Source organism: Colius striatus, chromosome 3 (assembly GCF_028858725.1).
Source record: "Colius striatus isolate bColStr4 chromosome 3, bColStr4.1.hap1, whole genome shotgun sequence".
NCBI classification, from domain to species: Eukaryota; Metazoa; Chordata; class Aves; order Coliiformes; family Coliidae; genus Colius; species Colius striatus.
The window spans coordinates 13,562,958-13,634,385 of record NC_084761.1 but is presented as its reverse complement, the minus strand read 5'-3'; the positions used below and the strand labels follow the sequence as shown (position 1 = coordinate 13,634,385).

Genomic DNA, 71,428 nt, shown 5'->3' with positions numbered 1-71,428 from the left:
CTCAACAGCTCACGTGCTGAAAACTTACTGAGTGTTCTAGCCACAGAAAAGCATCTCTCTAATGAATCATAATTGTAACAAATTGCTGTCTTCTGGTATGTTACAAGACAGCATTGCTGAGAACATTGGATTTGGTTTCTTCCTACGAGAAAATAAGATTTTGGAGACCCAGATATTAGAGAAATGATGATTTATGCTATATGAATTTCATTACTAAATAATGTGCTAATTGTTTTGATCTGCCCTTGTGAAATATTTCTCTAGCAGTCTAAAGATATCCTGGTGCCAAAAGAAATGTGACAGTCTTTTGCTGTTATTCAGATCTACCAAAGGATATTTTAGTGAATATTGTGATGAAAGATGACACACGGACCAATTCTATTTCTGATGTAAGTGTTGTGCACTCAGTAGACTGAGAGCCGGGATTAATTTTACCTGCTCTTCCTGAGAGGTGAGATCCTCTTCCTAATCGATGTGTGTGCTGAGGATCTGGGCTCAGGCAGCAGCTGGCCGTACAGCTGAACAGCCGCATGAATGCTGCAGCAGCTCTGCAATGGTGCTGGCAGAGCAGGACCTGCCTGCACAGAACTCAAGGTTAAGAACTGCCTGGTTTGAGCATATGCATTTCTAAATATGAAATATTTGTGTCTCTTTTTTTTTTTTTTTTCCCCAGAAAAGCCTTTTTCCTTCAGGAAGAAGGAGGCTTTATTTCAGTGATATATTTCTGTGGCATATGCCTTGTCATTGTTTCACAGATGCTGTCACCACCAACGTGTTACAAAAATATTCATTTTAAAAGCTCTATGACTGCTCACAAGAAGCCTGAACCTCTCATAAATATTAAAACAGATTTGTAGAGGAAAACCATACTCTTCTGCTATATTTGAAAGAAGTCAGAATTGTGCAACTTCATCTCTGCACATTCATTTCAACTCATAGTATTTTGATGTAATAGTTCCTCCTGATTTTGTTGCTTCTGGACAATGTTGCTGCATTACTGAAGCATTGGGCAGGTCTGTGTAGTAATGATACAGCACCATAGAATCATAGAATGGTTTGGGTTGGAAGCAACCTTAAAGATTACCTAGCTCCAACAACACCCCTGCCAGGAGCAAGGACACCTTCCAGTAGACCAGATTGTACAAAGACCCATACAACCTGGCCTTGAACACTTCCAACAACGGGGCAGCCACAACCTATCTGGGCAATCTTTTCCAGAGCCTCATCACCCTCACAGGAAAGAACTTCTTCCTAATATCTAATCTAAATCTTCACTCTTGCTGTTTATATCCATTGCCCCTTGTCCTATCACTACATGCCCTTGTAAAAACATCCCTCTCCATCTTTCTTTTAGGTCCCTTTAAGTACTGCTATAAGGTCTCCCTGAAGCCCTTTCATATATTGCTACAGTCTTCCAACAGAACAAGTTCTAGAAGTGCTTCCTTCCTTCTTTGCTATTTGTTCTGTGTATACATGTGCATGCAAACACACAGTTGCAGTTTCTGTATGTTTTGTATTTTACATGCCGAAGCTGTATATGCCATACATCTTTAGGCATTTTTAAGGATAGCTTATTAGAGAATGATACATTAAGACAACTATATTTGTAACAAGAAATATGTGTACAACAATCAAGTATATAATAAATAATGAGCAAAAATGCCTGTAGTGATATTCAATAGTAGAACAGTTGTTGCTTTTTCTGTACTGTTGAAGTGGCAGAGGGGAAATGGTGATGAAGATAAGGATAAAGTCTAGTTGCTGTATGGCATTCCTGATGCACTGCTTGAGGGCTGATAACAGGCTTGGGTTTGGAATTGGTCAAGAGAGTCTATAAATCAGACAAGTGCTTGGAAATTCTGATCTTGTATGTTTGGCCTCTGGGATTTATTTTTGTTTGTTTGTTTTTTATTGATTTACACACAGTTAATGGCTTGATGGAATTTACTTTTAGCCTGATGTGGGATGTAGGGATATAGTATAAGTGAGGTACCTTCTCCTTTCAAATCCCAGAGTTGCTGGAGGTTAAAACCTTGCAAAAAAGAAGTGTAACACGTGAGTGTTAGGAATAAATTGCCCTCTATTTTCTGATTCCAGTCACCTGACATAGATACAGGTTATAAAAATTGAATGCCTCCTGTCACACAGGTAGACTATTATCTATGGACTGGAATGGTTGCTGTCACTGTCTTACCTATTATTTCCTTTTCCAAATTTCAATTGTTTTGCTTTAGCAAATGAAAAGTAAGTGTTTATACTGAACATAGGCATTTCTGTTAGGTAATCTACATACTAGTTTTGTGAGTATCTAAGAGAAAACTTTACTCCCTCATTTGCAAATATTTTCTTCATTTGCAAAACCTTTCTTCATTCTTTTTGCCTTTAGTCATTATGTGCATTCTTAAGGAGTACAAATTTTTATCTTCCTCTTTTCACTTCTGAGCCCTCTTGCAATTCAGAAAGGGAAAGTGTTTAGACATAAGATGGTTTCTCTTCTGCTTTCAGATATTATTTTAAAGTAAACATCACACTTCATCAGATCAGGGATTCGTTATGTTCCCACCAAAGGAAATGAGATTTAAGGATATACTCAAATTTAAGAATGTGATTACATTTAGTTACTTTAGTAAGCATCGTCTATCCTTGAGTAAGATAGAAGGATTGTGTAATTAAATACAGTAAATTATACTTTTCAGCAGTTTCAAAAAGAGCCAGAGAGCTACATTCTTCAGAACTTAAGAACAGAGTATTTGATTCCCGTAGTTGTCTTTGAAGTCTATACTACTGAGGATGAGGGGCAATGCACATCTTCAAGTGAATCAAGGATGCACAGATGACCTCACTTGTGTCATACTTGAGCTATGATTAGTTTTACAATCCTTTCTTATGCTAGCTTGGGGAATGGAGTATTATTCATCGCAACATCACAGTTACAGAAAAAGCCCTCATAATTTCTGGGTATGCCCTTATACACCTAAATCAGCATTAATCCTGAAGTTGTTCTCATAGGCTGCAAAATGTCATGTAGAATAATATCAAAACTCTCCAGAAACACCTAAAGAGGAGTGAAAATCAACAGGATATATCTAGGGTATGTTACTGAAGAGGGAGAGTAAACTGTTGCAGTAGCACTAAAATGCTGGTGATTGCACAATAATTGTTCCAATATTTTTTTCTGAAATGCAAAGCAGGTTAGGTTTGAGCTACAGAGCTGTAGTTTATGCTTTGGGCTCTGTTGGCCACACAATCCATCTATGAGGGTAATGGAGCACTGGAACGGGCTGCCCAGGTGGGTTATGGAGTCTCCTTTTCTGGAGACATTCAAAACCCACCTGGATGAGTTCCCGTGTTACTTACTCTAGGAGTTCCTGCTCTGTCAGGAGGGTTGGACTAGATGATCTTTCAAGGTCCATCCAACCCTTAAGATTCTGTGATTCTGTGATTACACAATCCACTGGATCTTCTCTCCAATCATTTATGATGTCATCATAAACCCTGATGGAATTTGGACCCTGTAACTCACAACACAGATTTTTTTACACAGTGTAAAATTATAATTGAAATTTAGGCCTAACCTTAAACAGAATGAAATTCCTGTGAAAATAATGTGTCGTAAAAATAATGCTTTTATTAGAGTTGAATTGTTTGGTGTCTGTAGATTCAAACACACACTTGGAGAGCAACGGCAGCTGTGAATGATTGTAATAGTTACTTGCTTGTTATCTAAAATTAAAAACCAAGCCAAAACAACAAACAGAAAATCAAATTCTGTGAACCATGCATGGCGAAGTGGACTTGAAATGAGGAACAGTGAGAGGGAACCTTGTAGTTTTTGAGTACATGACCTTAGAGGGCAACTGCTCATCCAGTTGTAGACTAGAGTAACTGATGCTATCTAAACATGTAAATGGCATGTTTATCAATCCTGAGATCTAAGTAACTGTGATTCCAAGGGACAGTTTCAACAGTAGCATAGCTTATGAGTAGGAGAATCCAATGTGTTTTTTGCAAGTCTTCCCATGTATATGGCCACCAGTCAGGCTAACTTATGTTCAGTCTATATTGTGGTATTAAAATAAATACTTTGAATATGTTGATTCCTAGCTCCTTATGAGGATGAAGTAGATGTTTTGAGATCCCATGCTTTGTAAAACAGAAGGTTTAAAGTCTGTCAGTGGTTCAACATTAGGATGCCCACTACAGGCGTTTAAATAGTGTCATTAGATTAAGAAATTAACTATACACCAGGAGAAACAAATATTTTTTAATGAGTATTTATGAATAAATGAAAAAGCAACAGTATGGAACCACTTCATGCCTTAGAAAATTAGAAATAATAGTATTAGTAATACCTTAGTAGTTGTCAGGGTGAAGCGTATTAAGTCTGTTTGGTCATATGGCAAAAATATGAAAATGTATGCATTGATCGTCAGGTCTACAACCAAAATGCCAGTGATCAGCACTAATTCTGATTTTCACAGCTTTTGTCAGTTTTACATTACACTCATAATGATGTTTTAATATAGTTTTCCAAAACTAATAGAATCATGGGGAAGAAATTATACCATATGTCACATAAACCTGGATATAAGAGGTACAATACTGCAGTAATGGGACATCCAACTTGCTGGGCTACCTTTGTAAATGGAAATTGATTTTCTCAAGGATTCTTTACTGGGTGAAATAAATTAAATATACATTTCATTTTACCAGTTTAAAAAACTCTTTGTTAAAATTAGAACAGTGATATATAGACACTTTCTAATAAATTAAAGCAAGATAAATTATATCCAGCAGCTTGCTGAATACCTCGATTTATTAGTTTTTTCAGAATCCGAAGAATACAATAGAAGCCTCACAGGAAGATAGGCTGAGGATGTCACTGAAACACTTTGACTAGTTATAGATTATTTTAGCTTTGATGATGTAACTATGTGCCCAGACTCTTCTTTCGTCTTTTCTTTATGCATTTAATTTGATAGGATTCCTCTTGTGAATATTTGAGCTGGAGTCAGTTTGGTTAAGGTCACCGTGCTCTAACGTCACCTTAAAACTAAGACAGTCATCCTCAAAATGCTGCTGTTTCTACTCAGATACTTAAAGTTAATAGGTTTTTAGGACACAGATGAAACTGTTGTGCTCATTTTGCTAGTATAATTTACTACAATAATGATAAAAAGAAGAAGGAAAAAACAGAGTAAAAATGTTAATTTCAAGCACCATTACAGAAATACAATACAATAAAATAAAAAAAATCAGATAAATGTTCATTTTCTGTAAACTGGTGGTTGTTAAGAGCCCATTGCCCTAAAGCAAGTTATGCTTGTAGCAGCAGAAGACCTAGGTCACTGTCATTTGTGAAATGCAGATTACTTATTGGGGGGTTTTGTTAATGTTTTAATAGAAAAAGGAGGTGATTTAAATAGCATTTCTTCAATAATGAAGAGTCATCATTGTTATGGTGATTGTGTTAATACATTGCTGCCTGCTGCTTTAGCAGCTAAGGCATTCTTGAATAAACAACAGACTAAATTCTCACTGTAACTCAACAATCAGTGTCTTCTGCATCCCAGCTGGTGCTGAGTACCCAGTCTTACAGTTTCAGCTGTCCTCGTTCATGGTGTTACTTAAGTACCTCTCCCTTTCAGCCCCTGCCTGTGTTAGCAAATGGGATTTGAGCTGTGCTTAAAGGGCACAGGTAAGCCCTGGTATTAACACATGTCCATTGACTGCCCATTTGCTGGCTGAGCTAATTCTCTAGCTGAAGAGTCACATATTCCACTTTACTTGTTACTGGTTCAAATGTTACATTATTTAACCACCACAGTAACATAACTCTGTTTCCTGAAGACCAAAACTGAACTGCAATCCCTGACAAAGTTCACATGTATAACAAATGTAAAGGACAGAGAGGTCACTACAGTAGATCCTTCTGTAGCTGCCTCCCCTCTGGCAAAAATTACATATAAGTAGAAAGTAGCAATATAAAATACAAGGGGCATTCAGGTATAAAACTATGTAGCATTTGTTGAAACTTAGGTCCTTTGAGAAGATTTCCATCCCTTCAGCATTAGTCAACTCAAAATAGATATCAGAGCTATTTCTCTAGTAAGAACTGGAAAGTATCTTAACTTCAAGTTTGCTTTAACACTCAGGTATCACAAGCTTACTCAGGTTAAAGCTGCTGTGCATATTTACATGTCAGTCTGGATCTGTGTCTTGTTAATTGTTTGGTTTGCATTACTTATAAATAAAAGTTTTGTTTTGTTTTGTTTTGTTTTTTAAACTAGTTGTTGATTACTAAAGGGATAGTGAGAGAAACCTAATTTGGAGGTGTGTTTTTCTTTTAAAATAAAACAACTTCTCCAGTGCTTTTGTGCATACCAAACAGGCCTAGTGACGCTTCTGATATACTCCCTACATTCTGACATTTTTACATTTTCAGCCAGATAAACATGCAGTACACAGCAGAAGTGATTGTATTAGCTCCTTAGTTTCTGCACTGCCTATTGTATTAAATAATGGCTTAGAAAAATAAAATAAATCTAGTTCATGCATAAAGATGATTGGAGTAGAATAATAATTACGTGCATAAGTTCAGACCTTGAGTGGAGCGCCTTATGGGAGAAGCCAGACTCCATGTTCAGTAAATGCATGGTGCTGTTCTATTGAACACAAGGGAAATTTATTTCTAGCATCTTGAGAGAACTGTACTAAGTCTTATCTGTGGAGGTGTGGGCACAGGCATTTCTTGCTGAGAGACTCAAGTGAGCTCAGCTGCTCTTCCATGAAGACATTCCCATTGGAGGCTATGCAAAAGTTTCTCTCACAATGAATCAGAGCAGATGATCTGCTTCCTCTGGTCTTCTTATATCTTAACTCATCAAATGCTCTTTGCTCTATATGTCCTTGCATAAAACACTGCGTTGCCTAGGTGAAAAGCCCCACTCACTGTGGAGCATTTGTACTTGTGTCAGCAAGGAATACATTTTTCTCAAAGACGTATCTATGCAAGATTGAGTACACCTTGCAAATTGTAGGGCTACATGTGCAAATATCCACTCTGGTGAGGAGTGCACTTGTAATTGGTTATTTGTTCAGGTATCAAGGAGCCATTTATGCTGGGAAACAATGCATGATAGCAAATTGTTTTCAGAAAGGGTATGGTACTTAATTTTGCATCCTGTTCAGTTTTATAGGTGTTTTTACTATGATAAGATAGCAAGAGTGAATCCACACATTTCCATGGTGCACTTGGAATGCAGGTAAGGATATACGAGTTTCATGAATGTGGAAACTACCAGAAAAGTGCAGTCACTTGAGTCTACAAACCTTCCCATTTTCAGTGCTGTGAAAAGCATAGGAATGAAACAGAACACTGTCCCCTTCAAATGGCAAGAAAAAAAAAAAAATAGAGGAGCTCATAGAAACTTAGAAAAGATTTAAAATATTCCATCTGTGAAACTGTGATTAAAATATTGACACACGATCGATAAACCTATGAAATTTTACCAAAGATAACTCTGCAGTAGTGGCAAAATTTTGTAGGGTGATTAATACTGGAATAGTATGAATTAATTTAATCAATGCATTAAAAGTGCTTGCCTAGAGTTCAAAATTTTTTTTGGCAGAATAATAAGAAAAGACACTTAAGCGAGATGAATATTCTACTTTCTCGTGGTTCTCACGTAGGTTTGTGCCTTCCAACTTTCTTGGGCATTCTTCCAGTAAAGAAAGCCCATGGAGATCTTTCTGTTGCAGGAGTCATTGCTGTCAGGGATTGAGCTGTAAAGAGAAACCTGGATTAGTGATGAAATGAGTGACGTTGGACCCAGACCAAGATTATTCCAGGATTTCATTTTGCCACAGGTACATGTATATTTGTTCTAGAATAGTTTTAGAGGTTTTAAGCTTATTATGATTTTATTAATTTTGAGGAATTATTTCAATGTTTAATACAGGAATTTGACTACATGTTTGCATGTCTCCATCCATAATCTTTTTTAAAAATAGGATTAAGCAAGAAAGTTGGTTTTTTGACAGTATGGCTTTATATTGCTAGCAATAGTTCTGAGGTGATCTGCATATTTATCCTCTCCTATATTTGATCACAGCTTTCTTGTGAAACATATCGGTGATACAGACAATGGCAATAGCACAGTAATAAGAGAAGACTCTCTGATCACCACTACCATAAAATAGACCTCAAAACAAATCCTCACCTCATGAAACTGAAACTTTGAAAAGAAGCAGTGTTATTTATGATGCTCACAAACAAGCCAGGGAAGTCACGGAGCAGCCAAGATAGTTTCAGTCTTTCAAGGTGTGGATATTAGCCATAGCTGTATTTTAAATGATTTCTAATTGGAGTGTGATTCTGCATATTTTTTATCCCTATGCAAATGTAATATGCAGATAAGGTTCTTAAAAAGAGATTTTCAGAATAGCATACACTTGGAAAACACAGAATGTGAAATCCAGAAGCAGTTGGCTGTTCGTTTTTTTGTATTCTGTATGGTTTTTATTAACCCAAAGTTATCTATTCCTTCATAAGCCTAAAGAGAAGACACAACATCACTGGCATTCACTAATGTTTTGGGGACCCACTCTGTGTGGACTGCTGGGTTTTGTGAATTAACAAATGCTCTAAATGAATGCAATAAAAATAAATCAAGGATGCTGCATTGCAAAATAGGCTTTGTTCATTTATTTCTGACATGAATGGTTTAGTTTTAATTATTTATAATACTTCACAGTGCATTGGTAAATGTGCTGCAACATATTTTGCAGAAGTAATGAAGTCTTTGAAATAGCAGACCACAGTATAGCTGTCACACCCTTTTGGTACGTGGGGAGCGACACTGTCAGGAGAAAGAGGGAGAGGAAGGTAGTGTTTGCTTTAATTTGCTTGTGGTATGGAAATAACTGTGGTCACATACTTTGTGATCTGGACATTTTGCTTCTATTCACACTATCAGAACTGGCACATCAGGTGCATGTAAGAGCTGAGGGCTTTGTGCTGGGGATTATGGGAGTGTTTTGCTTACAGAAGGAGAGCTGCCGCTAGCCCTCTTGACCAAGCTATGAAACATACTCAGGAGCTGAATAAATCACTGTCACACAGGCAGATAGTAGAAAGAAGCAAGTAATACTAAGGCAGCTGAGACAGTTGTACTGGTGGTTTTGAGGAAGATCAGGGACAGCAATTGCTCTAAGTGATTGGACATAAGCAGGAATGAGAAATTTGAAATTGCAAAGTGCAGAATTCTCTGGTTTCACAGTTTCAAATAATCGTCTGCTTTCTTAAGTCAGCATTGGGAAACAATAAAGACCTGGTTTCAGAGACAAAGTTCTCTTAAACAACCTCTTTCATATGATCCATATGATGAACTAAGGAATGGGATTCTGTCTTTTCATGCAGGAACAAGGAAAAGAGGCAAGTATCATTAGTTCATCTACAATAAATTCAAGAGAAATGAGCAGAAGTAGATTTTAATCCAGCCATCAATTTATACAGAGCCCGAAAGTTCACTTTTCATTCTGGCTTTGTGAGTTCCCATGAATTTGCAAACTCTAAAACCATTTACATTTTCTGGGTTTTATTTTTAGTGCCTTTTGCATGTTTGAAGTCATTAGCTATCTGAATAAAAAGCTAATGTATGAGTTGACCTGCTCTGCATCCATGTGGAGATAATGGAAGACATCTAGTATGAGGATGGGTTGATGCAACTTGCTTGAGGCAGTGCAAACAGTCATACAAGCACACCATGGAAGGAGTTGTATTTTTATTTGTGTGGAAAAACAAAAAAATCATCAGAAACCCTCTCATTTTCTCTATGTCTGTTGTTGCATTGATAATGAAGTGGCTGATGCCTTACTCTGGATTGGATGAAATGCTGGATATTTACACAGCTACTTATGATTTATGTTCTTTCTCCTTTGTCTCCTGCTTTCACCTTGCTGTTTAACACTCTTGGTATCTTCAACACTGGAAATAATACAGAGAAATTAATGTCTTCCTTTTACCACTTCATGTTACCAGATATGTTGGTATAAATATGGAGATATTATACAAAGGCAATCTAATTTAGTCAGAATTTATATGAATGTAAACGTTTTACTTCTCAGTAGTACTTGCGGTTCTTTGCTGCAGCAATCATTAATCTCTGATGATTTTGGGGAAGAACACAAATGTTAATGAATAGTCCAGCTCGTGTAGTAGATTCTAGGATCTTAGAATTTATAGAATATGCTTTGCAGGCTGCTTTATTCTAATGTCTTTCTCATAGAATCATTACAGATGAAAAGCACTTTCCTGGATTAACATGGAATTTAAAATGCAAACCTTGATCCTGATCCTGCAGAGACTTATTAATTGCCTTAATTTTATGAGCTGATACTTCAGTAGGACTGTTCACCGTACAGAAGGGTAAGAACCTACAAAACACTTTGCAGAACTGAGATCCAGAATGCTAACTTTGTCTTAGTCCTATTCCTTAATTAGTAGTGCATTAATTTCAGGAACAATTGCCAGCTACCTCTACTGCAGGTAGCTGCAGAGCAGCAGGTTGTGTTTGTGCATTGATCCTACAATCTCTGGCTTTCCAGTCCTAGTATTCCAGTCCTGTCTCAGTCAATCTGAAGACAAACCTTATTCTTATTTTGTCTGACTATCTTTTGCACCATGATGAAATTACCCTTTGCTTCTGATCATTCCAGTGGCATATCTGGGTGCTGTCACCTCTTCCTCCCTGTCCCTTCCACAGGAGTGCTAAGTATTCATTATAAAAAAAAAAGAGGTAGTCATAATCAAAAGTGTGTCCTTCATCAAAAGTCTCTCAGTAGGTTAATTTAAATTCTGCCATCAAAAAGAAGTAGTTAGCCTTTGTAGTGCCTCTTTATCTACTCTCAGGATTATGCCAGAAAGAATCCTTTCTCTTCTATATTGCCCTCACTTCCTCACAGCATACAAAGACATATTATGAATCCATCTAAAAAGGATATATATGTCCTGTTACAGAAATAAGATCTGTCCAGTGTCTATACCATGTACATATCCCACCACATATCCTGATACTTCTCCGTGTCACACCTTCTGTCTTCAAGGACAAGTTCCTATAAGGTCTCCTGTGATGATTATGCTTTCCTCTAGGCTTGTCATATTGTAAATAATGTCATATTGTCATATTGACTATTGTAAAATTGTTGAGATTTACATAAACAAAAGTAGCTGTCCCTGGTACACTGATTCATCCAAGTGATGAAGCTAAAATGTTACAGATAAGCCTGAAGTAGTTTTATAGGGGTACCATGTAATGAGCCGATAAACCACATAGTTACTGCATTCTCAGATGTCATTTACTTTCTCCAGGGCAGGGAAAGCCAATATGGGGTGAGAAGTAATGGTCTATAGCAACTATAAAAGCAAAATGAAAAGTGACACTTTTCAACTCAGCAAAAAATAAAAGTGAGCTCTCCTCAACTCCTCTGAACACTTGAGTTTTAGCTTCCAGACAAGGTTGTCAGTTTAGACTAGACTCAGCAAAGGGAAAGCCTCTGCTGAAAGCATCGTATCATCATCTTAATCTTTCTCCTCACTTCTTCCTTCTTGTTAATTCATCTGTACTAGACCTTTATTTACTTATTATCATACTTGTTTTGTTTCTTATACCCAAGGAATTCACAATAGTTTCCTATATGGAAAAAAGGTTGGACTTGATTTTAATGTAATAAGGATCAAGTTGTGCTAGGTCTTATAAAGGCACTTCTTGTTTGCCTGTATTGAGAATGTCCGAGTCTGTTGTGTAAAACTTAGTGTCTTGTTTTTTTCTGCGTGTGTAGGTCAATATTTCTAGAGCTGCTTTCTTGGGGAAACACAGCAACTGTTCAGACCTCAGATGAATGACTCATAGAAGTGTATTACACATAGCAAATGCCTGTTTCTTAGTTTTTGCTGAAAACTGAGCACTACCACTATTATTAGAAATGTAAACTAATTCCTTGTCTGTCTCAATAAATTAGTACAAAATCTCCCCCTTTGTCTGCATATTTGTGCTCTCGTCATTACTGATTGTTCTATACCTGCTCAGCAGCCTATTCCACCAACACTCTCTGTCTAAGGTTTGATTTTCTCTTCCAACATTTCACTTTCACCACCTCAAGTACAATATTCATGTCTGCTTTATTAACTCCCTACATATTCCATGTTTAGAGTTTTCTCTTCTTCCTTGCTGCAATCTCTGTGAAGCCATAAATTACAAGACCTTTTCCTATGTGGGTGTCAGGCCAGTGACTGCTGTGTAGTTTTTGGACTAGGACACTGTTCTGTATGTATGAAAATGCTTGTAAGACAATTTCACTACCCTTGCTTTTCCATTAGATTTTTTGCTTCTTTGTCTACACAGAACTGTGGACATCTGTAGCTTTTGGCCAGCAGATCTTCATCTGTTGGATAATGGCTTGTACATTTGTCTTTGCAAAGAGTTAAGTTTTCAGAAACTTCCTTACCCATCTTTGCTACTTCTCTCTTGTCTTCAAATCCTGCCTGTTTACTATTTTGTTATCTATTTACTTTGTATTTCCATACGTAGCCTGTCTCTAAATATGAAACATTTTAAAAATGCTAAATTAAATATCCCTATATGGAGGATTTCCCACCTTCTTTCCCATCCTCTGTTGGATTCCAGAAAATTATAGTCTGTCTCTTTGTTACTGTTATGTGTTCAGTTAACTCACTATGCAGAGAATATTTTATGTATGCTTACTATTACAGTAGGATACTATTTACCAAAATTAATTTTGCTTGTATTACAGCACACCTGAAAGTAAATATGCAGCTTATTAAAGTGTGTAAGGATCCTTCAGTGAGTAGTAATTTTGAGTGATACAAATGATGAAGAAGCCCAGCCACAAGGTAAAAAGATGGCTAGAAATATCTTGCTTAACAAAACTGGACTCTGACACAGCCATATACTACACCACTGTTTGTGTTAAGGGTCTCATGAAAAGTCATCTACTGATGACTGTACAGGGTTGGGGTAGTAACTTTTTTCAGTTTCAAAAGCTGGTTACAGTTCTGCCATCTGTCTTAATCACATCTCTAGCTGGCAAAACTAAAGACAGCATTATTGTAAAGATTTCCAGCCTGTTAGAAATGCAAGCCTTTTTGTTTCCTTCTCATTTGACCCTTCCCGCTCCTCTTGCCTGCACATGGTTAAAGAACCAGGTGAAGAATTCATATTTTTCCGTACTGTTGCGTTTCCTGAGAGTGGACACTGAGGTTCTTACGTCTGCTGGACTCTAACCTCCAATCATACGTATGAAAACAGTTCCATCTAATTGCCTCAGCATTTACCTTTTTCTCCTTTTTATTTACTTATTTTTGCATTCATTCCTATATTGGAAATAATATGTTCTTAATTTAAGAATGCACTATTACTGAAATCAATTTTTATATAAAGACAATTTCTAAAACTAAAAGCCACAGAAAAATCAGATCCTCTGTTTTGATGATTCCTTCCAACATTTTATAAGCATCTTACATCTAGCAGTCACCGGAGTCAGGCTCTATAAGAAAAGAGCAGGACAAAGATATCAGAGAATGCTTTACTAGGAAACCAATTCCCTAATGTGTCAGTATAAGACTGATAGTTTTCTGAGTACCTTAGCTCTCAGCCTTCATGACAACCTGTTGTCAATTTGTTAGTCTCTCAAGACTCAGTCTATAGCATCATTCAAACACTTGACTTTTTCCCTGGTAAGCTAATATAGCTAGAAATAGATTACCGACCCTTCTTGAAAGAAGTTTTCTGACTTGTTTGTTAAGTGGATAATGCTAAAAAAAACTTGAATCACCTATTAGTGAGCAGTTAAATACAGTGAAAGCAAATAAACTCACACACACACACGTTCATTTTCGACGATCAGAGAAATGCAACAAATTGCAGTGTAAGTCATGCATGACTTCTGTTCAGAACAAAGGATGGCAATTCTCTAACAACAAGTATGTAATTAGTAGAGGACCGTATGGTGGTATATTTTGAGAAAAAAACCCCCCACAAACCTGTTTCATTGTGGATAAATCTTCAGGATTAGTGTGAGTAACAGTTAAATTCCTCAATTATATTGGAGTAGAGAAAGAGCTCAACAGATCCATGATAGACTATAATATAGTTTGTTTCATCATGTAAGGATAAGAATTTGATGCAGTAGTTGCAAGGGGAATATATAATTCTCTAAATAAAACGATAGTTCCCCCTTTCTGTCAATACTCTTAAGATTATTGCTTCTATTTCTCACTGAAAGTCCAATTTAGGAGTCACTGGGGTTTCTTAAAATTTACAGTTTTTACTCACTGGAAGTTTAAGCCTGGAAGTTTCTAAGCAGTTTTTCATATTTTGTTGAGCTAAAATAGGATAAATGCATAATTTGATGTCTTTTCAAAAATAGACAATATTGTTTCTTTGTTTTATCCAAAATTTTTTACTCTTAAAAGACACCGTGCGATGCTGCAGTTTTTAGACAATTGGGGTTTTTAGAGTAAACTCTTACATGAAGGGACTGTGTCCATCTCTGTGTTCTTTCCCTCCTACATATAAAATACAACATAGAGATATTTCTGTGAATGGATGGGGGATCAGTAATCTCAGCAGTGATCTTTTGTGTTTTACCCAAGAAACAGGTAATTTGCACATTGAACCAGGTAATTAGTTCAATGTCTCATAAAAATCAGACTTCAATTTTATTGAAGATCATTAACAATTGTAATAAATTTTACAAATATTACAATCATAGCAATTTGGATCTACAGACAAAAACCTAGACTTGGCCTATTTATGCTTAAATTAATTTAATTTCCATTACTTATTTGATATGTGCTATCTGCATTCTATTACATCAGATGCATCAGAAGTAACTCCACGAATGACAGGTAAATTACTGTTTATTACAAAACTTATGACCTGTAATGTGTGTGGGTATATGAATATTAGAATGTAGTCAATTAAAGTCCTATGTATAGATGTAAAAGTACTTCACATTCAACACAGTATTGGCATGCAGTGAGAAAGCATTGCTTCCAGAAATCTGTACTATTGTTTCAAAGAGAAATGTTAAAAACACAGAACCAGGTATTCATTTATGGATCAATATATAGCAGTCATATTGTTTATGGCTATGTTTAGTCTCACATATGTAAAATCTTCAGTGATTTTTGACCACTATTTTTACCCATCTGAAGAACTCTTCTACAAGAATGCTTAGTGTTCTTCTCTTGGGAGCTACACACTTAAAAGGAAAATTAACATGAGAGCTTGGAAAAACAAACACATCCAAAGATGATAAAATAATTTGTAAGTAACAAGTCATAGAGAAATTACACACACTGATCTTGTGTAACATGAGATTTTTGTAAGCTCATGGCTGTGCTATATGCCATGAAGACCAGTTCAACAGGCTGTTAAAAACACTCCAGACTTCTCCTCTACCTTCTGGTCTGCAAAAACCTTTCCGTAAAGTTACTGACTTAACCCAGGTTCCTTTTGGCAAATTCCTGTTTAACTTCATCCACGTCTCCTCAGTAATAAACCACTCAACTCCTACAGTGGTTTCTTTGCAAGAGAGGAGGTGTTTCCTTAAGAATAGGTTCAGCTTCCAGCTCAGGTAAGATACAGTTTCTGTTCTCTGGTGGATTGACTCAATACAGTAATTCTTGGTTTTATAACATTAATATATGATACGCTCACGTAGGGTTTCTTGTTCTGGTTTTGACGCATCTCATTTATAGAACAGTTTTGAGTTCAAAGATGTCATGGTTAGCTTTACGGATGAGGAAAGTAAAGCACTCTTAGATTATGTGAATCATAGAGGATGTCTCTATAAGACCTGTAATGAAAGTTTAAACGTCCTTAACTTCCAGGTCTGTGCTATGTTCACTGGATGTTTAAGCTATGGAAAATGTCCCCTTACCATTGAAACTATGTGGATTAATATATAACCCTGGGTTTAGATATTACTTCATTTATATTATTAATTAACCCTCATATTATTTTTTCTGTGATGTATATTGTGTCCCTGAGTACATCATTTTGCATAGATTTTCCTCCTTCTGACCTTTTAAAGAAGCTGTGCAGAATAAATAAATGAGAAAATATTGAAGAATGCCAGTAAAATGCTGAGTTGTATTCAATTTGTCTCTATTAAAAATATGCATACATTTTTAATTAGAATAAACATTGACCTAAAAAGAAAACAAAAACCCTTCCATTTTAAAACAAATAAGCAAGAATAAGTAACTCACTTCTTGCATCTAATAAATTTATGTTATGATAGATTATCCCTCAAATTCCAGATATGTTAAATTAGTGAAATAATCAGCATACTAACAATGCTGCTGTCACTTAAGTGGGGAGATGTGACCTTGTGTTTTAAATGAAAGATGAGACATGGGACTCATGATTTTATTTAGACAAAATTTTAACTCAAGTTGTTAATTATTTTTGTCAATGTATTTTCTAGTGACAATGATCTGAACTCCACTGACGCTTTTTGCAATAACAGTGATTAGATTTCCTCCTATCCCCCTTTAATTTAACAAAAATGTTGTGTTTGCCTTCATTTTTTAACTTTTAACTTTTTTTTTTAATATTCTATATGATTTTTATTTTTTTAAATTGAACTATGTGGAAAAAACCCACCTGGACAAATTCCTGAGTGACCTACTCTAAGTGGTCCTGCTCTGGCAGGAGGGTTGCACCACATGATTTTTCAAGGTCCCTTCCAACCCTTAAGATTCTGTGATTCAAGGGGGAATAAATATTTCTCTCTTATCTTCTCGATATTTCTTCTTGTCATCTGGTGAGTATCAAACTCATTGGTTGCTGTAAAACTAAATATTTTTCTGAAAGATGTAAAGAACCTTGGATTTTAGGCTTTACGGACAAATAATTAAGAAGGAAGGAACAGCCTAAGGACCTGAGCTATGGCCCTACCCAGTTCTGATAAAAAATATATATGTAATGAAAAAAGAATGAAAAAAGACTTGAGTAATCACTAAATTAATTCTGACTTTTCTGGAAAGAACATCACAGTCTGGAGCTTCCTTTTTGTCAGCAGAAGAGATCTGGGTTCTTGGCTTCAGAGGAGGGCTGGTCTTTTGGCAAGGCACTATCAACTGTGCTGGGAGTTGTGAACCCAGCTCCTGGAGTGGATTTGAACCCACCACTTCCATAAAAAGGAGGGTGAATATGCTAACAGCTGACACAGACAGATAAATCCCATAATACTGTCAAACTCAACAGAGACTGTACATTTTGTGCAAAAATACGTAAGCCCCAACACTGTCAAATGAGAGAATTTTATACTATCTGTTCCTCACTGATATATGTTTGGCTGTCATCTTATTTCATAGTTCAGGCAATTGAAACACTCTTTAAATGTGTATCATAAACCTATAGATGAGAACATTTCCCTACTGGATTTAAACCATTACCCCCAAAGGTGTTAAAGAAACCCTGCTGTGTGTCGCTTTTTAAGATCAAGGGGCATTTTTGATGTTAATGCCTAGAAAAGGCAGATGAACGCTAACAGCTGCTTATCCACAGGCTGGTGAATTGAATAGGGAAATACTTCTGTTCTGGAAGTCGGATCTCCGGAGAAAAATGATAAATTGTGAGCATCTCTAAGTAAGAGTGATAGTCTCTAAGGATAGTTGAGCAAGGCTGATAATATAAAATATGTAAAATGTGGAAAATATTTAATACTTCTGTTTCTTTGCTCTGAAGAGTTGAAGGGGTTGTGTTAACAATATATACGATGGTACTGTGCTCAGGCATGCAGGAGAAATGCAATATATTAATTCTCAAATCACTAGTTTGTGAATTGCCTTTCTGGTATCCAGGGATTTTCAGGACTGTTACACCGATAAGGAGTCAAGGGCAGTCTCCTCATGGGCTGGGATGGCTCACTTGGGAGAAGAAGGAAATAGAAGAAAAGGAACAGCAGATTAAGAGCTGGACAGTTTAATGTTTCTTTGCTTCCAGATGCTGATTTTTTTTTTAATTATTTTTTTGGTCAGCTCTTCAGTCTACAACTATTTAAAGCTATCTAACAGCTTTGTTTCTGAGTTAGGGCCTGTCCTCCTCTGAGTGCTGTAAAAAGGCATTCTACAGGAAGGACAGACTTCCACTGGATAGACAAATTTTACATCAATCCTGTGTGAAAGATAATAGATAGAAATTAGAAAGAGAAGCTTTCCCTACAGACCCCAATAACAATGTTATGGTATGAAAGCCACTATGAGCAAAACACTTAGGAGGACAGAATAATATTAAAGAGTATCTGAAATGCCAAGTCTTCTTCACTGTTTGATTACCTTACTACAATAATAAAATTACTTTGGAATTTTGCTGGCTTTTTTATGCAGGAATCCCAGAGTAAGAGCCTGGAGGAAGGGAATGTAGAGCATCATCAAAAGGGCTTAAGATGCACTTGTTATTTAGGTTTTACCATCAGGGCTTAGATCATGCAGAATTAGAGCAACTGGAAGGAACTAAACATGTTCCCATTTTCTGAAGTCTCTTTGAAAGCAGGAGACAGCAAACAAACCAGGGAGTTCCTTAGCAGGCAGAGGTGCAATTTATTGTTTCCTATACCATGTTTAATGAAGGAAGATGAAAAGTATTTATACCTGCCTGCCAATGGGAAGTAGTGAATGAATTCCTTCTTTTACTTTGGTTCCATGTGCAGCTTTTGCTTTACTTATTGTCTTTACCTCCACTCACAAGCTTTTTTACTTTTACCCTTCCAATTCTCTCCTCCATCCCAAGACAGGGAAGTGAGCAAGTGGCTATGTGGGACTTAGTTACCAGCTTGGGTTAAACCATGACAAACCTCAATCACAACATTTTATCACTTGAGACATTTATAGCTTGAGAGAATTTTTTTAAAACTCAAAGCTGGGATTAGATTTTAAATTCTTACAAAAGGAGGTTGATGCTCAGTTATTTGTGACTTTATGATTGATGACTGGATCCCACTCAACTAATCTGTTTGCCACTCAAGTCATTGTGATTAGGAGAATTTCAGGTCCTTTGAGTTGCAATGATAGAGTTCTTAAAGCTGCTCAGCCTTCACTGGATAATTTCTTCATCTTTAGGGTATTGCTTTAAGCCTAGGGAAATGTGGGATCTTCCTTAAAACAGTTACTGTACTTATTGGAAGCTGTTTGTAATCTATAGTATGAAGCAAAACAAAAGCAAACAGAAACAAATGATACCTCATACTTTGCTAAGCCCTGGAGGACAGTTTTATAGTCTACTGTCTGATGTCCTATTCGCTGAAGAAATCAAGGACAGAAGGAGAAAGCTATAATGAGACTTTGTGAGTTTTTACTTGAATTTCTAGCATGTTTTTCCTTTCAGGTTAGCAACTGTGTGTGGAAGATCTGTGGTTTTTAAATTGAAGTGAAGCCACAAAGCCTCCTGCCAGCAGAGTTAATTTCTCTAGTTGTGCTTAAAATGGTTCCTCTGTGGCACGTACAAAACAGTTTCCTCTGTGAAAGCAGCAGAAAGCTTGGCTCAGAAGTACCTTACATTGGTGTTAATGAAATAATTGTAGGCCACTATTTGTAGAGATATATTCCACATCTTTTCTTCAAAGTATCACTGGTTCTCTCCCATTTAGAAACTGCAGAACTTGAGCAATGCACTCATCACATGGGGAGATTTTTGGCTATTCAAAGCAGGAAGCTTTCCTGCACCTTGTCACATGCAGTTCATAAGTTTGTTCAAAGGCAAATTTTGGTAAAGCATAGAATATTTGTAGCACATAACAGTATAGTCCTCACTGGAAAAAAAATAACTGGTAGGAAAGTGGCATGGTCTGCTGTTGCCCAGTAGGAGACGGAAATTCCTGCCTGCCTTAGTCCTTGAGCTCTTGATTTAGAGAACTGGAATCCCTTCCAGAATCCCTTTCAATATCATCATTATAGCTAAACTTAGGTCCTCACCAGTCAAGGTACAGGTACAAATACCTAGAATTAGAGGAACAATAAGGGACAAACAGAGAAAAGCTGTCCCACATTTTGCTGCCTGGAATATATTCTGCTCCCTCACAGTTCTCACAGGGTTCAGGTTTTCAGTTTGGTAAGATCACTTTTGAGTGTTGCTGTAATGACACTTTGAACCATGTATTTTCTTCCTTAACATTTCTTCTTTTCACTTTATCATCTCACTTCCTCTCTTCTATTGTCTTTGTTGCTGCTGTATCCTTTGATAGTTTTTCCACTGTACTTCTACACTTACTTTCCATTCACTGAGTTTTCCTTATCTTTAACAACTCTTTTCCTTTCTCATTCTCTCACTCCATTACTCTCCTCTTGTTTTTCCCTTCCCACATTCCTAAGTTATCTACTGTAGGTCATTTATGCTTGTTATTCCTAGTGTTTCTGCTTTTATTTCTGTTAGTTTCTCTCATAAGATGAAAACATACCCATGAACATATATATACATAGCTGCTTCCTTCTAGCCACAGTCACCATCATGAACGTGCATTCTTGTTACACACATGTAACTTTTCCTTCAAGGGGTCTTCCCTCCAGTTCTAACATCTTCAGGACATATTACTGACTCCAGCAAGCCTTCATTTGTGTGTACCTACCCAATGCAAAGGATAAAGCCTAGGGAGGGACTGGGAACAGAGCAATACCTGAGCATTGTTTTTCCCCTGGAGGTAGAATAGGCAACAGCAGAACAAGGACCATCACGTCATGCAAGTGACTCAGGCTAAGGACCCCTGAGCAAGATGGTAGCAATGCTGAAGGATGTTCCTAGCAGTGGTGGTGGCTCCTGGTCCTGCAGGACTGTAAGGGGCTGACTGACTGCTCCTGTTGACTTGCCTGTGGAATGAAGCTCTTGGTTACAGCCATGTAGGTAAATGTCCTCAGTGAGACTCATCAGCAGTTGGATTTACAGGTGTGGCCTTAAGCCTGGAGTCCAGCATTAAAGCAATACACCACACTACAACTTTTTTATGTCTCAAGAGAGACTCCCTTTGGAAAATATCTTGTTTGAAGTATCATTCAACTGGAAAATAATCTAATGCTTGCACAAAGTAAAACTTGTTGACTGCTTTTATAGAAAAAGCACTATTAGTAAAATAGACCTTTTCTTGAAAAGCCTTTGAAACATTGGGAAAACTCAGAACTCCTTCTGCCTGGAATGGTTTTTCTTGGAACTCTCATTCAGTCGTTTCTTTTTTCTTTCTTTCCTGCTTACTTTCTAGCCAGTGTGTGCATTGAGAAGCAAGGGCTGATTTGTGGTCAGTGAGGCACAGCACTAGTAAGGCTGGCACTCAGCACATCCCCTTTTGCCCAAGGGAAACATGCACTAAAAGTCTGAGGAATCAGAAGTGAGGCAGTGGAAACAGCCATCTTTTTCTATCTGCCCTAGTTGTCTGTGCTGCTGCCGACTCTGCCCACTGCTCTTCGTGGGGAAGGGATAAAAGTGTCTCTTTACTTGCTTACAGTGGTACTTCAGAGCTGTCACCTGCATGCAGAGTCATTTGCAAACAGACTGCAGTGCTGGGGAGCAGAAATGTGGTTTTTAAAGCAGATTTATAGTCTGGTTTCCTGTCAGATCTTTGCATTTTCCTTCTACGCCCCTCCCAGCCTCTGACACACTTTTTCTTACTTTCTGTGTGGCTCTTTGCTCACTCTGTCACCGTTTCACTTGCTTCCTTCATTCCTTCATCACTCTAAAGTTCTGGTGCTTCAGGGGCCAGGAGGTGTTTTGCTCCTTGTGTTTCCTTTCCAACAGCTGCAGAGTACAAATAACCTCTCAAGGACTCTTGGAGGGACCCTGACAGTTGCATGGAGGCGACATAGAGAGTTTCACCCTGCAGCAGCTGCAGCAAGACGGCCCGGTTACTCATGAGCACCCAAGGTAAGGAACACAGCTGTCGGATCAACTCCACCTCACTGCTGGCTAGAGCAGAATTTGACTCTCATCACTACAAGTTCCACTTTCACCTTTCACCTTTTTTGTGTTCATTTCCAAGAGTATATTTCTTTGAAGACAATTGCATACGCGCCTTCCTTGCCCTCAACAGGTCTCGTACCTTGCATGCACAGATGCTTGGAGCTCAGGGTTCAGTGACGTAAACAGGCTGTAGTTGGAGGTGCAAAAGTGTTTTTGCAGAAAGTGTGCACTGGGAAGGAGAGGTGAAATGGAGGTCTAGAGAGGGAAAATGAAAGGACTGAGCATCCATGCTGGTGTCCGGGGAATTTCTGGTCCTACCTATAGTGTGTTGCACCCTAACCTTTTCTTTAAATCTCCTCATTGGGGATTTATTCTTTCTGTTAACTAATAAAATCTTTCTCCTTTGTTTTTTTTCTCTTTTAATTTGTTCTTCTCACTTCCTTTTTTCATATTTTCTCAACTCCAATGTATCTCTTACTATCTTTTTCACCATCTTTTTGTACCTGTTTTTAATCAAGCATATTTTCTGTGTGACAGATGTTCCCCTTGTTCATTCCTTTCCCTTCCTTTCCCTCCACCTTCTCTTTCTCGCCTGTGCAATAGACTGTACATCCTCCCCCATGTTCTTAATCTTTCTTTCCTTCCCCTCTGTCAGTTCCTTCTCTGTCTTATGTTCCTCTTCCCCATTGCTCTCTGGCTTCTCACACGCACTCCTACTTGCCTCTCCATCCACATTCTCATGCATGCAGCATACCCTGCAAAGTTAATTTTGCACACACAGTGGTGTTGCCTTTCCTCTGAATTGTCCTCGCACACACATGCTGCTTTCCTGTCTCTCCCTTTCATGTACATTTGCAGGATTTGCATATATACAGGTTGAGGATGCATCCCAAAATAAAATCCTTTATACTTGCACAGCTTCCTTTCAGTTCTCAGACTTGTATTTTAGTCATTTACAGCAGATAACCATTGTCATGCTGTCTCTCTGTTTCTTTCTGTTTCAAACAGAATTGTCTAACACCTGTTAGACATCATAACTTCCCCTCCACTCACAAATACAACCTGCCCTATCATCCCACTCTTTCCTAAGTCCTTACCACAACTCTCCGCCAGGTTTCTCTATCTCTTTTTATCTTGGTGTTGCAATTCATATTGGGAGGAACTACTGATGCACATGATCTTATTCTGTTCTGTCTTGACATCTCTGCTGAGTACCTGTAGGAGAACTGGAGGAAGTATTGCAGTCTCTCAGCTCCTCTTTCCTTTGCTAAGTATGCAGGCTGCAGCAGAGTAGGAGCTTAGTGATGAGACTGAAAAAAATGAGAGGGCACAATCTGAAACGTCTTTGGACAACTGTAAAAATCATTCTAGTTAATCATAAGCCTTTTTCCTAAACTTAATAAAGGTTTAATTTCCTGCCCCACAGCAGAACTTTTGGTCTGACACTAGCTTTGTTTTTTCTCTTGTTCTTTCCTATGAAATTTTACATCTCAGTGGTTCTCAACTGTAATGCTGTAGTGTGAGTTTGCTCCTAAGATCTGGAAACAGCTCATTTGTTTTATACCATATATAGTGGTGAGTCACCAAGATAAGACATGGCTAAAAACTGCATCCAAGGATAATAGCTGGTATTATTCTTTGTTTAAGTTTGTAAACTTTTAACCAGATATGACAAATAAGTACATTTCTTTGATTAAGCCCTTTAGCCTCACCCTCTTAAGCAGGGCTGTTGAGTCTGAAGATTTATTTCTAGGGATATTCTGATCTGGACTTTTGGGGACTGAATAAGGATCACTTATTAAACTCAACTGAATTAATAAGAGAATTATTATGTGGGAGAATTCCCTTAGAAATCTGTCCTGCTCTCTCAAATTGTCCGTCTCCTTATGAGTGAAAGGAGCTTAAATTTTATGTTTGCAATTATAATAAATCCTTTCTGATTCAGAACTAGCAAACTGTGGCCTTTGAGCTGTGAGTATTCTCTTCTGAATACAGAAGCAGGTACATTAAAATATCTTTGTCTGTTGTATCTTTGAAAAGTCCACAAGCCTAGGACAATAAAAGAAGAGATGTTCGTTTTATACATGCAAGTCTAATATGACTCTTACTCTGTTACAACTCATCTTGTGATGTGAAAGGTATTTGTGTTCTTTCTGCAAAACTTGCATGATGATTTTGTACTTTGGCTTTTTCAGTGTTCTGTGTCCCCATTACTGTTTCTTTTTGTGAGGCCTTGATGTCATACAGAAATAAATTGTCTGAGACAACATCTCTTCTTTCTCTCTCTCTCCCTCCCTTCTTTTTCATCATGATTGCTTGCTGTATGTTAAGTTAAAAATGGGCATTGTCAGAGTTGCATTGTGAGAGTGCAAGGGGACTTGAAGCTAGAATTTGGTGTCTTTGTGTGTGTTGGTTTCTTGAGCTATGTCCCTGGCAGAGCTGTAAAGAGCCTGGAAACTTTTTGTCCTACCCAGCAAATTGCTATATTGAGACAGACAACCCCAGAACAGAAATTCGGAACCATATCTTTGACACTGTTCTTATGTGAATAGTTACTTCCAATTAAGAGACAAATAAACTTTCAGCATGGGTGAAAAGAGAACCATCTGACTACCTGTATCTGTTAAAGGCAATTTGAACCTTCTCTAGAGGAATGTATCCCAAATACCTGGGATACACTAAAGAAATCTGCATGTGAGAAACTTTGGTTTATATACTGCTGCTTGTTAAAATTTTTAATCAGATATATGGAATGATTGCTCACAGAGAAGGAAATTTAGGGACTCTTATTTCTCCCAATATTATGTCTATATATTGAGGGAGAGCAAGCTACCCATTTTATATCAGATGTCTCGACTCTCTCCGTGATACTGAAATGCTTATTTCATGAAATATGAGTATTTTGCTTAGATGTGGTCATAAAGGTTGTGTAACTGATGGTGGAGTTTGACCTATGGCAGCTTTCTCTGTAAGCAGCTCCCACAGCAGACTAAACTTGAAAGAACAAAGATTATGGGACCAAATCTTGTGACTTTCAAACTGTAGGATAAAACCATAAACCTCATCAAGTGTAGTTGAGTTTTACCACTGATCTGAGCAAGAAATTATTTTTGTATTGACTGTTTTGTCTCGGCTGTCTGTAGGATTTGCATTCTCAGAACACTGTCTGTGTTGCTGAGAATACAGTATCTGCATTGAATCTGCAATTCCTTTTTCGGAACAATGATGGGGTTTTCTCAGGTGTGCATGTAATAAGATTCTCCATCTCCTCCCTTCCCCCAAACTCTTACTTGCTGCCTTCACCCACTAGTCTGGTTCAGTTATTTAATGGCAATGAGCATTTTCAGGAAGGTAACCTTTCTGCTTGTGATTTGTTCAAGGACTCTGGAATTATAATGGTTGCTGTCAAATGTATATAATTGGTCTCTGTGGCACACATCCAATGAGTGATAAAAGCTTCTTTCTTTCTACTTCTTTAGTCAGTATTCTCTCTCTGTATTACCCTCTCACTTTTGCTTCTCTCAGGCAAAAGGAGAATTCGGTGCCAGTCTCTTAGGGCAATTTGACAAAACGGCCCGTCTGCTGTATACCCCGTCATGGTACGTCCCAGCCGTGGGCAGTGGGTTACTCCTTGGCTCGGGATTTTCACACTGAACTTTGATTCTTAAGATCTCTCTTCCTTCATAATCTTCTGACAAATATTTGGACACTAGGAATGGTGACAGTTCCCGAGTACCATGAATTCACATGCGTAATGATCTATAGGGGGTGCATTTAATGTTATATCAGCCAGTAAGACCTTTGTACTTAGGCAAAGGCAAACACATAGGTTTGGATTTTTTTCACAGCTCATAAAAGTACATTACTAATAGCACCAAAAGATTGCAACATGTTGTGCATTGTCTGCCATCACTGCTGAGCATGTAGTGAAGAGAGTATTGTTGTTATGTTAGTGCCGCAAAACCTATTTTATCTTCAGTGCTGCACGGAGCATTACTTTCTAATGCTGTCTACTTCAGTGAATCTGTTCAGCAACTCAGGAGGAAAGGAAAATTTGTCAAACCCCACTGGAAATCCATCAGAAATGTCAAATGAAAAGCTATAACATTCTGGTTTTATGAACAGGATAAATGTATATACAGCTGTGTAGTGATATTAGTTGTAGTAATTGTTGCCTCAGTGAATTTGTCTGTGTAAAGTAATATTGTGTTGTGTTAATGGGTATGTTTGTTCTGGTCCCTGAGGCTAATTTGGCCTAACACAAAGATACCTGTTATTTGCCCAAGTCTGATAGTCAGCCCTGGTTTTGTGGTTCAGGGGAGGAATACAGCTTCAGTATAACCAATGAAAAGATTCCTGCTGGCCTCCTGAGCACTTGTTTCCTGGCAATTTTTCCTCAGGTTGTAATTGAGGCACTGAAGGGTAAATTTAACATAGAGTTTCTGTTTAAAATGGGACAAGGATTTTTTTACATTTCAATGCAGAAAAAGTGGTATCTGACAGTACATATATAGGTATCATTAGCAGTTAATGGATTGTTTCCACTTCATTTTTTACAGCTCTATGTGTATAAACATTTCTAATCTAGCTGTGCCCATACTATGGGCATGCTTAATAGGTTGTTACACGTGTTTAATATATTTGAGCACAAAAGTAAGTTCCTCCAGGGTTTGAAACCCCAATAAATAAACCTTTCAAAGGTTTTCCTCTGTGAATTCTGAATCCTGCACAAACTGGGAAAACAGCCGAAGGTTACTTCAACTCTTTTTCTAAAGATTACACCAAATCCACTTCATTTCCAAACTACAGCACAACTAGTGACTTAATCTTTTCTCCTTGATCTTGAACTGAAAGATTATCACATTTATAAGATTATTTGAAGGCTTTTGACTTTTAATATCTCAGTTAAAGTACAAGTGACATTTACCATTCACTGAGCAAACTGGTCTGTTGGACAAAGCCTGTGTTTAAAAGAACGTTCCCTCCATGATTGCAATTTTGCATGGATCCTCTCCAAAGTCTACTGATTCCTCCCAGTCTTTTACAAGAACCAATCACAGTGTCTGTGACTGCCCGCATCTCCGTTTCTTGACTTTTTCTGAATCATGGAATCATTTAGGTTGGAAAAGACCTTTAAGATCATAGAGTTCAAATGTTAATCTAATACTGCCACCAAGCCATGTCCTGCCCCTGAATTCCACATCAAGGTAGTTGCCATTCCATACGTTTTTCAGAGTTTATAATAACATAGTTGGCGACATCATCAAACCAGTTTCACTAATGAGTTGCACAGACTGATTCTGTAAGTTTTTTCCACCTTCTTTAGTATGGCTGAGATGAATCTCTCCTAGTAAAAAAAAACCAAAAACAACCCAAGCTTAAGACCCTTCTCTGCTACTATACTGCTATTCTTCCTTCACACTTCCTGCCAAAACAAGACAGAATTTATATTATTTTAATAGGATTTATATTGTCAAGTCAGAATTTATATTATGAGTCTCAATACCTAATTGTTTAATAAGATTTTGGGTGTGTTTCATCCTTCCAGTAACATATGCTGGTATTTCCAGTTACATATTTTTCAGGAAGACCCAAGACTAACATGCTTTATAGAAGGTTTAATTTCCTTCTGTCTTTTATTATCTCCTCTTTGCAATTTATGCTATGAAAGATATTGATGCAGTATGAAACAAAAAAGTATTTAAACTTCTGTGTTAGGACAGAAGAGTGTTTTTCTTCTGCTTTGGTTTTTAGAAAAAAAGTGAAGGAGTATTACATTTCCTGTAAGGCTGGAAACATTGAATCAGTTTGGGGGTTTTTAATCTGCAAGTCTGTAGTTTGAAGGAAAAGTGATACCTGGGCATTTTTGTATGGAGCGTTACGCTACAGAGTGGTGGTTTTGTGACTTGCCCATATCCAGGCAGTTTTACTGGATTAAATGCTATTGACAGCAACACTCTCACTGAATCACTGAACAACTAGGGTTGCACACTTGGGAGAGTAGCATCTGCCTCAATAGTTACTGTAGAAGCCACAAGAGTATACAGTATGAGGAACTTTTTCACCTGCAAAGAACAACAGGAAAACGCTAAGTCTAAAGCAGAAAGGGTGAGAATTTGAATGCCACCTTGAAGACTGTGAGTTTAATGACAAGCTTCTGATATAATGTTGAACTTTCTACAATGCAGAAAAATGAAAACTCATTGCAATTGCATCATCATAACATAGTGCATAAATCCAGAGCTATTTGAGAAGGATAGCATTAGAAATATTGGATGCAAACCTATTAAATAGCTGATTCCATTGTTGCAGTTCTAAGTATAGTTTCTGCCCAAAGGGACTGGAAGAGTAAAGATAAGTTGAACATTTAACTACTGTGTGGAAAGAACATGTGAAAAGGCAGAGAGTGGTTTGTTACTGTTATTTTAGTCCTCACATTGCAAGTTCTCTCTACCTTCAGTCTGACCCATTTCTCTGACTTGCCTCACTTGTTTTGTTTAATATCTCCTTTCCTCTTCCTCTCTGATTCTGATTACCATCACATATATGGTAATTCCATCAGGTGAGTGAAGATAACTAACAAAGTTCTCCCTATACAGCATGGTTTAGAACTGAAGTTATCCCTAACCTCTGTTTTGTGACATTTCCTAAGGGAAATGAAGCAGTGGATGAAGCACAGCAAATATAGAAAATAAAAACTCAGAGGGAAGGCAGAAATAGGCCATTTTGCTTTAGCAACATTTCTAGACTTTGCTGACAGTCACATTTTCATCTGGGAGATTCTTCCACTTCTTTCCTTGTGGATAGTGCTTAACATACACTGTTAGTGCAGCACAGGCTGTTCAGGTTATTGTGCCGAGTGTCAGACAATGTAGTCCAAAACTTACCCTCTGGTTCTGCACGTAGAGCTGCTGTAAGGAGTCAGATCAGAGCATCAGACTCTGTGGGCTGTGCAATGCCACATCCTGGCATTCTCTATTACGCTCTACATGTCTAGAAGTAGGTTACTTCCCACCATCCTCCCTACTGCACGTGGAGGCAGTGAACTCTGTAGTCTTGGACCAGAAATTCATTGTGCCTTACACAAGCCCAAGAGGAGTCATGCAGCTGTCTGCTGCCTTACTTCCCCCAGAGAAAAACCCCCAGTCCTGATGGTTGGATGTGAGTTATGAGCCACCAGCTGAACCATTCTGTCCTGAAAAGGAATGCAACATTTTGGTGTGAGTGCTAAACATTGCATATAAAAATCCAAACAGAGCAGATGGTTATTTCTTTAAACTTGCTTTATTCTTTAAAAATATACTTTACCAGAATTATCCATTTCAGATCCTCAGATTGGGGAGTGAGAAAGTTTAAATCTTATTTTAACTTGCTAGGGTGAGTGATAGCATAAATATTAGAAAGAAACAAAGAGTTATTATGGAAATTAGAACTGGGATAAGTCTGATTTACAGACTGAAATCACCACGCCACTGAAGATATCAATGACTGTGCATATCAGTTGTCTGAAGAAAGTTGGTAGTCCCCACTCAACTCACCTCAACTCTACTGTTCACTCCATCACCCCAGCTGCTAATGAAATATCCAGTGTTTCCTAAGTCAATCTTGATGATTGTATCTCAGGGTTGTGGCTACTTGCTGCTGTAAGTGAATTGTAGTCTAACAGCAATGTAAAATTGTCCAGATGTAGATGAAGCTGGGCAAAGTAAAAAAATATATAGTGACTTTTGATGCTTTCGGCTTTGCATTTTGAGTAAATGTTATCAGAGGAGAGCAAAAGGCAAAATTCTATTTTTAAAGTCATTGTTTCTTTTTAACTTTAGGAGGATGAGATTTTAACTCACTACAATTACAGCTTAGCCAAATTTTCTTTTAAAACCTCAGTGAATTTTGTTTTTCTGATAAGATTTCTATTTCCCAGTGATTAAAAAGTTGTTTAATTTGTGGAACCATCCTAGGAAGCATTGTCTGAATGTTTCAGTGTCTCTGCTTTTCATTGAGATTCCTTACACCTGCTGACTCATTGAGCTATGTGGGACAGCATTCCAAAAATATCTCAACAGCTTCAGCCTTTGGGACTGTAGTTACGCATCTAGCAGTGGCCCTGCTGACCGCCTGGCTTTGACCACTTGTTACTACTTTTGTACTACCTTTTGTGCCCTACTGACACAGTAATGTGGTGAGCTGGATGAAAAAAAATGATCCAGCAGAAACTTAACTATGCACAAATATTTTTTTCCCACTGGACCACCTCCCTGTGTTGAGAAGCAGGAATGAGCAGCCAGGATTAAGCTAAGGACTCTTCCAAAAGCTGTTAAACTCCAAACATCGTCCGAAAAGAATCCTTAATCTCACATCTATTATTGACAACCTAAGCTTTTGTGTATTTTTACCACTTTGAAAACAAGATATAGGTAGACTGGGCTCTCTTAGCATTTTTTTACCATTATTTTATGTATATAAAATATATTTTTAAAATAGATGAGTACTAGAGAGGTGAAATACCCATTCTTCCTTCTCACAGGTTTCTTACTTCCAAGCAAGGAGGAATACTAGGACAGAAAGGGCTAATTCTACAGGGGAGAAATGGTCAGGATGGCAAAAAATAAGGTATATGGTTATCCTTCCATGTTTTTACTTTCTCTGATCCAACATTTTTTCATGTTGTATTCAAGCAGGAAAGTGAAGGCAGAATCTAGAAAACAAACTGTTTCTAAAGAGAATACTTGCAGCTTTTTGTCAGAATACAGGCTGTCACTTCTACTAGCAGCCTTTCAGATGAGAGATAGAGGAAGATGCTCTAGATAACGGCAGGAGAGCTGATCATCAGAATCTTTAGACTGTGCCCTTGATTATGGCAATGTGGATACATGAGTGTCATGTACCCACTCTGGTCTGAAAATGCTGCTATACTCATTGGCAACTGCCCTGAAAACTGCACAGTACTTTTAAAGCATTATGAGATCAACAAGAGAAAATTAGTATGACAGCATCCAAGAAAGATTCACTCTCCCCAAATTGCTCTTGCCTTGCTACATAAAATGTTGCTTGATGTATAGTTTCTGCTTTCCTTTACTGATAACGAAGAGCTGGTTTTGTCATGTTGCAAGGCAGTAAGCTTTTATAATGCTGCAACCACACTTATGGCTCTTTCCAGCTTTCAAATCACATCAGGGAGTTAAAGATTTAAAAAGTTGCCTACTCATGAGTAACCAGGACCCATGCAAATAAAGCCTTTTACCCTAGAGAATGTTGTCATTGAGAACAGCCAAAGGGCATGCCCACACACAGTTCCTCCAAAAGCTTTTCTAGCAATCCAGGAATTATTAATAATTACCTGCTCTCAGGACAGGTCCTGTAAACACTTCCTCCCACACTAACTTGCTATGAACAATTTCAGTGTGAGTATAAGGAGAAAGTACAGTTTTGTGGTTACTGTCATTCATCAGCCTTTTCAGAGCTCTCCCACGGTACTTGCCCACTTCTCACCAAGTCCTCAGTGATGTTCTGTAATGTTGTGCTCCCTCACCAAAGCACCTGTGGAGCAACAGTGGAAGAATGCCTGTCCCTGGCTTCACCGCAAGTAACCATCTGTATTGCTGCGCAGGGAAATGTACTCTCCTAACCTACTCATGCAGGCATCGGTGGGCAAAGACAAATGAAGGGCTTCTGTCATCCCAAGAACTCTGGAGAGAAGATGGTAGAGGTAGCTCACAGCAGAGAGAATTTCATCAAGTAATGCCAACCTCAGTGCTGGTGTCAGCCTAGGACGCATGTTCTAGGAATGCTAATAATGAGAAGGCTGGACACATTTCCTATTTTGAAGAGGCTTTTAAAATCCTCCATATGTTTCCTTTAAAACAATCTTTTAATCTTTCTGATGTTTGCAGTGCCCTGGAGAATAAAGTCTTTCTCAGTTGATAAGTGTATTGCTTTTACAGGATTTGAAACACTTACTGACCTGGGTATCTTATATCAAAATAGGATTTTGAGTCGAGATCCAGTTTGTTCTGTTTTGCTTCTGTTTCTAATCCAGACTGAACCTTATCTGTTGTTATTTTGTATTTCACATGATGCTATATCAGGCTGGAGTAATTACTGCCATAGAAGATAGAAGGAAACATATGAACACAGCACACAATTCTGAAAACATCTGAAACCTGAGTGGAGGAAAGCAGGAGTTAAACCGGCTCCTGCATAACAGTTGTTTTGTTTTACGCTTGACGTTCCATCCCCATACCTAATTCCTCAGTCTTGTCTTCCATGGTGACTTCGTTAGCAGGGAGATGCTAATTAAATTTCATATTTACGATTAGAAAATAAAATCATTGGACCTTTTTAAAATAGATTTTTATGAGTTTTGGCTCAGCTAGCTGAGTCAGCAGTATAGATTCTGCAAGGCTGAACTTACAGGCTCTGAAAAAAAAAAGATAAATAGAGCAAATAACGGTGGAAGGAGAGTCCAATCTAAACCCAAATGTAGTTGCTACACTTTATTAATTTTTGAGCATGAGAAAAATAATTTCTGTTTTGTTACTCATAGAAAGAAATATTGTCCGTTACATAGAAAGAAGCTTTCTTTTATTATATCTCACAGGATTCAAAGCTTAAAATTTCATCTTAAAATCTCAATTGGAGTCAGAGACAATATGCTGAAAAGAGATTGATGCATCAGCAGTGTCTGCCATTGCCTGTTAGCTAGCAAAATGTACTCAGAAGGGTTAGAATTAGCACAGGTAAGCACTGACAGGCAGCATCTGCCCCTTTCCTTGAGGGATGCCTGCTACTGGAGAGTTTATACAATACTGGAGGATCATAACTACTTAAATACTGCTGCCAGCCAGGTTTATAGGTGCTATATAGAACAGTTTTGTATTCATGTAAAAATTAGCACCTCACAAAGCTTTAAAGGCCCATTTTTCTAATACTTAGCATTTGAAGCATGCTCCAGTTGTGAAAAGATTTTTGAGAGCTCAGCTTCAATGTAAGCAAGTAAGAAAAAGACACGATTTTTAAAAGTACTTAACACTCATCAGCTCAGTGGTTTATAACACTATCTTATCCCACACTCTGAGGCAAGTCTTGCAAAAAGCTGGCCATTTATTTTGATGCCTAAGTGCCACCTATGGTCTTTGAAAATCTGACCCTAATTACAAGATTCGCCCTTGACTACGAATGAGAAATAGAGCAAATCAGTCCTCACGTGTGGGAGCCATTTGCTAGTGCTCATATTGCATGTAACTTTGCTTCATTCACAAATAAACCACTGCATTTAAAAGAAAGGCTTTTCTGCACATTCTGCAAATGCTTTTGTTGTTATACTACAAGATACATAGGAGAATAAAACAAAACTTCCACTTTACTTTTAGTTGATTGCCACCCTTGTTAACCATTAAACATGTTCACCCAAAGACCAGGATTTGGGTGGATGTAGCCCTGCAAATCTTACTTTTGTAATATTTTTTGGAGATGCTGTTTTAACAGCAGCTGTCTATGCTTAAAGACTGAGATGCTCACAGATGAAGTGGAACTCTGACATCACTTTACAGTTGCTATTTTCACAAGTTTTTGTTTCTACAGTTAACAGAGAGTTCAATAGAATTCTGAAGCTTCTCCTTACACTGACTCATTTCTTGCTGTTTTAGTATTTTGCTTCTTTGGTCTTTTAAAAAAAAACATGTTAACCATGAACCAAACTGGACATATTTTCCTGATGAGACCAGAGTTTAGTCTCTTCCAATGGTTAGTTAATTCTTCTGGGATACATTTTTCACACAAAAGCTTTACAGCTTTTTGTTCTGTATCATTAGAACAATGGATATAGTTATGAAGACAGGAATGGAAGATGCTTAATTACTTCTCACAATGCTTTGAAGGTAGAAAATACAGAATTTCCAAGTATTTGGTGTTATATCTTCCTCAAGACAGCAAAACAAAGTCATAGCAAGGTTACTGCTTCTGGAAATACGGTCCTGTAAAGTAAAGAATTGGGAAATTTTTGCTTTACATTGCTGTAGAAGGGACATAGAAGAGCCTTGCTGCAGAATGAAAAGTGAATTGTCTCTCTGTTTTCCAGAGATTGCCTTCCTGCTCTTAATTTCAGGCCTTACAGTGAGGTTTCTTTGATGGCATATGGATGTTAATGAACCCCAGCTGTATTATCTACAGCAAAGGAGGACCTGTTTGAGGTGCTCCTCAGGTCTGTCCTGCTCCATCCAGAGCACTCAGCTCTCTGTGACTATGAAAACACTTCCTCTAAGACTTTCCTCTGCAATGTTGTTATATTTGAAAGTTACCCACAACCTCTCTTCAGAAGAAAAGGGAAGTAAGGCAGCCCCCAGCACCTTTCAATCTTCTATATATAGGCAGCAAGTTTGAGAGAGAGGATGGTGGGTGTATGTTTCCGGAGCTACGTGACACGTCCTGTGACAGTGAGAGAGGACACAGTGCAAGAAGAGGAGGTGACCAGAAAGCATAAGTGGGAAAAATCTATTCATAAAACAAGTATAGCCATTTCCATGTGAAAGGAGAATTCTAATTTGCAGCAGTAGAACAGTCAGCTCCTTCTGATTCTTGATGGGATTTTGTCCTTCCTAGGCCAGGCTGCTTGTGATCTATTGTAGACTTCTTGTCAAATTGTACCCAGTTGTCTTCTGTGTGACAAAGCAGTCACAGAATGGAATAAGGTATAGATATCTGTTCTGTCTATGTGAGGTTGTGCATTTACATAAAGTGAACAAAATGTACATATGAATCAAAGCAGCCATCACCCTTAGAAGACTGAACAGTGTTTTATCCAACAGCATATACTATTAACTATTAAGAGCTAAACATGAGTGGGTAAGTCTTCTCAGAGCTGAGTGGGAAGCTATTATACCTTTGCATAGTGCACTGAAGATGTTTAATTGAATAGTATTCTCATCATAACCGATGCATGCTGTTGTTATAATACAGTAGACAGTTTGTATGTGGGTTATTTTTCATATGTTTGGAGGAGTGTTGTTTATTAAGGTTGATCTTTACACAAGGGTTGTGAGACTCGGCTTCTTATTTGCTCATTCTTTGCATCTTGTGTATTTTGACTAGCTGTAACAGTCTTAATATAGGGTTCTGTCACATTTTCCTGACATGTTATAAAGTATACTGTGTGAAATATTATTTTCAAACTTTCTTGGGTCATGGTGAATTATGGTGAGGTTCTCTGACAGTATTCAAGATTGGAGTGTAACCTTTTCTGTTGTAAGAGTGGCCTATACATTTACTGTCAGTTGTTGCTGAATTTGGAGACTGTTGAACTAGAGTACAGTCCTCCCATCTAATGTGCCCTGCATTATCCTTTGGCTGGGGATGAGAGTATCATCTACAAGGAATCATTATCTGACTGCATGGAAGATGAGTTTTTTTGAGTGGGTTTTTTTGTTATTTGTTTAAACTTATGTAACCGAAGAGTTTGCAAAATAGGGCAATTTAAAAAACAAACAAGCAAACAAACAAGCAATTTTATACTTCTTTCTCTTTTCCTGTTTTATGTGACTCATTCTATTAATAGAAGTACGATGGGGCTATCTGTGCAAGAGTTATGCAGGTTTCATATATATGTATCAGCTCATGAATCTTTGTCCTACCAGTTCCTACACAGCTCAGTCTGTGCAAATCCTTTATGAACACTGGCTCTCTGTACCAAAGATTGAGCTACTTTTTGTAATGTGAGCATACATTTACTAGGACCTAACCTACAATCACCGAAACTTGATTTTTTTTAATTCAAGACTCCTCCTAAGTACACAGGACTATACGCTTGCCCCCAGCAGTGCCTCCTCCTCCTCCTAAGCTAGCGAGAATCTCATTATCAATTGTGAAAACAGAGTGAGTCAATCACAAGAAAAAATTAACCTGAGACCTAGTAGTGACTTCTGAAGCATTTGTTGGACCAGCATTCTCATGGGTCCTCAGCAGCCTGAGGACGACAGCTTCTTTTTTAGATCTTGGCTTTTAGCACACATTAGTTGAAAGAAATGCTTTTGTCAGTAGTTAATGCTGCACTCAAGAAAAAGAAGCTGGCTCTATAAACATATTTGTACTATGTTAGCACAGTGATTTCTGTTGTCCTCCTCATCATCATGCATAACAGGATGGAGGATGTGTAGATTAAAGCATTTATTAAATGTCAAGCTTTCAGCTCTCTACTGCTGCTTTGCAAATCCTTTAAAAGAGATGCACTGAATTCCTGTGGTAAATTATTTATTTAAATTATTGTGCCATTATCTTGATTTACATGCTTGGAGCTAACACTAATTTCTAATGTGTCAGGATCTGTGTGTCAGGGCCTTCTACGTTTATCCCTTCATTTGCTTTACACCCCACAGTCCTTCCTTTTGTCTTTTTCAAACGCCTTTCCTGTGATCTTATCTCACTTCTGGTCCTCACTTTCATTCTGTTGAGTTCCCCTTTCTCAAACTTTCTTTTTCTTTTTCTATTCCCTTTTTATATTTCCTTTTCCCTTGACCTCACTATTTCCATCTCCCAATCTCATCTTCCTCTCTCCTCTTCAGTTCTTATTTCTCCCTCTCTCATTTCTTACACGCTTTCACATATATTATTATTTAATATTGGTAGTACTAACAGTTTCTGAAATCTGGGTATCAAATTCTTAAACAATACAGAAAAATAGAATAATATCCATCTAATCACCAGTGTAAACATTGCTGTCTGAAAGAACAAATCTCTCTCCGTTGACCCTAGAGGGAACCAAAGCAACTATTAGTGACTAGAAACAAATCTTTAGAGGACATTCTAAGATAAAAGTATAAAATAATAGAATGAAGTTTTGAACAGAGCATTTTCTATTTGCTAGAGAGGAACTAAATTTCACCTAAATTTGCTCCTCCATCATTAATGTTTAGATGGTATGTTACTGAGCGAGCTAGAAGCATCCCCACTGTATGTAGAAAACAGTGGCACATAGAAAAATGCATGGTCAAACATCATTTAAGCTACTTGTAGAGGAGGATTTTTCCAGTTTCTTTGTTTATTGTTGGTAATGTATGTTTTACAACAAAATCTGATTGGATGTTGTATGTTCGAGGTAGAACAACCTGCTGTGAGTTTGCTACTGAGACCAAGTTAGTCATTTCCTTCCTGTTTGATAGGATAATAAGAGTTCTGAAATTATGAAGCTGGCAAGCTTGGGGTAGACTTTAGATATTCTCTCGTGGTGGAGTGCAAAATGGGAAAGCATAGATCTCTGCCTGTTATGAAACAGAGATCCATTCATATCAGAATCAAAAAATGTTAAGGACTGGAAGGGACCTCAAATGATCATCCATTCCAGTCCCCCTACCAGAGCAGGACCACTTAGAGTAGGTAACACAGGAACTCATCCAGGTGGGTTTTGAATGTCCCAGAGAAGAAGACTCCACAATTCATCTGGGCAGCCTGTTCCAGTGCTCTACCACCCTCATGATGAAGAAATTCTTTCTTATATTTCTTTGGAACCTCTTTTGTTCCAGCTTGTACCCATTGCTTCTTGTCCTATCATTGAACATCATTGAGAAGAGCCTGACTCCATCCTCCTGACACCTGCTCTTTACATATTTGTAAACATTAATGATCCTAATAAGTGTTACTGCACCGATTAAGGTCTTTTGCCATTACATTGGGTAAATCAACATTTTTACCATATTACATTGTAAATCAACATTTTTGATGTGTAAATAGGTTTTTTCCTCCAGCAAGTGGAAGAAAGTGTGGAAATTCAGTGCAAGGACTGTACAGCTCTTAAGCATTATTATCCTGCAATATTGAAAACCTTATGTATCTTTGTTGCATACAGTGTTTTCTGGTTTAGATGATGTTAAGCAAACCACTGGGTATACTGACTAACAATACTAATAACCGATCCATACTTCATGTACGCATTGCCCTTTCTTTTTTCCTGAGGTGGAGTTTTATATGGATCTGTTCTTAGGAGAGTAAGTTAAAGGCAAAAGAAGAGATAATTGAAGAGAGTTCCTGCAGTATTAATTCTTCTGGCCATCTTCTGTTAGGACAGGAATAGTGATTAGAGACAAATCTCTGACTTTTTCTGTTGGGTTTTTTTCATAGAGCAGAGATACTGAATAATTATTGAGTTGCATGGTAGAATTCTTAATTTCTTTTTCTCTCACTTGGAAGTTGAGCTACTAGTTATTAAAATGAGAGGAATTTTCTGTCCTTTTGCCTGTAGAAACAAGATTAATCTACCTCCAGAGTACTTTGAACCAGTTAGGGAGAGGAGTTTTTGTTGCCTCTCTTCCGTTCAGAAAATGGGAGTAGTATTTATGTCTATTGCTATCATCTGGCTTCACTGAAGATCTAGATTTACCTCACTGAAGCTGTGAAAGTCTACTAGTATTTGGGTTTTTTTTTGTAGGTTGTGTGTAACAGGAAGATTGGCTCAATGGAACTGAATGGAATGCTTTTGTGCAGAAATAATCCTATTTAGTGTTTAAAGCTTCCTGCTCTTCTGTTACTTTGGTATCTCTTATTCTACATTTATCTATTTCATTGAAACTATGGCATTCAGTAAGCTGTTTGAATCTTCTGTATAAAGAAGGTATTCTGATATATACAGAATGGGTTTTTTTCCACATACAGCCACTGTGACCTAAAACAGAAATACAGCCCAGTCCATTCAACAGTGCTGCTGGCTTCCAAAAGTATTCCAAGGTCTGCAAAATGTGAGCTAATAAAACTGCACTAATAAGTAATGTTTTTCTAAGGCTTTTCCGTCTTGGTATTTCCAAGTGCTTTGCAGTCACTAATTAACAAGTCCTACCTTGTCATAAAAATAGTTCTTACCAATCTTGTTTTGAGGTGGGGACACTGAGGTAGAAAGACTGAATATGAAGTGCAAATTCTTAAAGGCAGATCAAGACATTGTTTCCTCTCCTTTGGGAGTCCAGAATTAGGCACCTGTCTGGAAAAAAAATCACAAGTACAGGTAAGCAAATTTAATCTTCTTAATCAATGTTTAAGCCTTTTAAAAGCGGTTTTCAGTACTATAGAATATCCAGCAGTGCAGCCAATATAATTGGAAACTGCTGGTATTCAGCATTTCAGAAAGTCAGGAGTACAAATAGAGCTCTCCTGTCCTTAAGCAAAGGAATATAAATTCCTTATCACACTTCAAACTGTGACTTTCCTCTAAAATTAAAAATAGCTTTAAATCCCTTTGTTGTTTTGTGGTTCTCTGATACTGCAAATCTGCACGTATCCATACAAGCAGCTTTTGAGAAATCACCCTGTTGTTATACTTTATCATGTGAGGTGCTATACAAATTTGAGGGAGAAAGGGTATTGCCCCATGAAATCTAGAGATATGCATAGAAAGAGGATGTGATACAATACTCTCAAAGTGTTGAGGATAATTATATACACAGTTTTAAAGTGCTATTTTCATCTTTATTTTTGCTTTAAAGTGTGACAATTTATATGTAATGATTTCCTGGTTTGTGTACATATACTTAGTATTAAACATAAACTTCTGTTCTTGTTGATTTGCAATTTGCAGAAACATCTTGTGTGTTGTGGTTTCTTTTTAAATACTTCCAGTCTATGAACATCTGTGACAAATGCAGAAGTCCAAAAGATTAAAATAGATCACCTCTTCCAAAATAAACTTCCTCCTGCTCCTCAGTATGAGGACAATATCCTTTTTTCATATTTCACAAAGGAGATGCCAAGAAATCAGAAAACCTAGCTGAAGCCTTTGCAGTCTGTTATGTGGCAATTCCTCAGTATCGACACTCTAATGAGAATTCAGAGCAAGGAGATGCAAATAATTTAATAGCTGAAGGGTTAATTTCTGCACCATCATGCAATAAATCACAAAAAAATAAAGCTTTAGATGGGACCTGGTGATGAGCACTTTGTAGAACCCCAGGTTCTGAAGCCTGCAGGCTTTATTCTCTTGATCAGTGGAGAGTGTCACTGACATATGAAAGCGTGGAGTCTCAGTGAGAACAGAGAACAGCTCTAACTGCAAGGCGATGTGTTCTGTTGAAAAAATATAACCAAAAAATAGAAAACATAGAAAGATTCATTTGTGTGTAACAACCAAGAGAAGCACAGTCTCTGAGAGAGAAAAGATGAGGGGAGCAGAGTGTTTCTTTTAATGTAGAAAGAGATTCTCTCTTTTATTTATCTGCATCTACAGAGATCTTTGAAATAGACGGGACTAGCTGAGATTATTACTGGATTAAGGTCTCCTGCAGTTAAAAGCTATTTTGTATACTAACTGCTGAAAGGAACAGCAAGACAGCAATTTTTTAACTGCTGTGGTGATTCTTATTTCTTTTTGGTTAGTGTCTGTTGAAGTCAGTCCGAGTCTGTGACTTCACACCTGTGATTTGTAATGGGTGCCATAGAATTTCTGTGATATATCACAACTTCTGAATGTGTTAGGTTACAACCCAAGAGGTGTCGGAATCAGAAACTAGATAGGAATAATAAAGATCAGGTTAAGTAAGTGATTACACATTTGGAAAACATTTTAAGTCTGTCATTTTTAATTTTATAAATGAAAACAACTTTTCTGCAGTATCATCACAGGGAGGAAGGACAGAAAGAGGGAGTAAGGTCTTTTAATACCTAGAAAATGCATGTGCTACTGAAAATCATTTAAAATTAAAGCCACTAATACAACACTTCTATTGGTTTCCTACTGAGTTTCAGTTGTCACATCTGGTTTTTGACCAGTACACAAAAATTTCAACCAATAACAAGCATTTTATTTTCTATTCAACATTTTAAACACTAAATAAAAGAACTACTTGCTCACTAAGAATGGTACTGTACTAGTATCAGCTGCCCATTGTTATTTTCTCTGGAATAGCTCCACAAGACAGCACAGATACTTGGTGGTTATACTCCTAGGGCAGTCTGGCAAAGAAACAGAACAGAGGCAACACCTCAGGCTCCGGGACAGTGCCATTATGCAGCACTAGTCCCCAAGAGGTGATGAACAGCACAGTGAGTTAGGAGAGAACTCAGCTGTGTTTCTGGTAAGGCATTTCCAAGGTGGAAATCTAAAAAAGAAAGCAGAAGGAAGATTCTGAAATGTCTACATGGCAGTGACAGACAACTCCACTAAACAATGTTTCTAAGGGATAATTCAACTAAACATTGTTTATAATGACTTTCTCCTGATAATAGACTGTGTTTAGTGGGAGTTGCTACTGGAAATCCCCTTTTAAAATTCTTAGCCACTCATGCAATGTACTTATTAGTTTCCCATTAAACATCATGTACCCAAAATAACAATATGGATGTATTATGCCCATACACAAGGGACTATTTGATAAAGGTATTTTTAATGTCAGATAAAAAAAAATATTCATGTTAAGAATTACGCTGATGAGTGAAATCTTCTTTGAATCATTTAATGGAGAAATCCCTTACTAATGTCCTGAGGGAACTGCTGACAGTGTGTAATAATTTCTGGTTCAGTGCAGCAGATGACAAGATATCTTGCATTTTGTGAAATTCACGCAAGTGCTTCTTTTGCACTCTGAGGTCCATCTGTGAGCTTCTGGTATGCTCCCAAAAATTAAAGGGCCTGCAACATACTTTTTTTTTACATGCAAATATATAGCCATAGCTGTAAGATGACTAAAGTACTATGTGACCTTCTGCTTTACTGCCTTCTACTCCCAAAAGTTTAGCTTCTCCAATTATGTAGCCTTTGCTAAATTCACCTTTGAAGTGATATACAGTTATTTCCAGAATAAGTGGTGGAGAGTAAGGTTCATGAGAATATATGTTCAGATGAATCTATTTCACCTTTAACATTCCTCCCACTGCCTTATATAGCTTTTACTATTATTTTACCTTTATACTGTTCATTACTGCAGTATCATCTTTACCACATGTAAATACTGGCATTCAGTAAGAATTTCATTCAGCTTGTGAGAAGTTCACAAGACCAGAGGGATTTTCCCATAACTACAGCAATACCTTCATTATTCTAGATTCTGTTGAGCAGACTTGGTCTTCCTTCCTGAGGAGTGTAATCTCTCCCAGCCCATTTGATAGCAGTTATTGGAGTAATGAAATCTGCATGCAAGCAGTAGAGCAAATGCTAAGCAAGTGGTTCCTAAGATGTGAAACCACAAAGGAAAGAACTCTGGGAGGCCTACTGGAATACAGAAGAACAAAACCACTGGCAATGCTTCTGTAACCTGTCCATAGTGTGAGGAACTCACCAAATTTTTCTTACAGAATACCTCCATTTTTTCTTATAGGTTTGATATCTCCAGCCTAGGATTTCAGACAATTTGGGAAGTGCTTTGAAAGCATGAAGCAAAGAACACTCATTTTTGTAGGACTGGTCTGACATACACATTATTTAGCAGGTTAGCACTTTTGATTTTAGTTCTCAAGATGAAGAGTTAATAGCTCTTTGCTTTGCAGAGTAATAGCTGCGAAGTTCAGTGTGGCACAGGCTGCTTTGCAATTCCTAAAGCTGGAAGCTGAGGAAATTACAACACAATGGAGAAAACTCTTCTGGTCCAAGATAAACAAAATGTTGCTTTTAGAGTCTTAGTTACTAATTGCCAGCCAAGTCTCAGAAAGCACAGCTCTCATCTCATATGACCAAAGAACTGCACACTCTTCTTACACCATGGTCTCTGATGGGATAAAACAACTCTTAAAATAGAAATTTGTCTTCCTTGTGCCACCTAACTCACCAAGATCTTGAGGAAGCTAGAATAAAAACATAGGTTAACATTTATCAGAAAATTAAGAAGGAAAGGTTTTTATAGAGCTCCTGTAACTTTAGTACAAGTTTTCTCACCTCATTGTGCCTGCCTTGTAACCTTCTCTAATGAGGTGGTTACAAATTAGAGGTTGGCAGGAAATTGCTTAGCAAGCACTCAGAAATCATGTGATAGTATTTGCATGAGTCAAGAACATTTTCAGACCTCAGTGATAGGATGCTCATACTTATCCACTCATATGGAGAAAGGCAAGGTCTGAACTCACAGGTAGTTGCATTCATGCCCACACATCAATCCATCTACACACACTGCTGCAGAAGGCAGACATACATAACTGCTTGCATATGAGTTATCTGTTCTTGTAGTACAGTCATTTACATGTGTTGGCTCATCGCATGTATGCAGGAAAAAAATTCAGGTTCAAATCAGTACAGCTGAGAGAAGCAATGAAGGTGAGAATGAAAGCCTTAGTTGCCTGCAGCAAGTATTTGTCTTTGCTCCAATTTCTACGTGTTCGTAGTGTCTCTTGCATTGCACCGGGTCCTTTACCATTGCTTCTATTATGAAGAGGGATTCTCTGACTTGTACAGACCTTCATGGAGTTAGCTGAGCTACAGATTCATCACCAGAGAGTGATATGCAATCGTTCATAGGCTCCAGATAGAGCTTCCGTGAACTGTCACTTTCCAGATGAGCTGTGGACAGGCTGCACTTCAGTTCAAACAGTTTCAATACAGGGCAAATTCAGCGTTAGTCAGAAGTGATTCTAAGCTCATCCTATGTGACATGCAAGCACAAAAAAAGTAACAGGATAGAAATTGCCCTGTTTGATGTTCATTTGCCAATTGTTTCCCTTGTTAAGGAGGAGAGCCAGAGATGGATGACTGCCTGGAGACACTGAAAGATGAGGAGGAAGCATTGTGGGAGAATGTAGAATGCAACCGGCACATGCTGAGCCGGTACATCAATCCAGCCAAACTGACCCCGTACTTACGGCAGTGCAAAGTCATTGATGAGCAAGATGAGGATGAGGTGCTGAACTCGCTTATGCTGCCCTCCAAAATTAACCGAGCAGGTAATTATGTTGTGAATGGCTACATCTGCATCCCTGTTTGAACAGTATTATTTTGCTGAGTCTGGAGGGAGCCTGTATCAAATGGAAACCCTATATCTCATTTGCAGGAGATATAATGTAAAGGGAGGAATCTGCTGCTGCTATTTTGAGAAAAATGATTCTTTCTAGGGCTGTGCACACTGGAGCTCACGGGGTTCGTATTCCCATCAAAGCCTTGGCAAATATTTCAGTTAACACAAGCAGCAGCCACTGCCCTTCCAAGAATAGGTTTTCAGCTGTCTTGCCATGCTTCATGATTTGTCACTGAAGGGTCTGCCATCCCAGCATTTCAGTCCTGCCTGGTAAAGGCTGCACTGAATAAAGTGCCTTTTGAAATTGCTGTTCCAGAGACCAATTTGCCCACACTTCTTCAGAAGAACAATCAGCACAAACATAAAGAATACATGGCATTACTTCATGAGTTCAGCTGAACTCAATTAATCAGCCAGATTTTCCACAGCACATCACTGTGGCAAAGGCAAACCTTAAGCAGAAGCGACTTCAAGGATACAGTACTTGCTTATGCTGCTTGTAGTGCTGATATGTCACCTCTCTCTCTCTGTTCTCTGTACTTAGGCCGGCTGCTGGACATTCTCCACACCAAGGGCCAAAGGGGCTACGTAGTTTTCTTAGAGAGCCTGGAGTTTTACTACCCTGAACTCTACAAACTGGTGACAGGGAAAGAACCTACACGAAGATTTTCCACTATTGTTGGTGAGTAAAATCAATCCCATAGGAGCCTGTTGAAATAAGGAGTATCTTGAAGACTGGGGTTGATTTTTCAGGCAAGAAGTGAAAATAAAAGCTGGTCCTGTAGTGGCATTTTGCAGCTTTTCAGTCCTCCTCAATGCAAAATGTGCTAGCAACAAGTAAACTATAAAGCAAAGGAACATCTCCGTTGTTTGAATGAAGCTGAAGAGCTTCAAATGGAATTATAGACATTGCAAGCAATCTCAGTAGAAGCACTGGAACAGTTGGACTAAATTACACTGATGACTTATACATGTGCAGCAAATTTGAAGCATTCAAATTAATTGTACTTGTACACATTCATTTTACAAAGTTTGTGCTATTTCCACAGACCTGTCAGCTCAGGTGAAAGTAGACAAATGTAAAGGCTTCATATTCTATCCAGACAAGCTGTATGCAGATTCTGGTAACAGTGTGCTGTGTAATATTTATACTGCTGGCAGTTAGATACACAAAGGTTTAAGAATTTGTGCATATACTGCACTTCTCTACATATTTTGGGACATTTGTTTTTTACTCAGTTCTACCAATCCTCCTTAGTGTAAAGTTACTTTATTAGACATTGATAAGTTGTTCAAACATTTTCAGTGGAGGAGGGACATGAAGGCCTTACCCATTTCCTAATGAATGAGATCATTAAGCTTCAGCAGCAAGTAAAGACAAAAGATGTGCAGCGCTGTGAACTGTTGGCTAAGTCTCGCCAGTTGGAGGATGAGCGAAAGCAGCTAAAACTGAACAAGATAGAGCTGCTGACCTTCCAGGAGAGGTACAACAAGATGAAAGAAGAGAGGAACAACTACAATGATGAGCTGGTCAAGGTGAAAGATGAGAACTACAATCTGGCCATGAGATATGCCCAGTTGAGTGACGAGAAGAGCATGGCTGTGATAAGGAGCCGAGACCTCCAGTTAGAGGTGAGAGAAATGCTCTGGGCTGCTCTAATCAGGAGCAGCAATGGATGATGCTAGTGGCATCTGGCAAAATGAGACCTTCTGAGACAGAAGAAAGATGTAGAGCTCTCATTTGCTTTGCTTATCCAGGTGATTATAGACATGACTGTTCAGAAATGCCAGTGGCAGCAAAGTGTATTAATAGCAGGAAATGTATGTACTTGTAGTGAATTAACAGGACATAACATCCTTAAACCCAAAACTCTTTAAAACTCTGGTTGCTGAAAAAGTAAGTTTAGCTTTTCAGGCTCAATAATATCTTGGGGCAGTTATCCATGTTTGCACTATAGCTGCTGGTGGTTTATTGAGAAAGTCTTACATAGAGCATTGGAACAGCTTGAAGCCATTTAGAAAATAGAGAGAAATGCTTAAAGTGCTGTAACATTCATACTTGTGTCTGTGTCACAAATCAAATAGAGAAAACAACTGCCCATAGTGGATCTGGGCACCGGGGTTTATTTTTCAACTAATGATATCAGATATTTTGCCCCATTTTCTTATTTCATGCAGTCATTTGCTCACTACTTAACCTTGGTGCTGCCTTCCCTTGGGCTCAGCATCTCTTCCCTGCAGGAAGATCACTTCTGGTGCAAGATGCTTTGCAAAAAGTCATGTTGGTTTGCGCTGTGCAGCTGCTTGCAGTCACCAGACGTGAGCTTTACTCTCCAAGGCCCCAGGCATCCCCTGGCCTTCGTTCCCATGTATATCTGTGATATCCAGGATATTCCCTCACTTTCAGATCTTTCCTCCAGACAAGATCATTATGACCTCTTTTCCAGACTCTCTTCTGTCTGAAACCATATCTTCTTTTTGGGAATAGAATCACAGAATGGTGAGGATTGGAAGAGACCTCTGGAGATCATCCAGTTCAACCCTCTGCTAAAGCACCTCCATCAGGGTGCACAGGAATGTGTCCAGGAGAGTTTGGACACCTCCAGAGAAGGAGACTCCATACCCTCCTTGGGCAGCCTGTGCTAGGGCTCTCTAACCTGAGCAGCAAAGAAGTTTCTCCTCATGTTTCAGTGGAACTACATGTGTTTCAGTTTGTGCCCATCACTTCTTGTCCTGTCACTGGGCACTGCAGGAAAAAGACTGGCCCCATCCTCTAAACACCCACCCTGTAGGCATTTATAAGTGTTGATAAGTGTTAATAAGTGTTTTCTATAGTAGCCAGCAACAGGACAAGGGGTAATGGGATGAAGCTGGAACACAAAAAGTTCCACTTAAACATAAGAAAAAACTATTTCACCGTGAGGGTGAGGGAGCCCTGGCACAGGCTGCCCAGAGGGGTTGTGGAGTCTGCTTCCTTGGAGGTCTTCAAGACCCGCCTGGACATGTTCCTATACGACCTGATCTAGGTGAACCTGCTTCTGCAGGGGGGTTGGACTAGATGATCTCTAAAGGTCCCTTCCAACCCCTACCATTCTGTGATTCTATGATAAGGTCTCACTTCAGTTTTCTCCAGGCTAAACAACTCCATGTCTCACAGCCCTTCCTTGTCAGAGAGATATTCCAGATCCTTGATCGTCTTGGTGGCCCTGTGCTGGACTCTCTCCAGGAGTTCTCTGTCCCTCTTTAGCTGGGAAGCCCAGAATTGGACACAGTACTCCAAATGAGACCTTACCAGGGCCAAGTACACGGGAAGGAGAACCTCCCTTGACCTTCTGGCCACACTCTTTATGCACTCCAGGGTGCCACTGGCCTCCTTGGCCGCGAGGGCACATTGCTGGCTCATGGTTAGTTTGTTATTAACTAGAACTCTCAGGTCTCTCTCTGCAGAGCTACTCTCCAGCAGGTCAATCCCCAGCCTGTACTGGTACATGAGGTTGTTCCTACCCAGATGCAGGACTCTACACTTGCCCTTGTTGTCATGAGGTTCCTCTCTGCCCAACTCTCACAGCCTTCTGGTGAATCAGCCAGTCCTCCCAGTTTAGTGTCATCAGGGAACTTGCTGAGGGTACACTCTGTCCCCTCATCCAGGTCATTGATAAAGATGCTGAATTAGACTGGCCCCGGAACTGACCCTTATGGAATCCCACTAGCTAGAAACTTCTCTTTTCCATCCAGATGACAAAGCCCCTGTTTATCCCAATCCAAATAGTCTATGAGCAAAAGCACAATTTGTGATCAGCCTCCTAAATGTTAGTTCTGTTTCATATCTATTTAATGGAGGATTGAGGGCATGACACTTTTGGTTTAGTCTAGATATTATTAAAATTTACAACCTGTATGAGCCCATCCTGGTTGTAGCTAACAAATAGCAGGCTCCTGCTTGAGAGTTCAACAGTTCAGCTCTGGACATTCAGTGCACACACACATGATTATCTGCTGCTTTTTAGCATTCACAGTTTAAACTGTTTTTTCCAACTATAGCAGTACATTTTCACCTGGAAGTGAGAGTGTTATCAGAGCAGTAAATATCAGATCTGGGAATTATTTCCTTTGTTTCTCCTCTTCACTGCTCCATATCTGCTCTAGATTGACCAGCTGAAACATCGCTTGAACAAGGTGGAAGAGGAATGCAAGCTGGAGAGAAACCAGTCTTTGAAGCTGAAAAATGATATTGAAAACCGACCAAAAAAAGAACAGGTTCTGGAACTGGAGCGAGAAAATGAGATGATGAAGACTAAAATCCAGGAGTTACAGTCCATCATTCAGGTATAAAAGTGGATTGCTACATTTAAAATTGCAGCCACTTGAACTTAACCTTCCTGCTCACCCAGGTGATGGATTCAGCAGTGTTCATAGAGTCATAGAATTGCTTTGGTTGGAAAAGACTTTTAAGATCATCAGGTCCAACTTCTTCCCTCACACTGCCAGGCCCACCACTGATGTCCCTCAGCACCTCAGATACATGGCTTTGCAATGTCACCATGAATGGGGACTCTAACACCTCCCTGGGCAGCCTGTGCCAGTGTCTAACATTCCTGTTAGTGAAGTTTTACCTAATCTTCAATCTAGACCTCCCCTGGTGCAACTTGAAGCCATTTGCTCTAGTTTTACCACTTCTTGGGAGAAGAGAGAGTTTTACCACTTGGGAGGAGAGACTGATCCCCACCTCACTACAATCTCCTTTCAGGTAGTTGTAGAGAGTGATCATGTCTCCCCTCAGCCTCCTCTTCTCTGGACTAAACAACCTCAGTTCCCTCACCCACTCCTCATAAAACTCGTGCTCCAGACACTTCATCAGCTTTGTTGCCCTTCTTTGGACACACTTTGACCACTCCTTGCCTGCAGACACTCCCACACTCTCTCCTCATAGTGTCTCACATACCCCATGTCTCCTCCCAGCCTGCCTTGGTGGCTGTCCTTCTGGATTTACGTGTCTGGAGGAGGCTGTGAGAGTGGGATAGAGAAGGAGCAGATGGTGACAGCTCCCATGTGTTTTCCATAGGATCAAGGGTTGAGTACATAACAGAGAAACTGCTAACAATGAACAAGAAGAAGTGGTATGGTCTCTGCTACCACTTCTCGCCTTTAAGTCAACACATAATCCTGCTACAAGGCTAGAAACTGTTGGGCAAAACCTCTACCTGCATTGCTACAATAAGCATAAGTGCAAAGTCTGGAAAAGCAGAAGACTGGTTATATAGCTCCTAGTTGTCTGTGTTCCTTGTACAAACACATGCACAAGAAGTTCTACCAAAAAAACCCCCTACCCTGTTATCTATTAAATCAAGCTGTACATGAGGGATTGACTCTTTCAAGGTGCAGAGTGCAGCTGTCTAATTGCTGAGTGTTCATCTTTGTGCTTTAGCCCCACTGTGGTTCTTTGTACCACTCTCTCACTACGAAGCTGTGTTAAATAGTCAGCCTAGAAATTTCTGGCAGTGGCTCTGTGTACTCTGTTCTAGGCTATTGTTAAATCTATGCCAAAAGTTGTTAATGAAGCAGTGGGTAATAAAGGTTTCTGTACTTGGGGGGTCACTAGTTACCAGAATGCCCTGTAGAATGCTGCTATACAGCTTGCCCAGGGATTTTAACTCACCTTTGTTAAGGCAAATGTGATAAAAGGTTGATCTGCAGCAAATTTAGCACTATGTTACTGTGTGAAGAGCTAAGCCAAATATTAGGATATATATGAGAGTGCTTAGCACTTTGCTGGAAAAGGCTCGTGGCATTTTAAAAAGACACTTAAGAAATTATCAATAGAATGCATTTCAGAAATGGCTGTAGCCTCTAGCACTGCCTAATGATTCTTAGTTCTAACATAAATCCAATTAAAAGGTTGAAAAAGGATGTAGTATAGAAGGTTCTGGCAGTTCTGGTCCATGTAGAATCCCTTATACTAATTGAAATGGTCTTTTAGCACCTAAAGACACAGAGACATAACCATGGAATAGCTAAAAATAGGACTGAAATCCTCCAAAGCTAAAGTATAAATAAACAAAAGGCAGTGTGGTTTAGAAATACTTAGGTATACTTAGAAATATCGAGTAACCGAAATGTCACTGAAATCTCCAACTTAGTCTAGGTATTTTAAAAATAAATATGCATATCACTTGCTTACATTTTATGCCTTTTTCGTCTTCCATTTATGGTTAATTTTGGATGGCGATTTATTTTTTTGGAACCTGCTCTGGTAGTCTCATTAATTTTGAATCTGAAAGAAAAAACGTTGCTGGGCACTACAGAAAATGAAGCAGTGGTACAAGCTACTCCAGGCATGTTTAATATTCTCTGAGCACAGTCCTGCAAAGCCTATGCATGCTTTAAAAATTCCCCTGAATGTTTCCTTAGGCCCTGCTCTTTGGCAAAGGGTGATTTTTGTGCTCAGTGAGAGCTGATTAATAGAGAGGAGCTTTGAATGCAGGGCTTGGAGTGAAGAATTGTCAGTGCATCCAAAATGGATCAAATTATAGCCAGTACAATAAAACAGTAAAACAGTTCCTTCATCAGACTGTTCTGACAGCAAGACAGCCTTTATTCATCTTTTCTGATGCTATTTTAAAATATGAACAAATATCCATCTCTTCTCCTGCTTTCTCATTGCAGTACCATGTTCATTTTCTGTTCTTCTTTCTTGTTACTTGTCTTTGTTACTTTTCGCCCTGCAATACTATTTTCTCTTTCCCTGGCCTGTCTTTTTAAAATGTCTTTCCTCAGGCTGACAAGCGAAGTTTGCCAGATACGGATAAAGCCATTTTGGATATCCTGGAACATGACCGTAAGGAGGCACTAGAAGATCGTCATGAGTTGGTCAATAAGATCTTCAATCTCCAAGAGGAGATTCGTCATGTGGAGGACTTGAGAGACAAGGTGAGAAATGGAAGGGTAGAAAGGTGGAATGTCTTGACCTAATGCCCAAAAGACTTCAGAGAGCAGTGTTGGTTAACAGTGTGTCATTTCCAGTATCTCGAAGAAAAAGAAGATTTGGAGCTAAAGTGTTCAACATTAGGGAAAGACTGTGAGATGTACAAGCACCGTATGAACACTGTGATGATACAGCTGGAAGAGGTGGAAAAGGAGCGAGACCAGGTATATAACAAAGTGGGGAAAATTAGTAGTGAAAGCCTCTATCTGATACATGCCACTTTGGGGATTTGTGGGTAATTGGACCCAAAATACTGTTAAAAAAATAAACAGTTACAAGAATTGCTACTTGTTGGAATTTGCATTACAGTAATTAAACATAGGGTAATATTGGATTGTTTCCACAATGTAGCATCTGGCAGGCAGGACCAAGATCTTAACAACAGCTACTGCAAGTTCTATATTAGTGTCAAATCATCCAGTTTGCCCTCTGGAGGATTTTGCCACCAACCAAGAGGGAGCTGGAAATGAACCACCCTCATCATCATAATTTTGAATGGTACTACTGTGGCACATCCTGGTCCTAACTGCTGTGTTAATTGCTGAATGGTTACCACTTCAGAAATCCCCATCCCAAATGCCTTACAAACAAAACTCGCAGAAGAAAGCATGTAGTGCCCAGGTACAAACGAGTTTCTTTTCTCCACTGCAGGCATTTCGCTCACGAGATGAGGCTCAGACACAGTATTCACATTGTCTGATTGAAAAAGATAAATACAGGAAGCAAATTCGAGAGCTGGAGGAGAGAAATGATGAACTCCGAATCGAGGTGGTTCGGAAAGAAGCTTGTATTGTTAACCTAGAGTGCAAACTCCGACGGCTCTCTAAGGACAATAACTTTCATGACCAGGTAGGGCTGAGGAAGACAGACACGAGTTCTTGTTTTAAGACTTGCATTCGAAAATGTTTTGGTGTGGAAGGCAGAGAGAACTTCTTTTATTCCTTCCATGAATTAACTAAAAAAATCATCTCCTTCTACTAAATGTCAGTGTTATGAGTTCTTCAGTACAGTGGGGTTCAAGTTGTGTGTGTGTCATGCCCACAGCTTCTCAAAGACTGGCATTCCACAATCTGATTTTAAATGAAAGGGAAAGAAATGCAGGATAACAATAGGATTTATTTTTAGACCAGGGTAGAAACTACAAATACTTTTGAGGAATGTGTCCCAGTGATCAGAAATCCCTACAAATGTCAATCTAAATTATTGATTTGGGTCTGGAGCCACATTCTGTGTGAGCTTCTGAAGCAGTGAAGTCACACAAAGTCCAGTCAGATTACTTTGTAGAGGGATCACAAGGAGTTTTACCAAACTGGTCTCAGAAGTGAAGTGTTTTCTTCTGATCTTTAGAGCCTGCCACGGAATCTACCCATTACCATTATCTCCCAGACCTTTGGGACTCCTAGCCCAAAAGCCAATGGTCAGGAAGCAGATGACTCCTCCACTTCTGAAGAGTCTCCAGAAGACAACAAATTCTTCTTGCCTGATCAAGCTCGACTCAAGAGAAGAGTAAATCTAAAGGGAATCCAGGTTTGGCTTAATATGAGGCTGGAATGATGTTGTGAAGGGACTGATAGAATTAAGAGATATCATGCATGTTGTGATCATGCCTCTGAAAATGCTGTGCTGTAAAGAATAGATTTGTATATGGTAGTGAGCTGTCAGGTTTTACCCTGTCATCGTTTGCATCATGAAGAGCAGATATAATCAGGCTTCATAAACCATTTTCTGCCCATTGTCTCCATTTTGTGTATTCTCCTTGTTTCTGCTCTTCATTCACATTCTTGGAGTGTTGTCAATAAATTGATTCTTTCCCTCCTTAACAGTAGCACAGAAAAATGACATAATGCCCAAAGTCTAACACGCACATAACTGAAGGTGGAAAACAAAGCATTGGTGGAAAAGCTCACATCATCTGGAAGGAATGACAGGAAGAAATGGATGCAATCTAGAACAAAATTAACTACCTAATTTAGAATTACATTATGACAATTTCCTTTCACTTAAGAGTAAAGGGTGGCACGAGTTAGGACCATGATTTACCCAACTAGCTGCATTTGTACAGCTATTATCTGATGTTATATTCATGAATTGTAGAAAATATACAGTCTAACATTCAGGGTTTTGAGCTTCTCTTTTCTTTCTTCTGCATTTGAATTCTCCCTGCCCTTCATAACCTTTCTGAGCTCTGACTGTCATTATTACTTATGGCAATAGAGCTGAATTTTTTACATGGCACACTCCAAAAGGATGCCTGTTGTATTAACAGCTGCCTGAAACCAGTCCCAAGGCACTCACTTCACCTTTTGTCTCTTTGTTCCCTCAGTAGAATCTGGAAATTGCAATGCATGTGGGCCAGACTTCTAAAAGTACTCTCATTCACTGCAGTGGCATTTAAATACCTAAATATCTTCTAAATTTGGGGTCCTGTTGTTTAAAGGAGGGCAAATATATTGCAGTATAACCGTAAAAAAAGGGGTGAAAACATCTGGTTTACAGCATATGGCAAATATTCTGCATTTGTGCTGATTTTTGTTGTCTTTCTTTTAGATAAATCCAAGAGCTAAATCCCCTGTCAGCACGAACAAAGCATCAGAGTTTCAAGGTCAGAAAGAGCACATGTCCTTATTCTTTTTCTGTTGCTTTGTCTCATTCACTTAATCCTTTAAGTTGTTTTAACAAATATGCCAACCAAGGAAATTCTTAACTAAATCCAAGTCAGTAAAATAGACGTTTTCTCTCACATAGTTAACAGTGTCATAATTTACAGTAATCAGCTGTTGCACCTCAAAGTCCTCCTCATCCAGCAATACCTCCATGGGCACACAATGTTACATACGATAGCACGCCTACATTTTCTGTTTACTCAATTTTCCTTGTAGTTTATAGGAATTTTAAAGTCATCAGTGTAAGTCCTGTACCAAAAGTCATTATACTATTTTTGCTGTTGGAAAAATCCTTCAAGCTGAAAAGATCCTAGTCTAGTGATCATCTAATGAGTTCCTTTGTCCTTCAGCAAAAGGGAATTAATTGTAAATCTAAAGCATTGCAAAGGCTGGGGGGAGGGGAGTTGACCCACCCATCAGCCAGCTGCCAAGTTACCAAATTTATTGCTGTGTACTCACATTTGAGATACTTCTAATTCCTCTTATTTATGTAAGACTGCTTGTGAACCAAACATCATCTTAGGCAGCACTTCCTTTATTTGTTACACGCAGCCACATGCTCACTGGTGTACAAAATATAATGGGAAACACAGTTTCTGCTGCAAGATACTGCATGCTAAACAGTATGTTTGGTATTGGGTAACATTAGTACAAATTAGAGGTGCTGAGTAAGGAAAAGACTCACGCAAAGACATTCACACTGTGATACCTGGAGCTGCTGAGGGATCTCAAGCTTCTCAGTCCCTGTGGTAAATCTTTTGTTGTAAAATAACCCATAATTCAGTGAGCCAACCTTATTGCAATCAGATTCAGAAATAAAGTGAAACATAAATTAATAAACCTTCTTTAACAGAAGTGTACAGGACAGTTAACAGAAAAAGCTGGCAAGAGTCTGTCCAGTGGCACCCATTTCTATGCTTTGCTGGGAAGCTGTCAGGGAAGGAAAGGGACCCAGAGCTGCAGGACACTGTTTCCTGGAGCCTCTGTCCGCTACTGGATGGGGGAAAGCAGATGATGTCATATGGAAAGATAACCTAAGGGTTGTTGCAAACCTGTGAAAGGCTCTGTATTGAAAGTGATCTGACAGGATTTTCTCTGGTTTGTATTTTCCTCTGTCACCTGTGAGCACAGCAGTCAGAGCACAGGATGAAGACGGGGCTGATGCCAGCAATGGCCGCACGGACACAAGTTCCTCTGTTTCCATCAGTAACTCCATCAGCAGCTGTGAAGTCGGCAAAATTGTAAGATGCCTGTTGCCTATCCATGACTGTCTCTCCTAATGTGGTCCAGAGCTTTGGCAGCCCAGTATTAGCACTTCACTAGCAACCCAACTGTGATAAGATTCAAGGCCCTCGTCAGAGGCTTCCTTAATCCTTTTACCAGCATTTTGTTAGAAGGATGTTATTAACCTTTTCCAAAATCACAGAATTGGTTTATGTTTATTTAAAGATATTTCAAAGGTATTTATGACCTCTTGCTGTCTCCTTATGCTATTTCACATTTACTGTTGAAGAGATTTTCTTTAAAAGCTGCTTTGTAATTTATTAAAGAAAACTTTCAAGGTTTTTTTTTTTTGAGTCATCTAATGCTTTTCTTGTCTATAAGTAACAGTGAGTGAGAAAAGGGGTGCAGATCACAGTTGGAAATTTCTGCATACCATAGGCAAACCATTTTTTCCCTGCTTGCTGTATCCCCATAATCTCCAAAGGTAGATACTCCATTATACATATGTGAGCACTGACACAGCAGGACAAGCAGACAGAGAGAGTGCTCTTGCAGAGTGTTAATAACAAACAATAAAACATCTTTCTAGAACACCGTGAAAAATGCTGCCCCCAGGAAATTAAAATTATACCCAAGAATAGCCAGAGAAGAACTCCCTGCCACTCGTAATAAGCTTAGCTAGGTTAAGAGTATTCTTTGGAATCTCTCTTGGATACTTAGATGACTTATACTGTCTTCCCTCTAGTACAATTCAGAGTTTAGTTTGCAGTGTACCAGACTAATAATTGAATGTATGGAGATGCGCATTTTTCTTCCTCATTCCTGCTGTTTATATATACAGGCATACAAATATTCTGCTTTTCATCCTCTTCCTCCTATGTCAACTTCCTTTGTGTCAGCTGTGCGATACATTCAGAACAGATCAAGGGTAAAGTTTAAATTATTTGGTAAATCAGCCAGACATGTAGTCACAGAAAAAGATTCTGTGCTAGCCTACAAACTGTGCATATTGCCAAAATACTGCAATATATGAATATGAACGGTCTTGTCTGTAACATTCTGCTCGTCTAGAATCTATTCTTCTTAATGTTGTGCATCGAGAATACCACTGATAAGTTAGCAGACTAATGCTGCTGTAAGTTAGAAATGAAGCACATTTAAGACAGATAACCTTTCTGTCACTGTTTTATTTTAAAAGCAAACCCTGAGAAATCGCAATGATAGTATCATGTCTACCACTCCTGAGCCTCCAGGAAACGATTCAATAGTCCGACGCTGCAAGGAGGACGCCCCTCATTGCAGGTAGGTAGCCACACTGGTGAAATATGCCTAGGACCTCTTGTCATAATAGAGGAAGTAAAAGCAGCTGTAGATGTCCTTGTGTCTGTCTCTAGTTGGAGAGCTTCTATTAGGCAGCAGGACCACCTTACTAAACTTCTCAAGGCTGCAGTCCTCCATCCCTCATTTTGTGCAAAACACTCAGGACTCTCTGACAGTTCAGCTGGGATGAATGACAGTGACACCACTGTAGCATTGGTGCACATAATAAGAAGTTGTTCTGAAATGACCATACACCAATGCTGTTGGAGAATGTGCTCTACTTTTGTAGACTGATATGGCTTCACATTTTGCTTCTCAGCTCCATGCTGCCTGTGTCTGTGTCCTTGTCCTTTCATCTTCTCTCAAAGCCCTTCCTTCTTCTCTGTAAGCTGCCAAAATAGAGCAGAGCTGCTTGGCTGTCCATGAGGAATTGGGACAAGTGGAAGAGGGATATGATTTTTGTCAGGCTCAAGACTCTGTATCTCAGGGTAGCAAGGAAGGAGGGAGATGCATTGCCCTGTGCTTCACCTTCTGCTGCAACTTCCACTTTTGTCGGGTCATGGCCCTGCAGACTTCCCCTGCAAGTGAAATCAGACCAGCTGGGGAGTGGCAAGTTGGCAGCAGGAAGGAGAGAATGCCTTGCCTGCCTCACAGTCCCCTAAATAGTACTGACTCTTTTTCTAAAAGGTTTATAGCAATGCAATACTTGGACATATTATTTTGATGTCAGTTAGGGTTTGTGTCAGTAATGACAGAAGGCACAAATATATTCCCTAAAGGTCCCAAGCAGAAAGAGAAAAGAACAAATACCAAGCAAACCAATTCAGAAGAAAGCAACAGATCTTTGTTAGATCTGTTTTTCGGATCTAATCTTTAGTAGAACTTTATTTAGACTTTTAGTGCCTTTCAAACAAACTCATCTCTGTCAGACTACCACATTTGCCTCTCTTTCTGTGTAAAGCTTTGCAACACAGCTTTCCACTGAGGGCATCCTCAGCTAGTTCTCCCACATAATCTCCTAAGATGCTGAGGATTTAGACAAAGTGTATTCTAGTCTCCCTTAGCTTCTCCTATATTGTCCTCCAAACCCCTTTTTACAGTGTGTTGTGTTAATCCAAGATGGAGAAAAAGGGTTGTTTTATTAATAATTTGAGTGTTTCACATATCAGGTGCTTAAATGCCATAACATTTAAATATTTGCAGTATATTAGAGGATGCAGTAAAGATTACACGGATATTAGTCATCTTGTGGACTTATTTCACTACAATTCCTGCTCTTATGTTAAGATACAGGAAGACTGAACTATACTGAAATCTGGAAATTTTCCTCATATTAGATACTCTTTCCTACTGACATGTCAAAGGAAAAGATACCCTGAAGCAAGGTCTGAATGTGGCCTTACTTTGTTGAGCTTTGTTGTCACTGAAGTCAAATATCTCAAGAGCATGCCCAAAAGTTCACTGTAGTTTATAACTTTATAATTAGCCTGCTAAGGATTTTTTAACTTGTTTGTGAACATAATCCAAAATTATTGCTATTTGCATGGCAAGTTGCAGGTTTCACAGTTCATCTGATCTTGATTTGTGTGGAAAAAAGTGAGATCATGATTTAATGCAGGAAAAGGTATATTATTTATCTCCCTATAAAAATAGCTGATTCTCCCTAGACTGGCTACAAAAATTCACCCTTCACCTGAAGCCAAACATGAGGAATATCAACTCCCCAGGAGCCTTACAAATCATTCTGAATTGGAAAAACAACAGTCTGCTGTTTAAACAGCTTTGCAACCAAAGGAAATACTTTAATGAAGTCCTTTTTCATGAAGCAGACAGATCACTCACTTGTCTGGACATCCCCAATATCCCATTAAGAGCAAAATTTGAGTGAATTTTAACTGTTTATTTTTAGGGCCAACCAATCTAGTCACCCTTAATAGAAAAGATTGTGTCGGTGAGAGCTGGACTGGGACCAGAGCTATGGCATAACATTTTCTGTGCAAAAGTTTGGGACACCTCACCATTCTGTTACTGTAGGTAGCTGAGTAACCATGTAAGGCACCATTAAGCTGTTATAAAATGCTTCAAGTACTTTCAATCAAGCAAGTAAATTACTCCTTTGCTGCTGCACTTCAGTCTCATCCCTTGCATTCACTCTGTCCATCAGTAAGCTTCTGACATTTTTGATCTATCATGGAAAAAAAACCATGCTGCAGTATATGTATAACAGACCATTTATCTCTGTGCTGCAGCAGGTGTGGTGTAAGTCACACGTAAGGGACCATCAGTCAGCAGCTTCTCTTTTTCTTCAGCAAACTCTTTATTCTCTCACTGTTAGGAGTTTTTCCTTCTGAACCTTCTTGCTACTTCACATGCTTCCTGTGTTGACTGACATGCATTGTCTTCTTGCCATCTTCCTACATGTTCCCTGGGCCCATACGTACTTGCTTTTGTTTTTTGTGAAGCTGTGCTATTGTCTGATACAACACTTCCAATATCTTTCTTTTCCACAGAAGTTCCTCCTTCAGAACTTAGGGAAGTATGATGAAGCTGAAAATCTAATGAAAGCTGGAAAGTTAACAGGGTTTTTTTCTCTCTCTCTCTTTCTCTCTTGCATTATCTCATGCTTTGTTTTTAATTCCAGCCTGGTTGAAGAGGATAATGACAGCTTTGGATATGATGCTTTGGAGCTAGATGGTAAGCAAGAGGATATCATGTATATAGTTTAACTATGGCATCTATGTGGTTAGCTCTCCATCTACAAATACTGTAAAACAATCAACTTGTGGTCTAAATAAGGTGAGACTTATAGTCTACGTAAAAAATCAAGTCAGTTCATAATAATAAGAAAACAAAGGGTCAATTAGTGGTGAGAATATTCCTAAAGAACTCAATGGGAGAAGGGTTAGACTGATAATAGACAGAGGATGCTTGTCTGACATTTGTAGGTTGATAAGAAGACCTCCAGCCTTAAAATGAGAAAAGTATAAAATTGAGAGGGGAAGAAATAAGGAAGACAGACACAGACTCTTCTGAGTGCTACCTAATGAAAGGAGAAGAGGCAAGGGGCACAAACTAAAGAACAAGAAATTCCATTTAAAGGGGGAAAAAAAAGCTTTTTTTGCTGTGAAGGTGGTCAAATACTGGAACAGAGTTGGCCAGAGAAGCTGACTAGTTTCCCTCATTGGAGATACTCAAAAGTCAACTAGAGAGGTGCTGAGCAATCTCCTCTAGCTGAGTCTGCTTTCAGCAGGGGGTATGACTAGACAGTCTCCAGAGGTCTTTTCCAATTAGCTCTTCTATGAGAGTGATCAGGTAGGTCCAGCAAGGAAGACTGGCATTCCTTGCCTTGGCCTGTGGGCATGAATCATGCTTCTGCATCAAGAATTTCCTCCTTCAGCTCTGATTGGAATCAAACATTCATTTTCCCCTTTTCGGTCTTTGGCGCTCTGTCTAGGACTCATTTTCTTTCTTTTTTTCAGATGATAGTCATGACAGGCAATCACATGGAGCACCTTCAGTGCACTCTTCCTCTTCTTCTCATCAGTCAGAAGGCCTGGATGCATATGATCTTGAGCATGTCAACTCCATATTTAGAAAGTTCTCTCTGGAAAGGTATTTGAGATGCCAGTTTGCCTATCTTAGACAGAGACCAAAGGGAGAGGTTACTATGGTAGACATTCCCATTTATGTATCATTTGCTGAAGATATAATGGCAAGAAAATTGTTGTTACTTGACACAAGTATCTCATGACACTGTACTAAGTCTTCTTTCTGTCAGCAGCATTATAACATGTTATTTTGGAGCACTTTCACATCCTCTAAACCAGTGAAGTTCCTCCTAAAATTTCAGAAACTTCAAGGCAGACAGATTGTTCCAGAGACTTCAATTTATCCTTGTGATCTTGTTATCTTGCTGCCACAGGTTGCTAGGTGAGGTACTATTATACATCTGAGTTACTTGGTCATGACAGAGCACTTGAAGTTACCCAGATGCTTCAGAACTTATATAGTGACAAGAAGGACTTTAGAGCTTGTAGATCCTAGTACTTGGTAACACTAGAAGTTTATTTATATGTCTCTCATTTGTCATGCATGCATTTAACTCTGGAGTGGCAGCAAAAAGCTGAGGTGGCTAACTTACTTCCTTTCACAAACACAGACCTTTTCGTCCCTCTGTCACATCTGTTGGTCGCATTAGAAACTCCTGCCACACTGTCCAGCGCGTGACGCTGAACGGAGACAGCCTCAATTCAGAAATCACTCTGCTTGGGGGTAATGATAGAGGGAGCTTTATTAGCTCTGTCAAGACAGGATCACTTGCAGAGAAAGCAGGCCTTCGGGAGGGCCACCAAATCCTACTGGTAAGCACAAAACATTGAACAAACACTATTGGATGTCTACTATTGACCATGAAAATATGGGACAATAGTCATTACATGCATCCAACACATGCACACACTTTTGCACTTTACAGTAGCTCTGTATGGAAGAGATTAGAGCACCTGATGCTTTCTTTAATGCTATATTCTGTCTTACAGCCCCTTTGAAAAGACCACAGTGGGATTTGCTCTCAACTTCCTAGCACTTCCCTGCCTGAAAAGAAGTTGATGGTAGTTAGTTTAGCATGATGACCATTCTTTAGAGTGGCCTATCTGGGAAACTGTTGTGAATAGAAATGGGTACAAATGGAAAGATGGGTTGCATAGCTTGATAGCTGTCCCTTGCATCATATAAGCAGAAGTTCAACTGTGCTTCTGAAAGTTACTCTTTGCTTAGTTTTCTCTCCATTGCCAATGTTCCCAATCTGTTTTCCAAAATGCCTCCAAGGAGTAAAAAAACCCCACACTTTATATCCCTACACTACTTAATACTGGGAAGCCTGGGATTGTCAAGGAGCTGCATTTCTGTTGACTGCTAGAATTCCTAATTTGAGAGAAAATAAATTTAATAATTAGAATGTAATAAGCCTGCTGATTGCAAAGTATCTGCATTGTTTAATCAGAAAAAGATTATGCTGCTTTTTAAAAAGGGTATAATTGACTCAGAGATTAAACCTTCACTGGAGAGTAATATTTCTTTCATATATAGTTGGAGGGCTGCATCAAAGGGGAAAATCAGAGCGTTCCCTTGGATACTTGCACAAAGGAAGAAGTTCACTGGACAATTCAGAGGTGCAGTGGTCCAGTAACACTCCAGTATAAATCAAATCACGAAGGTAAGACCAAAAGTATGTCTCATCTCTAATAGCTCCAAGTCTATTATACTAACTTGTCTGGATGAGAACAACAGACCCAGAATATCTCTATATTGGTATAAATCTGAAGCATGCCCACCGGTGTTAATTCTAGCTACTCTGTGTAACAGCTCCAGCTTTTAGCTTTGTGACTGAGAAGAAAGAGAAGCCCATATGCTTGTCACTGTAGGTCTCTGAAGAATTTACATGGTGAGCCAATAATGATGTGACTCACAAAACATGTTTGAGCTTGTTTTTATAAACACTTTTCTGTAATACAATGTGGTGAGCAGAATCAACTTTATCCAGCTGAAATCAATGTAGCATTTACCTGATGGAGTTGCTTTGTTTATTACCTTTATGTCTTTATCTTGTCTTTAACAGCTGGAGTTCATGTGTAGTGAACAGAATTTGATTGTAGTGTTCATGGCTTGTAATGATAATTTCAGGTTATGGATCAAAAATTACATTCTAAAATCCATTTTTACTAGTGTGTATAAATTTGTATGCTTGGGGGTTTTTTTTAATGCTGGCTATAGAATTTCAGCTGTATAGATCACACAGGAAGTGATGTCCTTGGTTGTCTTTGATGTTTTCAAAAGTAAAAAATACTATTGCAAGTTTTCCTGAGCACCACTGAACTGCAGACAAAGCATGTTACAGATTGTGGGAGTGCTAATTAGAGCTAATAATAAAAGGAATAACTTGTGGTTAAAATTGGTGTCCGAATTCAAGCACTACTTCCAGGATAGAGCTATAGCTGTATCTTCATCTTTGCTGAGACATTCTTCGTTTCAAAATGGAGTTACCCAAAAGTATCACTATAGTGAGAATATTCTCATAGATTGTGATACCAGCAGCAGGAGTTGAATCTAAGGCCCATTAGGTGCAAGCCTCTAACCTTGTTGTAATTAGAGTAACCAGCACTCTTTAAGTATAAACTCTCTCTCAGAGGAGCCTCAAAAGTTTGTACTGTGTGCTTCTCCCAGGAGATGCCTGGGATTGCAGTGATACTGAGGTTTGACCAGTAGCCTTCATGCTTCACCCCTTCCTTTGCTGCTGCAGGTTACCGGAAACTGCTGTCAGAGCTGGAAGAAGGGCTGATCACATCAGGGGACTCATTTCATATCCGCTTGAACCTGAACATCTCCAGCCAGCTGGACTGCTGTTCTCTGTCAGTGAAATGTGATGAGGTGGTTCACATTCTTGACACCATGTACCAGGGGATGTGTGAGTGGCTGTGTGCCAGAGTCGATCCGTTCACAGACAGGGACCTGGAAACAGGGACCATTCCCAGCTACAGCAGGTGAGTGTAATGCTGAGTGGCCTGACTGAGAGCAGGAGTTCCATAAACAGGGAAATTAATAACTGCTGTAAAGAAGGAGAGCTATGTCTTAATTTTTGAGACAGGCCTACCTAGTGGTGTTAAAGCTGTAAAGCTTTAGAAAGGAGACTCCAGATGTTACCTAAAGGAATAATGTAGGTTTCTCAAAAAGTATCATAGGAAAATACACCATGGAGATTCTTTAATCCTTCATTGCACTGCAGTTCTGCTCATTATTTTTTTCCTGCATTTTCTGTGTGGTTCAGTCAGCCTTCAATGCTATTTCCGTTTAATCTTTTCTGTAGGCACAGACCCATTGCAATCCAGCTTTCTCCTGAGTGATTTCAAAGATATCTTGGTCTATGTGACTCCATCCTTTCTTTCAGAGCCCAGCAACTTCTTTTGGTGAAGCTGCAGCGGTTGATGCACAGAGGAAGCAAGGATGAGACAGAAAGCTCATATAATACTCTTCGGGCACTCCGGGTAAGTATCTACAAACAAGGTCTTTTTAACACCTGATACTCCAGTGCCACTTAATTTTTCAGAAAGTCCTGTTAACACTCTATGTAAGTTTTGATTGTGGCAGGCAATGGACACCTTATGTTTGCTTTAAACAATATTCTCCCTGACAATGGACCTAGCTCTGGCACACTATTAATCCTTCCAGCTATGAGGTGGTACAGTTTAAAAAACTGTTATCTGTTCTGTGTCGTAGTTTATCGTTTTTATTCTTCTCTACCCATAAGCCTCTAACACATCTTCATATCCACATGAGGAAGAAGCTGTGTCCTTGGAGTTAATAATCAGAGTTATTTCTCTCCTACTGTGAACAAGCATCTAATCCACAGAGCTATCATTGTCTCATATTAGAAAGACCTGTCTCTTCCAACCTACACACTACGGAGAGAGATGCAATTGTCGGGTCTTCACACACAACAGCCCTGCTGATTTCTCCCTTTCCCTCAGTGAAAGTAGTTTGATTTTAATTTCTTTGGACCCAAGAATTCCATCTTTGCATACTTAAGAACTAATTTCCTGGTATATTAGTTACCATAAGTTGTTTTTAAATCTTGGGAGACATACATGCCTCTAACATTTGCAGAGATGCTGTAGCCAGTGCTTGTATTTGATTTCAAGGTTTAAGTGTCATACATTCCTTCAATGTTCCAGTCCCCAGTGATCAAAGGGACAGAGATCACTGGCAGAGATGCTAGTGAAAGGAAAAGCTTTGCATGCTATTTCCTGGTGCAGAAATTACCTCTTTCATAAGCTGTGGAGAGCAGCCTCCTGCAAAGAAAAGAATATGGCAGAACAATAACAGAAGTGGCGTTTCTCAGCATAGGCCATGCTATGTCTACAGTTTGCTCAGGGCATTGTATTTGCGATAAATATCAGACAATCATTATCCCTTCTATTGGAAACATAAAATTTCTGCTATTGCTTGTTCTGTTTCTTGAATGCTGTGATTTAAAAAAATAAAAAAAAAGGAGGGAGGGAGACAAATCCCTGTCTTATTTTTTACTAGAATACACTGCAGCCAGAGGAACCTGCCCCACAGAATGACCCGAAAACCAGCCCTCGCCTGTCCAGAGCAAGCTTTCTTTTGGGACAAATATTACAGGTAATAAAGTTCACATCCTCAAAGCAAGGTCTGAAATAGTGGATCTGAACAAAACACATTCTCAGGCTATCTTAATTTCCCTTGAAACCCCACCTCAGGTGTAGAGGTTGTATTGGGATTTATTTCTACCAAAAAGATATTTAATATATGAAGAAGTGGAATGGATTGTGTTTTCTAATTGCTCTTGTGACATGGGGTGTTTATTTTTAGTGCATACTTTCCATTACCAATGTAGCTTGATGAATCAAACGTGTCTGCTGTCAGAGGCTAAAATGTGTTTTGCTTGAACCATTGGCTAGACCAAATCCCCAAGTCTCTGTGAGATAATGTTCCATCAGAAAATAGTCCTTTAACTGTAGGTCAGTGACTCTGAGCGTGACAGAGACTAGGTGGGTGAAAGATAAAGTCTTTTGAAGGAAGGTGGTTGTGAAGGTTAGCAAATATCCAAGATATTAAGGTTTAGACAGAGGAATAGTTGAGTGGATGAGGAATGAAAGCATGAAGCCGATTTCTCAGTGCAAAAAGTATGCCATTTGGGAGGTTTTAAGTCTCTCTGGTATAGCAAAGAAAAGGCAGAGTTTTGGGTATAACTTGTGATACATTTGTGCTCATACTCAGAGCGGGTATGTTACTCTGCTGTGGACACATCAGTGCTTGTACTGGTGATAGCAGGGAGCTTTGCAAAGTAAAAAGAATGCTGCTTTAAGAGCAGAGAACAAAATAAGGAATCCCAAAGGGGATTAACAAAGGCTCTGAATCAGATCTATGATATTTATAGAGCCTTAGAATTCAGTCAACAGATCCATGGAGTCTTGCCTTTGATAGACATAGGTAATTCAGATCTCATAGATAACAAATGTGGGCTGATAAATACACAGGGGAATAAGGAATGTAAGAAATGTGTATCAAATCTCTTTGTTCACCTCTTTAGTTTGTCAGTAGGTCTGAAAACAAATATAAGCGTATGAATAGCAATGAAAGAGTCCGTATTGTCACTGGCTGGCCCTCTGGTCTGGCACGAACCTCATCTGAAGCAAAGAAGCTGTCGCCTGATAAACTTGAAGGTATGGATACAAAATAGTAATAGCTTTTACACATATGGCACTGATATAAAGGCCTACATAAGTGTCTATATAACAGCATGGCTGTGAAAAGTGTGCTAAGTCTTTCCTATTACTGGTATCAGTGGTCCACTTTGTGCAAAAATTCAACAGCATTTGTGACCAAAACTGAAGGCATTAAGCCTTCATGAGCAAGTACAGGACACTGAAACTTCTTGTTTGGTTGGCAGTTCTTCCTTAATGCTTTCTTGCTCTTTGTCCAAAAATGTTTAACTCAAAGTTAATAAGTAGAAAGATTCTACCAGCAAACGTCCCGTTAAACTATGAAATAACCTCTTGAGAGCTAAAGGCACTTGAATTGTTTAGCGTTAGGTTGGACCTCATAGTACGAGATGTATAGTGAAGACAACTCTGGCAAAAGAGAAGGGACGACCAGTATGACTAACCATATCACTTCTGGTTCATGTGTTTCTCCTTCTTTTTCTCTAAATACTGATAGAGAGGACACCAGAGCATAAATATCTTGTTCTTTATTCAGATTTGGATTCCGAAAGTGAAATCAATAAGAGGCTCAGTCTGATCCCTTATAGCTTGGTGAGGCCAATCCACTGTGAGCGCAGGCGCCCCGTCCTTTTCACCCCCACCATGCTTGCTAAGACCTTGGTACAGAAGCTTCTCAACTCTGGAGGTGCCCTGGAATTCAACATATGCAAGCCAGGTAATAGGATAAACGAGGACCATGACTAAAGATCCCTTCCAACCCTTACCATTCTACGATTCTGTGATTCTATGACTGTTAACCCTCAGTGGTGAAATGTGAACATATATATGCGCACACACACAAAGGAGCATGCGCATGTGATAGCTGCTTGAGGTACTTCAAGTCACATCACAGTTATGTGTGGCTATAAATCCTGCTTTTTGAGAATATCTGAGCTATTTTAATGTTTTTGAGACAGCCAGTGCACATGGTTATGAGATTCAGTGTCTATGAATATTATCCATGTGTATGCTGTGTGGTTGCTAGGATGCCCCTGAGAGACTGAAATGCTGCGAGTGCTCTTTCTGTTTGCATACTGTTTACATACTGCATATCCAGGCAATGTGAAATTTTGATTAATTTGTTTCTAGTATTTGCTATTATGAGGAATATCTTCCCTAGAGCGACTTTAGGTTTCTATCTCGTCCAAGGCTGTGAAGATTGTGCATTTGATCTACTCGAAAGACTGATTTTCTTCCATGCTAAGTATTTACTATTAAAGCAGTATGCAGGATTGTGATTGCTGTAGGGCAGGATTGTATACAACACCGCATTAAACATAGCTGACGTTTCATTTTTGCACTAATATTGAATACCCACTGCATAGTACGAAGTCTTACAGTTACCCAGACAGAGAAACTGAAAAGTTAAGTATTATAATAAATATCCCCTGTCTTGCAACATAAAACAAAAGCTTTGATGTGGAGCTGCAAGTCACAAGGGGGCTGGCATCACACATTGCAATGTAAGCCAAATTTTTTGAAACTTTAAACAGAAATGTTGTAACACTAAATCCTTGTTTTAGGAGCCTCTACTTAAGAGACTTTCTTCTTTTTTTTTGTTCTTTTTTAGCACTTCTCAGCATCCTCCAACCCTGAAATGTTACTTTATAACATTAGGTGCTGGAATTGTATTTACTGTTTTAATTTAATGCCTTCATAGTGTTGTAGTAATTGCCCAAGGACTCATTGGTGCAGGATATAGCTGTGATGTTCAGCTGTGATCAGATTAGGCTTTAATTGAATTCAATAGAAGAAATGAGGCAGCTGTTAAGACAATTCATTGCTCGTCTTCTTTCCCTGAACCTTCCTTATATCTTATATGAAGTACTATTGGATAGTTTTGTAGGTGTTTTGTTGTTGTGATCTTGATTTTGTCTTCATACACATCTCTTTCCAGATATTGTAACAAAGGAGGAGTTCTTAAGGAAGCAAAGAACAGAGACTATCATCTTCAGCAGAGAAAAGAATCTGAACACGTATGAATGTATTGTACCTGCCAATATTGAGGCTGTCACTGCCAAGGTGCTTAGCCTGTATCCCTGCAATAGGCTGTCTGTAAACCTGTCTGTACTGTATATTTCTTCTTGCATAAGAAACTAAGCAATTTACGGTTGCATGTTCTCTCTCTTGCCCACCTTCCAGCTCAGATTTGTATCTATTCCCCCAAACAGCTTTTATTTGTGCTCTTGCTTTTCCTTTTCTTTTTCATCCTCAACTATATCCTTTTATATTCTTGCTCATTCCCTGTGATGACCCACATTGATGCAGCAAAATATCCTTTCATTTTCTATGCTCCATCCCTTATTCAGTTCCTTTTTATATCATAAGTATATGTGAATGTACCAGAGAGTCAGAGATACAAGGGCCTAGACAAAAGAAAGGACAGCCTGAAACACAGACACAGGGGTGTACAGTACAAAGATAACCTTGTCAAAGACAGAGATCTTACATCAAGTAGAGTAGATTTGATGTAGAGCATGGAAAAAAGGAGAATTAAAGTGATTTTTTTTTCCTCTCACAAATAGTTGCAGTATATGTTCTTTCTGGGTGAAGAGCACATATTTGTGTTTGTGTATATATGTAAACCAGGTATTTTATCATACCCTTCATCTTTAGATCAATACATTTCTTTTTTTAAACCTTTTCAGAAAGATATAAAGCTCAGCTGTTATTTGGCTGACTGGTTTTTAAACCAGTAGGAGGAGTTTGGACTTTAAATGTATATTTGATTAAAAGGTTTTAAATCAGTACAGTGGTAAATGGAGAGCTTTTCAGCTGACCCCATAAGGTGTGGATACATTTACCTTGAGATTCCACAGCAGTGAATGTTCTTTTGTGACACTCTTATGACTTTGTTTTTAGAACAAGCATTGTCTCCTGGAAGCTGGAATAAGCTGCACAAAGGATTTAATCAAAGCCAAGATATATCCTATTGTTCTCTTTATCAGAGTCTCAGAGAAAAACATCAAGAGGTTCAGGTAACATATCAAACCTTTTGCATATTTGATATTTCCTCTTATTCAGTGAATAATCCTCGAGTCCAATAATGTTCTCACTGAGAGAAATAAAGAACCTCTTCTGTCTTCATCTGGTGCTTCTATGTGCATTGTTTCCTCCCACAACTCCTCCCTGAAATCTTACAACTGGAGAGGGTAGGAATTCCCCAAATCTGGCACTCTTTCATTGTCACTGATAGCAATGAGCATTGTGGGAGGATGAGACTGAAGAGTATGTGGTTTTCTCCATGCTCAGCACTCCCACAGCATTTCTTAAGGTAATGCTAGCTGGAAGAGGAAAGGTCGTAAATGCTTGCATCCTCCCTAACGTGCAATCCTCTTAAATTGTTTCCCCATAGCACATATTTTTCCTTGGGGGCAGCATGGAGCTAAGGGGAGGATAGACCTGGAGCAGCTGTATTCTCAACTGCTTTTGTTGCTTGTATATAGTCTGTAGAAAATAAATTCCTGATGGGACAGCTGGGACTACAGGATTAACATCAAATGTAAGACGTTACATTTTCAGTCTGCTCATTTGATACAGGAAACTATTGCCAAAGCCAGAGACTGAAGATGAGTTTTTACGTATGTGCCGTCTGAAGGAGAAGGAACTGGAAGCACTGCCGTGTCTTTATGCCTCTGTAGAGGCAGATGCATGGAGCAGTATTGAAGATCTTATCCGAACAATAAAAGACAGGATCGGAGAAGAGCAGCGTAAAACCATCTGGATAGATGAAGATCAGCTCTAAAAAGCAGTCAGTAAAATGGATGTCTTTGGTGACAAAAGAACATATCCAGGTGGAGCTGGGGCTTGCGGGATTCTCTGGTTAGATGCCCAGAGCTCACTCCTGTTTCGCCCTCATTGGATGGGGACTTTCTGCTGGCAAAATGCATGTATGGAATGGAACTGGAGCTGTGCTGAGTAGCCGATGTCTCAGATGCTGAGGATCTGAGATGGGGTCAGACCACAGCCACTACCACAATTTCTGACCCCCTGCCATCTCTTGAGAGACAGCAGCTGTTTAACACGTGAGAAGGATGAAGATCTTGAGGAGGAGCAGGGGTAATTTGTGATGTTAAAAATATGAATCACATTTGGCTCATTGAAAACTTCTGATAAGACCAGATAAGTGGAACCTAAGATGAGTAAAGCATGAGGATTGGGCTGAAGGACATGGAATTGAGATGTGTCCCCCACACACCCTGAGATGAGATCCTGACAAACCCAGTTAAGGAATCTGAAGGCTGGTTGGTAGCAACACTACTGCTGATGGCCATAGCAGCTCTGTAGCCCTGTTTTTCCATAACCATTTTAATCAGAAGAGAAGAAAATCAGTAATATTTCTGGCATTAATTAAAATAACAGATTTTCTTTCTTTCTTAAACCTCATTTTTACTTAACAGTTTCACAGGTTTCCTTTGTAGTCCTGGCATTTACAGGAAAATACACTCTACTGCCTCAATGGCACATCAGATCTTTCCAGATCTGCCAATGTTTCATTTAGTTTATCCCTGCCTCTGCATCATTTGTACATCTCTCAATTTTTAACATTTTTTACTAGTGGAAAATACCATGGTGCCCTCTTTGGACAACAGGTTTCTCTGTTTCTCCACTGAAATCTATATTTCTCTACAACATCATTGCCTGCCAACATGCCTGCTCTCAACAGGAGGGACTGTTCTCAGAAGAAGAAAAAGAGAATTTCATAAGCCAGTAATCGCTGCGAGCCACTCAGTCCTTGACCTCTCTGCCATGATTGACAGCAAGGAGACCAGCAAGCATCACACTGTGCTGTGGCCAAGTAGGATATTTTCAGACGAGTGTACATGACTTAGAAGACCACATCCCATTTTCAAGAGCACTTAACTTCTCAGAGAGTTTAAGTTCTGCTGATAATGAGTTGGACTTAGATTCCTAAATCTCTTCAGTCTTTTAAAATTTTTCCTCTATACAGGAGACACTGTATTGACACTGCCAAATTGAGTCAATAAAACTGACCAGATAATAATGACTTGCACAATTGCTGATCTGAAATGCAATAAAAATTGACCTACAGGAAAAGTTGTACATCTCATTATCCTTAGATCCTTCATTCTTTGCCATATCCCTGCCTTTTAAGATGCATTTAAGAACAAATTTACCTTTGCATCTCTGTTCATCCCAAGTCCCCCATCTCGGCACTTTAGGCTGGCGTGCAGCAGCTGGCAATAAAAAGACAAACAAAACCCAAGCAAAACATCTGGCCTGGTTGCCCTCACTAAATTAACTGCTATGTTGTCTTTTCAATGAGCTTCTGATGTTGTGTGTGTCTCTCAGGTAGGTTGGGTCAGTTCATGTCAGCTTGTGTGAATGAGCTTTTCTACTCGTTTCCGCACATAAATTTTTTTAACTAATGGTATCTTCTAGAAGTCATTTATGTCACTTTACATCTAACTTTTGCTGCTCTGTTTCTCAAATTATTGATGTTTGAAAAACTGTTCATAGCTAGCATTTCTCAGAGAGTAGCTCTTTACCTGCCCAATGCCATCTGTTTGGACTGTGTGAGAAAGGGGATGCTGCTATTTTGCAATCTCTTTACAAACTACAGGCTGCATACACAATTTGCAGCTCCCTCCAGGGCAAAGAATGACAGCCAGTTGGGGTATATATAGAACAAATTGGATGATTCTTCAGAGATCCTCCATAGCTCAAGCAGAAATAAGAAAGTATCAGTCGGAAAAGCTAAGCCTTCCAGGAGCACTTTGCATTCATTCCTAATGTCCTGATAATGCAACCTTGTGTAACAGCTGCCTGTGGTTCGTTGCTGCCCCTCTTGTGATAGTTTTTGAGTGTACAGATGAGCAATGAAAGGGACTGTAAGAACATTTCTCAGCTGCTTCAGCAAAAAGTTCAGCCAGGTCAGCGTCGGAGCCCCTCAGGAGCAGCCATCTGACCGCTCACTGGACAGAGCTCCTAGGATGTCCACGTCCTGCTGGCTGTCCCACAGGGATCGGTAGCATCTGGTGCAATGGCTAGAGCAGATGGTAGTGGGGCAGAGGGTATGAAGTATCTCAGATTGATATGGTGGTTTCTGCAGTCATCT

General features: G+C 38.9%; 1 protein-coding gene across 3 annotated transcripts; it reads left to right on the top strand.

Moving 5' to 3' along the window:
- The first annotated feature begins 21,780 nt into the window (after window positions 1–21,780).
- On the top strand, window positions 21,781–70,407 carry CARD11 (caspase recruitment domain family member 11). Of its 3 annotated transcripts, none has more exons than XM_061992669.1 (24): window positions 21,781–21,938; window positions 43,596–43,808; window positions 44,424–44,561; window positions 45,186–45,511; window positions 48,026–48,205; window positions 50,654–50,806; window positions 50,900–51,025; window positions 51,513–51,710; window positions 52,209–52,388; window positions 53,409–53,463; window positions 54,656–54,765; window positions 55,947–56,050; window positions 58,710–58,762; window positions 59,548–59,680; window positions 60,228–60,429; window positions 61,157–61,283; window positions 62,367–62,607; window positions 63,012–63,108; window positions 64,151–64,246; window positions 65,178–65,310; window positions 65,846–66,025; window positions 67,247–67,371; window positions 68,212–68,327; window positions 68,890–70,407. In XM_061992669.1, exons 1-24 carry the CDS (start codon window positions 21,926–21,928, stop codon window positions 69,092–69,094), a joined length of 3,504 nt encoding a protein of 1,167 aa, XP_061848653.1. In that variant the 5' UTR covers window positions 21,781–21,925; the 3' UTR covers window positions 69,095–70,407. The 3 variants fall into 3 exon arrangements, with proteins under 3 accessions (XP_061848653.1, XP_061848654.1, XP_061848655.1); XM_061992670.1 differs by lacking the exon at window positions 21,781–21,938 and adding an exon at window positions 38,893–38,955; XM_061992671.1 differs by lacking the exon at window positions 21,781–21,938 and adding an exon at window positions 42,319–42,367.
- Window positions 70,408–71,428: the final 1,021 nt, after the last annotated feature.

Excerpts from the sequence above, each read along its gene's own strand:
- CARD11 (XM_061992669.1), top strand. Across the intron at positions 44,562-45,185 it reads AAGATTTTCCACTATTGTTG|TGGAGGAGGGACATGAAGGC; the intron begins GTGAGTAAAATC and ends AAACATTTTCAG. Across the intron at positions 62,608-63,011 it reads ACCATTCCCAGCTACAGCAG|AGCCCAGCAACTTCTTTTGG; the intron begins GTGAGTGTAATG and ends CCTTTCTTTCAG.